The sequence below is a fragment of the Saimiri boliviensis genome, chromosome 3 (assembly GCF_048565385.1).
Source record: "Saimiri boliviensis isolate mSaiBol1 chromosome 3, mSaiBol1.pri, whole genome shotgun sequence".
NCBI classification, from domain to species: Eukaryota; Metazoa; Chordata; class Mammalia; order Primates; family Cebidae; genus Saimiri; species Saimiri boliviensis.
Window position 1 is genome coordinate 11,502,926 of NC_133451.1, and position 72,089 is coordinate 11,575,014.

At 37.4% G+C, this 72,089-nt stretch overlaps 1 long non-coding RNA gene across 2 annotated transcripts; it reads right to left on the reverse strand.

The window, feature by feature from the left end:
- Positions 1–4,091: 4,091 nt before the first annotated feature.
- On the reverse strand, positions 4,092–32,719 carry LOC141583891 (uncharacterized). Of its 2 annotated transcripts, none has more exons than XR_012516729.1 (3): positions 32,650–32,719; positions 30,415–30,531; positions 4,092–4,708 (listed from the first exon to the last, which is right to left on the reverse strand). It is a non-coding gene; the product is annotated as an uncharacterized LOC141583891 (long non-coding RNA). The 2 variants fall into 2 exon arrangements; XR_012516730.1 differs by lacking the exon at positions 4,092–4,708 and adding an exon at positions 15,827–17,550.
- Between the last annotated feature and the right edge of the window lie 39,370 nt (positions 32,720–72,089).

Consider the following 72,089-nt stretch of genomic DNA (forward strand, 5'->3'; position numbering starts at 1 on the left):
TGTTTTCTCCCAATAGCTTACATGAAAGAGGTGAGAGTAGAGGAAAGGAATAGTTATTGGGTGTTTTCATAGCATACCACTCATGGGAATGTCAGTCTTCACACATTTCTATGAAGTACATATTTCTATCCTGTTTTAGCGAATGAAAAAATGAGATCCAGAGAGAGCAAATATATTGCCTAATACTCATGAACAGCTAAATAAGCTGAAGGTCACACCATTGTAGGGGACCTCAAAGTCCATGCTGTTTCTCTTATAGCACATTTCTACTCTCTAAATGCTATCCTGGTAGTATAAAATGGGTTAGTGTTATTTGCAAAGAATAAACACACTACAAAATATAAAATGTTAATATTATTTCAAAGTCAGGAAGAGAAAAGCAAACCTGACAGTTGGGAACCGATTTGGGATTCCAAATATATCATTTCTCATCATTTTAAACGAATGTTTTGTTATCATGTTCGCTTGTGAAAGTATCCAAACAATTCCAAAAACATTTGAAGCAGGCATCAAATATTTGAAAAGTCTCCACATTTTACGAAAGGAGTTGGCAAGTTTTTTAAATGTAGACTCTGTTTTCAGCTTTTCTACCTGAAGAATGTGGATGAGTTTGTAATTGATGAAAATACTCACAATAATTATTTTCTTTACTTAAAATGTGCAGAATAATTTCTGAACTCATAAGACTGTCATAAGGATCCAAATGAACTATTCCTTCTGATCAACAAAGCAATTACTTATTTCTTAAGAATGAGAGAAATGAAATGTACCTGCATAGATTAGACAGGATGTCCTGACAAGAGACAAGCAAAAAGAAATCTTTCTTCATCATAGTTACTGTAATAAAACATTTTCTGAAAACTTTTTTTTAAATTCCAAGAACAACCAAAAAAAAATGATAATCAGTGAGCCCTTCTTACACATTTGAAGAAGCTCATATTTCATAAGTCTAAGTTTTCTTCCATTGTCTTCCTTGGGAAAATGAGAAAGTTGAATGAATCTGAGCAGTTGCTTTTAATTGTGCTACTTCAAATTAGTCTTTGACATTTTATCATTGCCATGCATTGGAGAAAAATACTCTTAATAGGGTAGTATTTAAAATAAGAAACCACAACCTTGTTATTATTACTAGCACAATGGAAAGGCGCACTGGAATCAGCCATCCAAGCTACCGAGGGGCTTGAAGTTAATTACATTACCTTAGACAATAAGTTGGTCTTTGTGGTTCCAGTTATCTCTGCACACAGTTGGCTCTATTTTTTGTTGTTGTGTAATGTCCCATTAATCACAGTTACATTTGTTCCCTGCCATGTGATTCATCATCTTTTCCCCCTGAAATGAATTCCTTTCTCCAGGACTCAAGATAAACCACTAATTTAAAGTGACAGTAGCCAACCTTGGCTATCACAATGGCATAGTTTGAATGAGGAGAGTCAATGGCAGCACACACAGACTCCAGACACTTCAGTCGATTCAAATTATCCCTTGTGATTGGGTTCAGGCACTGGGATAGATATCAGGTGTGACAATTACAGGACAAACTCTTGAAATGAAACTGAAGGTGTGTTTGCCTTTGAAACTTTTCCAAGCACACTCATTTGAAAAAGATGACAAAGTGAAATGTGTGGAGAGGGAGAAAAGTATAGTGAAAAAAAATCGTGGGCTAAGTTTGGAGAGAAACACATTCTCACTTTAGCTTTGAATAAAGATATCTGTGTGACCTTGAGCAAGTCATTTTATCAGCTGGTCTCTCTTAAAAATTGGGAACTTGGAAAAGGTGATATATTGACATAGTTTTATTTATTTTTCCTTTTCCTGAACTCTGATTTTTTTTTTTTTTTTTTTTTTTTTAATACAGAATCTTGCTCTGTCACCAGGCTGAAGTGCAGTGGTGAAATCTCGGCTCACTGCAACCTCCGCCTCCTGGTGAACTTTGATTTTTTAAATTTGAGAATTAGTATAGAGAGGCTTCCTTTTAATAAAATATCAACAAAAGTATTATGTGAAGCATTTTGAAGTGTTTCTAATGATTAAAATATTGATTATTTGGAGGATAAATTGCTTCCTGTTCTCAGCTGTATGTTACAGCTCTTTCTCCTTATCAAGACCAGACTTCAACATTCAGCAGACCATTGTTTACTATCATTTTATCTCCTGCTAATTCTAACTTTGCCAAATAGCCACAAATCCCTTCTAACTTTCTCATTAATTATTTTGTACAGGTTTGTAGCCCAAGAAAAAAACTCCCTCCAAGGTATTTACTGAGTTTGGGTGAAAGGACCTAATCAATAGCTCAAGTAGCCAATCCCAAAAACAAATTTCCAGGGACTTGGTCTATTAATAGAAAGTTTGCAATTATAAACCAATCATTATTTTATTAATATTTTCATATAAATATGATATATGAATTAATTCCTTTTATCACATCAGTTCTGAAACTTAAGATGAAGCCTTTCAGAAATATTGCTCCTCTGATTCATTAATTTATGATAACATGACACCTTGCATTGTCATTATTTCTGTTTTGTTTCAATTTGTTTATTTTTTGTTAGCGAACTTCCTAAGCTGAGTTTCGATCTCACACGTTTGAAGATAGTTTCTTGCATAGTCCCTAGACAGAGCACTCAATAAATGTTCCTGGCAAAAAATGTGTTGTCCAGTGAAACTTGATCAAGTACCACGTATTTTCCATGCCTGCAGCCCCTCCTTTACATTTTATAAAGATCTCCCAGTTGCTAGTTGTTTGATTTTAGGGAACTAATAAGAGCCACAGTCATATATTTTCTTCTTCTTCTTTTTTTTTTTTTTTTTTTTTCTTTTGAGATGGAGTCTTGCTATGTTGCCAGCCTGGAGGGCAGTGGTGTGATCTTGGTTCACTGCAACCTCTGCCTCCCAGGTTCAAGCGATTCTCCTGTCTCAACCTCTTGAGTGGCTGGGACTACAGGCATGCACCACCTCACCCAGCTAATTTTTGTATTTTTAGTAGAGAAGGGATTTCACTATATTGCCCAAGATGGTCTCAATCTCTTGACCTCGTGATCCACCTGTCTCGGCTTCCCAGAGTGCTGGGATTGCAGGCATGAGCCACCAGGCCCAGCCTAAGAGCCACAATCACATATTTTCTAATGTGTACAACTGACCATACATATCACTATTAAACTTCAGAGTCTCAATGTAAACTAGCTGCCTCCACTTGCTTTTTATATATCAGAAAACTGAGACATAGAAAGGTTAAATTATGTTTGTGAAACCGTATTCCTCCAGTAAGTGAGTTGGAAGCCACACCCAGGCTACTTGTCCCTAGTGTGTGTGTACTTCCTATTACTTAGTGCTTCCTACATCACATAATGTAGTGAGCTTATGATTACCAGAAATCATGAACTTAATCTATGTGAGACCCTGAGGAAATCACTTGGCATGTCTTCTCTTACAGATAATATGCCAGCTACCATAAGATCTTCCATTAATACTTGATTAAGATGAAAGTGAACACTGGAAATATTTAGAAGAAACAAGAATAGGCTTTTTGTGGCTTTTAAAAAACTATCCGTACCTTCATAAAGTTGTCTTCTCAACCAGGGACAATTTTGTGCTTTGCAGGATATTTGGCCATATCTGTAGACATTTTGGTTTTTGAAGTTATCACAACTGTGGTAATGGTATTGGTGTCTAGCATGCAGAGGCCAGGAATGCTTTCAAGCATCCTACACTGCATGGGAGAGTTTCTCACTACAAATAATTACGTGGCCCAAAATGTCACTTGTGTCAAAGTTGGAAAACCCTAATATAGACAGACAGTAATTAATTAAAAATATATAACTGGAAAAAATTGAATACCCATGAACAATAACAACAGAAGCTATAAAGTACATAAAGACAAATACAATTAAAATGTTCAGGCCCTTTATTAAAAACTTAATAAAATATCATTGTAGGATGTGTTTAGAAAAAAGAGAGAGTTAATATAACTCATTCTTGGATGGGAAAGTTCAATAATGTAAATATGCTAAAACTCTACAAATTCATCTCTGTAGTCACTGAGATTCCATAGTATTAGTGTAGTTCCCAGAACTCTTAGGACCTCGTAGAACATTGCAAGAACTTTGACTTTCTTCTTAGTGAGAGAGGATAACACTGGATGATTGCTGCAGATGTGATTGTCTTTAAAAAGCTCAGTCATGCGGCTGTGTGGAAAATAGTTTGTGTTTTATGTTGTGAGAGCGGCAATCAAGACTGAAGCAAAGCAACAACTAGCTTCAGATTGCAGCAGAATACACTTAAACAGTGGTGCTGTTTTTTTCTTGAGAGATGACAATGAAGATTAAGGAAATTGATCAGTGAGGAGACATTTGAGGGTAAAGCTAACAGCATTTGTTGTGTGATAAATTATCTACAAATATTGGGAGGGAAATTAAACCGAAATGATTTTAAGTTTTTGCCTTGTGTATCTAAAAGTTAGGATTTGCCATTTTCTGAGATGGAGATAACTGAGATAGGAGTAGATTTGAGTACAGGTAGAAACGCACAGTTAAATTTGGGATGTGAAGTTTGAGATGTGTAGTTGATGTTGGATAGATTTTCAGGGACCACTAGATATATGAGTGTCAGTTGATGAGGACAATCAGAAGTTAAGATATGCATTTTGGAGTCACCAGGGTTAAGGCAGCACAGAAGCACATTCAGACGATGAGATGACCTAGAGAAAAATCTGACAAAGAACAGATTATGAAGTAAGTCTTAGAATATTCTAATATTTAAAGATCTGAAAAAAGAACAAAATATAATAAAAATGGACAGTGTACAGTAACACTAGGAGAAAAATAATGATGACATAAAAGCTAAAGTGTAAATAGAATATAATTTCTAGTGTGATTGATAAAACAGTTTTGCTAGCAATGGAACTATTTCCCCAGATTAATAAAATGTTTTAAATAACATTCAAAAGATAAAAACAATTTTAAAGAATATACCATTAAAAACTTAAAATTTGGCAGAACTTATCTTAAAGTGAAAACTATATCTGCTTTTCTGCTTTTATTCTATTAGCAATAAAAAGAACAACTCATAATCTCTTCAAGAGGGAAAGATTGAACAAATAATATAATAAGCTAACTATAGAATAATATTTTTCAAGAATATTAAGTGATCTAGACACAAATCACGTAGTAAAGAGACAGTAATATAATATATAAATAATATGATGTCAATTTTATTAAACTATAAACTCACATAAAAATAAAAATAAAAATATGCATATAATGTCTGGTTGTAAGGTGACAGGAGAGAAAATGGAATAAAATAAAAAACAAATATCATACTGACAGTTAAACTGTGCATGTATTTAAACTTTCAAAATTACATTGCTGGTATTTCATAAATTTTTATAATCTGAATATAATCTTATATGTATTTTAATGTAACATGACACTGTAAAAATAAAATATATTATCATGGGTACAAAATGTATTACTTTTTGTTTTATCTTTTGTCTACAAAGCTATTTCTATTATCACAGGTAATTCAAATTTTGTTCCAGATAATATTCTGTTTGAATAATCTTCCTGTATTTTTAGTGTGACTCTGCCCACTGCCATGACAATTATGAAAATTTTATTTGTCTGCTACATTTTTTGAGGAAATATTTGCTCACATTTTGAGGAATGCCTTTCAGTGATGAACTCACCCCACGGGAATAATAAACATAAAGGCAGAGAAGATATCGGCTCTGTGTGCCGGCCACCAATACTTGACTACATTAACTACTCAAATCCTCCCACTTTCTACGGCTGTGAATCCATTTCAGTGAGAAACGGTGGCTCTTTTCCTATTCCTCCTTCCAAAAGTAGTTTTGCATTATTTATGAATTGATTTTTGATAAAGGTTTTAAGATAATTCAATGAGAGAAAGTCTTTTTAACAAATAGTGCAGGCACAACTGAATATTCATGTGCAGAGAAATGAAGGTGGGCCTCCACCTCATACTACACACAAAAACTTACTCAAAAGCAATCACAAGCCTAAATGTAGGAACCACAACTACACAATTAAGATGAATAAGTGTTTGTGACCTTGAGTTACAGAATCCAATTTGGATATGACCCCAAAGTCTTCAGCAAAAATGGGAAAAAAGAAATAGAAAGCAAATTTTTAAAAATACGTGCTTTAAAGAATGACATCAACAAAGTAAAAATACCATTCATAAAATTGAAGACTGTATTTGCAAATCATATATTTAATAAGAGTCTAGTGTTCAGAATATTTAAAGAACCTTTACAGTATGAGAATAAAAGACATTCCAATTATGTCACATTGTGGAAAAGGAAAAACCAGTAGAGATAGTACAAAGAGCAATAGTCGCCACGGGCTAGTGGGGAGGAAGGCACGAATAAGCAGAGATTGTAGAATTTTTAGGGAAGTAAAAATATTCTGAATACTGTAAGCATGAGTGTATGTCATTATACATTTGTCCAAAACCATAGAATGTACAACACCAAGAGTGAGCTGTAATGTGAACTGTGGACTTCAGCTGACAACCATGTGTTCATGTAAGTTTGTCAGTCAGAACAAATGTTACACTCCTTTTAGGTTGTTGCTAATCAGGGAGACAATCCATGTGTAGGAACAGGATATAAAGGAAATCTCTGTAACTTCCTCTCAATTTTGCTATGACCCTGAAACTTATGTTAAAAGACAAAATCTTTAAAAATGTAATAAAAAAGAATAAAAAGACAAATTGCCCAGTTTAAAAAAATGTGAATTTTTAGATAGACATTTCTTCAAAGAAAATATACTAATGGATAAGAAGCACAGGTAAGGAAGCTTAATATCACTCATCATCATGAAAATGCAAATCAAAGCTCAAATGAGATAACATTTCACACATACTAGGATGACCATAATTTAAAAAATGGACAATGACATGTGTTCTTATTGACAGGATGTAGAGAATTTGGAGCCCTGACACATTCCTTGTGGAAATGAAAAAAAATTGTGCAGCCATGTTGGAAAACAGTTTGAAAGTTCTTCAAAATATTATCCATAGAGTTACTACATGACCCAGCAATTATAGGTGTATGCACAAAAGAAGTTAAAGCATTCATCCATATAAAAACTCATACACAGATATTCAGATCAGCTTATTCATAATGGCTAAAAACAGAAACAAGCCTAAGTAATGTTTATCAAAGGATGAATGCATAAATAGAATATAAAATATCCATAAAATAGACTATCATTCAGCCTTAAAAATGGTGAAGTACTGATGAATACTGTAACCAGGAAAGCATTATTATAGATGAGAAAAGCTAGGCATGAAAGGTCACATATTGTATGATTCCATTCATATAAACTCTTCTGAATAGGTAAATCCTTTGTGACAGAAAGTAGATTCGTATTTTTCCAGAGACTGGGAGAGGAAGGAATGGAGTGACTATTAATGAGTACAGTACAGCTTTTTTTTTTTTTTTTTTTTTTTTTTTTTGAGATGGAGTCTCACTCTGTCCCCCAGGCTGGAATGTGGTGGTACAATCTCAGCTCACTGAAACCTCTGCCTCCCAGGTTCAAGTGAGTCTTGTGCCTCAGCCTCCTGAGTAGCTGGGACTACAGGAGTGTGCCAGCATGCCCAGCTAATTTTTGTATTTTTAGTCCAGAGAGAATTTCACCATGTTGGCCAAGCTGGTCTTGAACTCCTGACCTCAGATTATTCATCCGCCTTGATCTCCTAAAGTGCTGGGATTGCAGGCATGAGCCACCACACTAGGCCTGAGTATGGCATTTCTTTTCGAGACAATGAAAATATTCTGGAATTAGATTATCGTGATGATTGCAAAACTCTGTTAATGTTCTAGAGCCACTGAGTTGTCCAGTAGAGTTGTATAATATGTGAATTTAAAGAAAAAGGAAAAAGGAATCTGCTTTATGCTTAAAGTGTTCTAAAAAATTCCATGGATACCCCCATGAAGCCTGCCACATGATACTGCAGCTGGATGTCCTCTCCTCTTCTTGCTTTGCTCAGCTATGGGCTGTCAACAGACTTTCACGAAGGTGCATGCCATTTGCTTAGAGGATGCACAGTGTGGATACATATTACTGGGTACACAGCAAATTGTCTAGTAAAAAGGTATTTCAGTTGCAAACACAGAAACTTTCAGTTGTTCAAAGCATCAACATAAGCAGGTGAGATCTTTCTTGTTGGAGTCAGCTTGGCCTTACACTTTAACCGTATTGTGTTCCATAAATCTGGGTGACCATCATAAGCCATTACAGTGAATCCTGGATGCGTCCCAGCTCCTTCTTAAATAAATAATATAATAACACCCTAGCTGTTGTTTCATGCACTCAAGATATCTTCTAATCTACAATCTTAAACCTAAAATAAATATCCTTAAAATCTAACTCATAATTCTAAAATTCAGGACAGCTGATTAAAATTAAACTTAAAATCAATATATTCATAATTATTTGTGATTTTTATTAATAAATAACAGAAACAGTATATGTGAGATTTACAGATACAGGCCATAACTGGTGAAGACGTGTAAATGTGAGGTTCCAGTGAGATATCTGCATGAATTATTCAAGGCACTTGGTTTGCACTTTAATTGCACATCAATTTGAATGTTGTGTGTGTGGGGGGGGGGAGGTGTGTGTGCTTATACTCTCACAACGATGACCATAGTTAGCGTAATTATACACTTAGAATGGTCATAGCCAGTGGCAATGTTCAAGGTTTATAATTTTGATCACTGCTTTATTAAACTTTCAGTAGATTATGCTATGATAATGAACAACGACTCCTCTATCTCAGTGGCTTCCAGCAACAAAAGTTTATTTCTTTCCTGTATTACATCTTAGGAGCAGTAGATTACTGTGCTCTGCCCAGTCTCTTTCCACTCTGCAACCAAGCTTTAAAAATCAACCTTTTAGTTAGTCTCATGGTACAAGGAAAAGAAAACGATATCCACACTAGGTGAGGGCTCTGAAAGCTTCTGTTTGTATATGACAAGGTCACTTCCATTGCTCCTCCACTGAACACAAGTCACAAGGTCCACCTTGGCATTAGTGGTGTGCAGCTGTCTACATCTACTAGACAGAGCACCGTAAGTCACATGGAAACACTTGGAATTACTAATTATCTCACAGAAAGGAGAAAAACACGTAAAGGAAAACAAACAAAAAATGCCACATATGTTCTATTTTCTCCAAAAGTCCAAAAGAATCAATGTCTTACATACCTCTCTGCCTTGCAGACACTATTCCTCTTTCTAATACCCTTCTGCCTTTTGCTATCTGTCAACTTTTATAAAGTCTAACTTTCCTGATGACAGTATTTAGTACCTTCTTTGTCTTTCCATAATTGTATCCCCTGAGTCCCTGTTACAGTATTAATCATATGCCTTATGATACTGTATTTATTTTCAGGTACCTCTGCCTATAAACTACCCAAGACTGGGACTAGGGAATGTTCTCCTTGTTACCTGGGTTCTAAAACTGTAAATATTCAGTGGATATTTATAAATCAGTGACAGAGCATTATCAAGATCCATTACTGAGTGGATCATTTTATGTCTTGTTTTATGGCATTCTCTTTTTCCCTCTTCCCTCCCTTGTTTCTGACTTTAACTGACATTAGTTGAATTCCTTCTGTTTGGCCAACAATGTAGCATAAACAGATGATGGATAATGCATTCTGTGTATCATTCAGTTTTAACTCTAACATGGACATATTTGAACAAGGAGTTAGATTAACTTTAGTACACAATGTCCAGGCTGGTGATCCTAACATGGACCTAGAATCTGATAGTCTTAATATTTTACCAGCAATTCAGTTGCAGGGATTTCTGTATTCCAATTCAGAGAATTTTGAATGACATTATTTTCACTGTAGAATGTCCACGGGAATTCTATAAAATTTACCTTCCTGCCAAAATTCTTTATTTATGTTTTATGGTTAACACATTTGATTTTATTTTCAGACAGCTGTCCTTTGTAGCTTATACAAGACAATCATTTCCTTATCTCTATATGATTGTTTTCCAAACTGATACGTTAGCTTTTTAAAAAAAAAGACCCTTTAGCTTATTATTATCACAGTGTTCATCAAATCACTATTACCATCTTAACACCAACACATTTTAGTTACTACTAAGTTACTGCTTGTTAAATAATAATTTATACTATAAATGTTAACAGCATGTCACATCCCAGAAGGGCTCATTTGAATGTGATTAAAATAAGAACTAGTCATCTGAATTAATGTACTCTATGGTTGAGATTAGAAAGAGAAATAAAAATACTCTTTCTAGACAGATGAAGTTCGGTGAGAACAAAAAGTGCCTTTACAGTAACACAATTCTGGAAATAATGAAATATCTATGAGTTTGGTATTCTGTTCAAAACACAGAAATCCCCTATGGAAAAGGTAAAGAGCTAATCTTTACTGGTGTAACAAAATTTGATCTTTTCTATGAGACAGGATTTTTCCATGACATAGGTTGACTGGCCCCGTAGTCTAAAAAGAGTTAGCTAATAATCCAATAGTCTACCATATTAGATGCTTTTGAGAAAAAACAATGGACTCAGTTCTCTGGACTGATTAAATTATTATCCTTGGAGTAAACTCCACTCTTTCCAACCCCTTTTTAACTCTTTCTGGTTGTAGAGGGTTTGTTGCATAGATTCCGAATGTCACACTTCAGAAGAAATTTTAATCACTTCCTCCCAGACACAGTAAATGAAACTGAGTGAAACTGAGTGGGTTTTGAAAACATGGCATGTCAGCATCAATATATTAACTATCAATTGTTGCATAAAAATTCACTTCAAAACATGGAGAATTGATGCAAAATAAGTTTCATTATCACAAGTAGAGTCTGTGGGTCAGGCATTGGGAGTTTCTTAGCTAAGCATTTCTGTCTCAGGACCTTTCTTGAAGTCAAGATATTGGCCAGACTTGAGTCATCTGAAGGCTTCTTTTGATGAAGAGAAAGAATTAAGTTCCATGACAACTCAGCCACAGGGATGGCAGTACTGGCCAGTGGTTGGTAGGACTTCCATGTAGGCCATTCAACAGGACTGTTTTAATGCTCTTACAGCATGGATTTCTCCAAAGCAAATGAACCACTTGAAGCTGTTAGCACAGCCAATACTCAGCTAATCCTGAGAGAAAATATGGTCAGCAAAGATGACAACCACGTTTAGAGGCAGAAAAAACTAATAAGGCCATTGAAATGAAGAAAATAATTAAGGAAATAAAAACTGTCTCTTAAATCTATACAGTCTCAATTCAAACCCCAAACTGAAGCCTGGTATTATGTCTCCTATAAATATTGACTCATCTTTCCCACGGTCTGGGGCAATTACTGCTCCTGAAAATAAGCAAGTGACTGATATCCAGTCCCAGCTCTAAATAAATTGCCCTTTTCTTTCAATTTTCTTGAGTTTCCCATCTCTTATTCACTTTCACCAAAAACTCCATAAAATAACATTAGGTAAGAAAGATAAAATCGTTAAAAACAATTTTTAATAACATATATATTCATTGAATATTACTTTTTTATAGTACAAATTCACCACTCAATAAATGTTTTTACTTAAAAGTTTGTATTGCATACCTCAGGATTCAGAATACCACAGGTAGCTTATAAAACCTATATAATGTTTTAATGATGTAAAATATAGATATAAAGCCAAGAAAGTTAAGATAGATAATTTAGCAATAATAATAATTATTGTAATAATAATGAAAACTATTCAGTAGCCAAAATCTGAGGTTAATGAATTTTAAGGTAACAGTTACAAAATCTTAACTGAATGCTAAATTTAAATTTACATTTTATTTTGACCTTCCTGAAGCCTACAGCAAAATGGAAGATACGACCAACATTTATTTTATACAAATATTTCACTCTTTGTAATTACCATCAATGATTCCTTCTTCTTTCCTCCCCAGACAGTCGATAAAAGTTGAATTGAAGTGGAAAAGGTGAAATTAGTTTTCTGAGTTAAAGATTGATGACTGTAACCACCATTAATTTGGATTTGTCCACTGGTTTGCTATTTAGTTGAATTTGAATTCAAGGTAAATAACGCAAAAAAAAAAAAAAAAGAGATTTACAGTTGGAAACATGTCTACCTTTCTATGACAAAGACTGATGAAAGGGAAGTTTACAATTAAAATTTTATTAGAGTGAACCTTGAAAACAAATTAGATTCATGAGTGGTTCCCTAGGGCTAGGAGAGAGGAAGATTGGCAAATGATGTGAACAGGAATGAGGTTTCTTTTTGAAGTGATGAAAATGTTCTGTAATCAGTTATGGTGATAGTTTTAAAACTTCATCAATATTCTGAAACTCACTGGATTGTACACTTTCAAAGAGTAAATGTATGATATAAAATATATTTTAATTTTTAAAAATTAAAAATGTATCAGTAATACAAATATATGAGTGGAAAAAATTAAATGTAACAGATAAAAAAGCAATTCAATTGGACTTTTAAAAAATGAAAAAATAAGTCTTGTGTCAATGAAATATTTATAAAGACAATCAGTTTTTTTAATTAACCTACATAAAAGTGGGACTTAAGTGTTTTACAAATAGATTTATTTTCTCAATGAATTAGCTTAATATTTGGCCCTTTTGTAGATTCAACATGACATATTTTTTTCAGGTAGGAATCATGAAACATAATTCTCTTTTACAATCTCAAAGAAATGATAAGGACAGTTTGGTAAACACAAGAACTGCAAAATATAAGCTTAGTGATAGACAATCGACATAATATTAGTGAATTTTTAAATACTGATCTTGTTGCAGAATGTTGAGCCAACCTACTAGGGGATGCTATAAAGCTAGAAAGAAGTCCAAATATATTTAATAATAGATTAATGTCCAAAATTATATCAACATTTTGAAAAGATGGGTTAACTATAAAATGGATTTTAGTAGAAAACTTTAAAAAACAGACAAACAAACAAAACAGGCTTCAGGATATGAGGTTAACACCAAACTGATTAAATATCCAAGATGAAAAACAAGATTTAATTACTGAGCTTGTGAAAATGACTTGAAGAGCCACTGGCAGTCAAAAAAACCCAGAGAGGCATCTCAGCTCTCTCCTTTAGCTAAATTCTTAAATGTTCTCAATCACAGTTTCTAAGAACTGATTTAAAAGCAGTCACTCCTTCCTCAAATTGTTTCTTACCCCCATTCATTCTATACTTCCCTTTGCAACTTCTGTAAGCTACATGTCAAGGATAAAATTGTATGTCTATCACTTTAAGATTCATTCTTGGTCATTTTTCTCTGATTTATCATCTAATTTATTAATATTTTCTTCAGCTCTATCTAGTCCACTTTTAGCCCATCTAGGAAGTTTTGTACTGCTTATTTTTTGAGTGCTGTTCAACTCTAGGTATCCTAAGAAAACACAGAGTGGTCATTCAATTGTGGGGTTTGGAGTCATCCTGACTTGGGTTTTAACTACATATATGCTCTTCTCTAGCAACAGGCCAGTAGGACCTCAGCAGATTCTTCAGACTTCGTTGTTTTTTTTTTTTTTTTTTTAATCTAAATATGAGGAAAATAATACCTGCCTCACAGACTTATTCTAAGCATTTGTATTAGTTCATATTCTCCAAGATACAAATGTCAAGACTGGAATAAATGTCCAAATATTGAATAAGGGAGAAGGCTGAGAAAGAAAATAAGAAGTTGGAAAGGCTGGGAAACAAGCCTGATGATAGTGAAGATGAGAGGTAAGAAACATTTCTGGAAGCATCCCAGACCAGCAAGCAGCCTAAGGAGGGTTCAGCAAGACCAAAGCCCCACTGTGCAGAGTTCCTGGAGTCACAGTTATTCATGGACAATATACACATTTCCAGGAACGGACCCATCTTAAGTATCCCTGCCATACTCAGTCACTGGCTAAGAACATGGCCATGGGAAGAGTGACCTCCATACAAATGCTACAATAGATTTAGAGCTAACAGGTGTCTGACCTGATCAAGTAAATTCTCTATTATTGGAGGTCTTCAAATCACATTTTCATGACTGCTATAGTGTTAAATAATAATTGATATGACTTGGCTGTGTCCCCATCCAAGTCTTATTTTGAATTGTAACTCCAATAGTTCCCATGTGTCACCGGAGAAATCTGGTGGGAGGTAATTGAATCATGGGAGTGGGTCTTTCCCATGCTGTTCTCATGATGGTGAATAGGTCTCACAAGATCTGATTGTTTTACAAACAGGAGATTCCATGAACAATCTCTCTCTCTCTCTTTACCTGCTGCCATCCATGTGAGATGTGCCCTTCACCTTCCACCATAATTATGAGGCCTCCCCAGCAAAGTGGGACTGTAAGTTTAATAAACCCTCTTTTTTTTTTTTCTGGTAAATTTCCCAGTCTCAAGCATATCTTTTGCAGCAGCATGAAAACAGACTAATACAACTGTATATAGTAAGTGCTAATCACAGAACCTGACAGAGCAGCACCTTCTCCTTGGTAAATGATCAATAGACGACCAATCAACCATTCCTAGACATAGTCTTAACAGGGGTATTCTACAAATGCCAATAAACCACATCCTCAAGAGTTATAGGGTCTTGAGGTTACATGTATTTAGGAAGTCTTAATGGAAGAGGTGGTATTTGATTTAGCTTTAAAGAGTGAGAGCAGCAGAACAATTCCAGGTAGCTTTAGAGAATGTATCTCAGGCAAAGGCTTTTAGCAATATGGAGATGGGGGTGATGAGCACATTACCATGGTAAACATGCTTATGGTGACCCATTTCTACTGCATATGGGAGAATTACCTGTTGAAAGGTCTCTGCTGCATCATTTGAGAGTTCCAAATAAAAGAGACAAAAGTGAGCACCTAAAATGACTCACCAGGGCCTCAGAATATATATTCACAACTTTGAAATTCAATACCAAACACTTTTCCTCCATGTCAAAGAACAAATTCTTCATACTACCCACCAAGGGTAGTATGAAGTCTCTGGGTAAGGTAGTAAGGAGGCACTGGGTCTGGAGAAAAATCAGTCTGTTAAGGAACATGTACAACAGAGAATCTCGAGATTTCTGTTTTAGCCACTGTTGAATCTGTCAACTGGACCAAGTCTTCTAACACACTAAAACAGCTCTCATATCTTTAGAATAGATGTTGGGGCTACTTACATTCTGTGTCCATTATCATCCAGAAAAATGCTACAATTTTGCCCTGGGTAATCACTAAAATAAGTACACCCTGAAGATTTCTGACACGAAAGGTGTTTTATCCTTTTCAGCTCTCTGATTCTTATTTTCACTCCTGAGGGGAGAAAAGCAACTATTACCATCCATCAAAGGTGGAAGTCACGGAACAGCTAATTGGTTTTGAATTTAGTCTCAACAGGGGGTCAACAAAAATTTTGGATCAGACTTGACAGTTTTGAGTGTGCCCTTAATGTTTTGTCTTTGAAAGACAAGGAAAAAAGAACAGAGGTGCATTTTTCAAAAGTCAAGGAGAAAATGATCCCCCAGGCATCTAATTTGCATATTAGAAAATATGCCTTGGCTATCAAGGAATGTGTGTGTCTGTACCAAAAGTGAGAGTCAACTCTCAGATAATCCAGGAGTGAAAGGGATCATGAACATGGTTAGCACAAAATCATGATGGCAGGGCGTGCTGCTGAGATGACTAAGGGTGGACTAGGCCTGATTATTATTTTAATAGCTCTTCCCTACCTGTTCGCTGAGGGCCTAACTTGCTTGACCTCTTCTCTTTTCCATCTAAGAACTTTGCAACGACAGACTTGCTATCTGTCTTCACAAAGCTTATAGAAGGGAAAACATGGAGAGACCCCACTCAGTGAAGGCCTCTATGTCTCCCTTTGACCACATCCTGACTCCAGCTAAAATGCCAATTCCATCCCTCTGAAATGCCAATTATCTTGAAAAGCCAAACCTAAAGTCTATCAATTTCTTTATATCACACCCAGTCTGAGTTTCTTGATTTAAACAAACATATGGAGATGGATGAAGCAGGTTAGGATAAACTATATGTTGGAGGTAGGAGATAGTATTAAGTAGAGTTTTTTAATAATAAGCCCTCTTGAATGGGAAAGGTACTTCAATGTTAAGAACAGAGAATTTGAAGACCCATTAGCATGGCCCTGGATAACTGAAATTTGAGTGTTTATATGAGATGACATTGTAGTCACTACGCATAAGTTCTAAAAGCTATGCCTATTAACATACCTACCCTAGCTTTTATGACTCAGTGTGAGCTGGTATATTAGTCAGAGGTTTAAAAACAAAACAATTTGGGGGAGGGACAAAGATATGGCTGAGTAGAAACAGCTCTGGTCTGCAGCTCTCACTCAAATGAATGCAAAAGGCGAGCCATTTCTCCATTTCCAGCAGAGGCACCCAGATTATCTCACTGGGACTGACTAGGTGGTTGATGTGACCCATCAAAAGCAAGGAAAAGCAAGGTTAGGCAATCTTCACCAGGGAGCTGCACAGGACAAAGAGACCTCTCTCCCCTAGCCGAGGGAGGTGGTGAGGAAGTGTGCTAACGCACCTGGAGCTCTACGCTTTCCCACGAATGTTTGCAATCCGCAGATCAGAAGATTTCCTCATGTGCTTACACCACCAGGGCCTTGGGTCCAAGAACTAAACTGGAAGACCCATGACAGTTGCTCTGGTCGGTGGCCATTCTGGAAGGCACAGAGCAGCAGGAGGAGATTTTACAAACTCCAGCAGCTCCCGGAACTCCAGGGAGGTGGGAGAGCTATCCACTCACAAGGCCGAAGCCAGGGAACCAAGCAGCCTTGCTCAGCAGGTCCCAATTCCATGAAACCCTACAAGTTAAGACCCACTGACTTGGAATCCCTGCTGGCCAGCACAACAGCCTGGAGTCTGCCTGGGATGACTGAGCTCCTTGGGGAAGGGATCATTGACATTATGCAGCTCTAGTTGGTGGTTTTCCCTTGCCAGTGGTAGGGAGGCTAAGTGGTTTGGACTGGGCAGTATTCCCTACAGCGCAGTACAGTGGCTGGGACAGATCGTGGCCAGACCATTTTTAGATGGGACCTGGATCCATCCCTCCTCCCCAAACAGAGCCTTCCTGCAGGAATTCCAGCAACTCCAGTCAGGGATATACAGAAAAAACTCTGATCTCCCTGGGATAGAGCACCTGCAGGGAGAGGCGGCTGCAATCTCAGGTTTAGTGGACTTAAACTTTCTTGCCTGCTGGCTCTGGAGAGTCTGGGCAATCCAGATAAAAGGGATTCCCCCAGCTCAGTGCACCAGCTCTGCTAAAGGACAGCCAGACTGCTTCCTTAAGCGGGTGTCTGATCCTATGCCTCTTGACTGAGTGAGGCCACCCAAAAGGGGTAGCCAGACAAAACATACAGGAGAGTTCTGGCTGGCAGCAGGTTGGTGCTCTTCTGGGATGAAACTTTCAGAGGAAGGAGCAGGCAGAAATCTTTGCTGTTCTGCAGCCTCCACTGGTGATATCATGGCGAACAGAATCTGGACTAGACTCCCCAGCAAATTGCAGCAGACCTGGAGAAGAGAGGCCTGACTATTAGCAGAAAAACAGAAAGCAACAATAACAACATCATCAACAACAACAACAAAAGACTGACTCCACAAAAACCCCATCCAAAGGTCAACAACCTCAAAGAGCAAAGGCAGATAAATCCATGAAGATGAGGAAAAACCATCACAAAAACACTGAAAATTCCAAAAGCCAGAATGCCTCTTTTCCTCAAAATGATCACAACACTTCTCCAGCAGGGGGACAGAATGGGGCTGAAGCTGAGATGGATGAACTGACAGTAATAGGCTTCGGAAAATAGATAATAATGAATTTCTCTAAGTTAAAGCATTATATTCTAACCCAATGCAAAGAAGCTAAGAACCATGATAAAAGGTTACAGGAACTGTTAACTAGAACAACCAGTTTAGAGACGAACACAAATGGCCTGATGGAGCTAAAAAACATAGCACAAGAACTTTATGAAGCATACACTAGTATCAATAGCTGAATCAACCAAGTGGAGGAAAGAATATCAGAGCTGGAAGACTATCTTGTCAAAGTAAGGTAGGCAGAGAAGATTAGAGAAAAAAGAATAAAAAGGTAGAAACCAAACCTCTGAGAACTATGGGACTATGTAAAAAGATCAAATCTATGACTGATTGAAGTACCTGAAAGAGATGAGAAGAATAGAACCAAGTTGGAAAACATGCTTCAGGATATCATCAAGGAGAACTTTTCTAACCTAGCAAGACAGGTCATCATTCAAATTCAGGAAATCCAGAGAACCCCAGTAAGATACTCCATGAGAAGATCAACCCCAAGACACATGATTGTCAGATTCTCCAAAGATGAAATGAAGGAAAAAATGTTAAGGGAAGCCAGAGAGAAAGGCCAGGTCAACCACAAAGGGAAGCCCATCAGACTGATGGCATACCTCTCAGTGGAAATCCTATAAGCCAGACAAGACTGGGGGCCAGTATTCAACATTTTTAAAGAAAAGAATTTCCAACCCAGAATTTCATATATGACTGATATGGTTTGGCTGTGTCCCCACCCAAATCTCATCTTGAATTGTAGCTCCCATAATTTTCCTGTGTCATGGGAGGGACCCAGTGGAAGGTAACTGAATCATGGAGGCAGTTTCCCCTATACTGTTCTGGTGGTAATGAATAAGTCTCATGAGCAATGATAGTTTCATAAGGGGTTTCCCCTTTTGCTTGGTTCTCATTCTCTCATGTCTGTCACCATGTTGGACATGTCTTTTGCCTTCTACCATAATTGTGAGGCCTCGCCAGCCACATGGAACTGTGAGTCAGTTAAATCACTTTTTCTTTATAAATTACCTAGTTTCAGGTATGTCTTTATTAGCATCGTGAGAATAGATTAATACACCAGCCAAACTTGCCTTCATAAGTGAAAGTGAAATAAAATGCTTTTCACAATTCATTACCACCAGCCTTCCTTGCAAGAGCTCCTGAAGAAAGCACTAAACATGGAAAGTAAAAACCATTATCAGCCACTGCAAAAACACACTGAAATACACAGACCAATGACACTATTAAGCAACTACATTAACAAGTCCGCAAAATTAACAAACCAGCATCATGATGACAGGATCAAATTCACACATAACAATATTAACCTTAAATGTAAATGAGCTAAATGCCCCAATTAAAAGGTACAGAGTAGCAAGCTGGGTAAACAGACAAGACCTATTGGTGAGCTGTATTCAAAAGACACATGCAAAGACACACAAAGTTTCAAAATAAAGGGAAGGAGGAAAGTTTACCAAGCAAATTAAGAGCAAAAAATAAAATAAAATAAAATAAAATAAAAAAATGAAGGGCTGCAACCCTAGTTTCTAACAAAATAGACTTTAAATCAAAAAGATCAGAAAACACTAAATAGAGCATTACCTAATGGTAAAGGGTTCAATTCAACAAGAAGAGCTAACTATTCTAAATATAGGAGTACACAGATTTATAAAGTAAAATCTCTCTTACAAAGAGACTTAGACCTCCACACAATTATAGTGGGAGACTTTAATATGCTGATATCAGTACTATACAGATCATTGAGGCAGAAAATTAACAAAGAGATTCAGGAGTTGAACTCTGGATCAAGTAGACCTGATAGATATCTACAGAACTCTCTATCCCCAAACAAGAGAATATACATTTTTCTCAGCACCACATGAGACTTACTCTAAAATTGATCACATAATTGGAAGTAAAACTCCTCAACAAATACAAAAGAATTGAAATCATAACAATATATAAGACTACAGTACAATCAAATTAGAACTAAATATTAAGAAACCCACTCAAAACTATTCCACTATGTGGAAATTGAACAGCATGCTCCTGAATAACTTCTGGGTAAATAATGAAATTAAGGCAGAAATCAAGAAGTTCTTTGAAACCAGTGGGAACAAGGAGATAATGTGCCAGAATGTCTGGGACACAGCTAAAACAGGATTAAGAGGGAAATTTATAACACTAAATGCCAACGTCAAAAGTCTAGAAATATCTCAAATTGATACTCTAATATCACAGCTAAAATAAGTAGAGGAGCAAGAGCAAACACACACCAGAGCTAGCAGAAGACAGGAAATAACCAAGATCACAGTGGAACTGAGGGAACTAGAGACATGAAAAACCCTTCAAAAAATCAACGAATCCAAGAGCTGTTTTTGTGGGGAAAAAAAATCAATAAAATAGACTTGTAGCTAGACTAATAAAGAAGAAAAGAGAGAAAATTCATGTTAACACAATCAGAATAATAAGAGGGATACCACCACTGATCTTCAGAAATACAAACAACCATCACAGAATACTGTAAACACCTCTATGCAAATAAACTGGAAAATATAGAAGAAATAGTTAATTCCTGGACACATACACCCTACAAAGACTGAACCAGGAAGAAACTGAACTGCTGAATAGACCAGTAACAAGTTCTGAAATTGAGGCAATAGTAAATAGCCTACCAAACAACAATGCATAGGAACAAATGGATTTATAACTGAATTCTCCCAGAGGAATAAGGAGGAACTGGTACATTTTCTTATGAAATTATTCCAAACAGTTGAAAAGGAGGCACTCCATTCAAATTTATTTTATGAGGCTAGCATCATCCTGATACCAAAACCTTACAGAGATACAGAAAAAAAAAAAAAAGAAAGAAAGAAAGAAAGAAAACTTTAGGCCAATATCCCTGGTGAACATTGATGCAAAAATGCTTAATAAAATACTTGCAAACCAAACCCAGCAGCACATCAAAAGGCTTGTCCACGATGATTGAGATGGCTTCATCCCTGGATTCAAGGCTGGTTCAATATATTTAAATCCATAAATGTAATTCATCACATAAACAGAACTAAAGACAAAAGCCACGTGATTATCTCAATAGACACAGAAAAGGTCTTTAACAAACTTCAACATCCCTTCATATTAAAAACTCTCAATAACCTAGATATTGAAGAAACGTATCTCAAAATAAAAAGAGAAATTTATGACAAATCCAAGCCAGTATCATACCAGATGGCAAAAGCTGGAAGCATTCTCCTTGAAAACTGGCACAAGACAAAGATACCCTCTCTCACCATGCTTATTCAACACAGTATTGGAAGTTCTGGCCAGGGCAATCAGGCACGAGAAAGAACAGATAAGAAGTCAAATTGTCTTTGTTTGCAGATGACATGATCCTATATCTAGAAAACCTCATCAACTCAGCCCAAAAGCTTCTTCAGCTGATAAGCAACTTCAGCATAGTCTCAGGATGCAAAATCAATGTGCAGAAATCACAAGGATTTTTATATACCAACCACAGACAAGCAGAGAGCCAAATCATGCATGAACTCAATTTCCACAAAGAATACAATATCTAGGAATACAGATACCAAGGAAAGTGAAAGACATCTTCAAGGAGAACTAGCAACCACTACTCAAGGAAATCAGAGAGGACACAAGCAGATGAAAAAACATTTCATGCTCATGGATAGAAAGAATCAGTATTGTGAAAATGGCCAGACTGCCCAAAGCAATTGATAGATTCAATGCTATTCCCATTCGACACAATTCACATTCTTTTTAGATTCTCTCATAATTAAAAAAACTTTTTAATAATTCATATGGAACCAAGAAAAGAGGTTGTATAGCTAGGACAATCCTAAGCAAAAAGAACAAAACTGGAGGCATCATGCTATCTGACTCCAAACTATGCTATATGGTTACAGTAACCAAAATACTGAAACAAAAGCAGGCATGTCGACCAATGGAACAGAATAGAGAACTCAGAAATAAAACCATGCATCCATAACCATCTGATCTTTGACAAACCTGACAAAAACAAGCAATGGAAAACAGATTCCCTATTTAACAAATTGTGCTGGGAGAACTAGCTAACCATATGCAGAAAATTGAAACTGGACTCCTTCCTTACACCTTATAAAAAATTAACTCAAGATGGATTAAAGACTTAAATGTAAACCCCAAAACTATAAAAACCCTAGAATAAAATCTAGGCAATACCATTCAGTACATAGTCACGGGTAAAGATTTTATGATGAAATTTTCAAAAACATTTGAAACAAAAGCAAAAGTGACAAGTGGAATCTAATTAAAGAGGTTGTGCACAGCAAAAGAAACTGTCAACAAAGCAAACAGACAAGCTACAGAATAGGAGAAAATTTTTGCAATCTACCTATCTGACAAAGGTCTAATATCCAGAATCTATAAGGACCTTAAGCAAATTTCTGAGAAAAAAACAACCTCATTAAAAAGTGAGCAAAGGACATGAACAAACACCTCTCAAAAGAAGACATAAATGCAGCCAACAAACATATAAAGAAAAGCACAACATCACCGATCCTTAGTGAAATGCAAATCAAAATCACAATGAGATACCATCTCACATCCCCAGTAAGAATAGTGATTATTAAAAAGTCAAGAAACAACAGATGCTGGTGAGGTTGTAAAGGAATGGGAGCACTTTACACTGTTGGTGGGAATGGATTGTGGAAGACAGTGTGGTGTCAAATACCATTTGACCTCGCAATCCCATTACTGGATATATACCCAAAAGAATATAGATCATTCTATTATAAAGACATATGCAATCGTATGTTCATTGCAGCACTATTCACAATAGCAAAAACTCGCAATCAACCAAAATGCCCATCAATGTTAGACTGGATTAATAAAATGTGGTACTTATACACCATAGAATACTATGCAGCCATAAAGAAGAGTGAGATCATGTTCTCTTATTAGCAGGAACACAAATGGAGCTGGAAGCCATTATTTTCAGCAAAATAATACAGGAACAGAAAACTAAACACCACATGTTCTCCCTTATAAGTGGGAGCTGAACAATGAGAACACACGGACACAGGGAGGGGAACAACAGACACTGGGGCCTGTTGGGAGAATGAGGGTAGGGGGAGAGCATTAGGAAAAATAGCAAACACATGCTGTGCTTAATATCTAGGTGATAGATTGATAGATGTAGCAAACCCTGTGCCACATATTTACCTTTGTAAGATATGTGCACATCCTGCACATATTCCTCAGAACAAAATAAGATAAATAAAATAAAACAAAAAAAACTAATAGAAGATATACATGTAATAGGAGATATCTACCTATATATCTATGTTTTTAAAAGATATATTTTAAAGATATATTTTTAAAAAATATCTTCTATTTTTAAAAAATACATATACACCATGGAATACTATACAGCCATAAAAAGGATGAGTTCATGTCATTTGCAGGGACATGGATGGAGCTGGAAACCATCATTCTCAGCAAACTGACACAAGAACAGAAAACCAAACACCACATGTTCTCACTCATAAGTGGGTGTTGAACAATGAGAACACATGGACACAGGGAGGGGAACATCACACACTGGGGCCTGTTGGGGGTTGGGGAACCTAGGCAGGGATAGCAGTGGGTGAGGAGATTGGGGAGGGAAAACATTAGGAAAAATACCTAATGTAGGGGACAGGGTATACCTTTGTAACAATCCTGCACAATCTGTACATGTAACCCAGAACTAAAAGTATAATAAAAAAATATACATATGGTACTTTTTGATATGTGTATGGTATATATATTTATATATGGTATTTTTGCTATGTATATGGCATATATATAATATATTTTAAAACATGTACCATATTTACCATATATAGGATTTTGTAAAATACCACATATGCACATATATTCATGCACACACACATAGACACATAAACACACACATATATGTATATGGTATTGGTTCATGAGATTATGGAGGCTGATAAGTTCCAAACTCTGTCATCTACAAATGAGAGACACACACAGGAGACTGGCAGCACAATTCAAAGTCCTGAGAGCATGAAAGCCAATAGTTTAGGTGTCAGTCCAAAGACAGAAAAGATTGATGTAGGAGCTCAAACAGGTAGAGAGCCAATAAATTTTCTCTTCCTTCATCTTACGGTTCTATTTGGGACCTCAATGGATTAGAAGATGCCCACTAACATTGGAGAAAATAATCCACTTTATTCAGCCTTATCAATTCAAAAGCTAACATCTTCTAGAAACATCCTCACAGAGAGACTCAGAAATATTAGATCGGTTGTATTAGTTTATTTTCATGCTGCTGATAAAGACATATCTGAGACTGGGAAATTTACAAAAGAAAGACGTTTAATGGACTTACAGTTCCATGTGACTAAGGAGGCCTCACAATCATGGTGGAAGGTGAAAGGCACTTCTTACAAGGCAGTGGCAAGAGAGAGAACGTGCGCAGGGAAACTACCATTTTTTAAAACCATCAGTTTTCATGAGACTCACTCAGTCACCATCATGAAAACAGTGCAAGAAAGTCCCACTCCCATAATTCAATCACCTCCCACCAGGTTCCTCCCATGACACATGGGGATTGTGAGAGAGGTTGGATGAGGACACAGCCCATATGGAGATTTGGTTGGGGACACAGCCAAACCATATCATTGGTACACAAGTAATTGTGGCTTTTGCCATTGAAAGTAATGGCAATGTAATATTTAATTGTACCAACGTAATATTTAATTGCATATCTAGACATTCCATGGTCTAGCCAAACTGACACATAAAATCAAAATTAACTATCACAGCTGTATTCCCACAAACGTTCATAATGTCCCTTAATCTGAAAACAACCCCTCCTACCAATATCCTTAGTCCCACTTCAATTGAGTTCTACTTGACGAACATTCTTTTAGACACATTTTATGCCTCAAGCACTGAGATTGATGCTGCAGATACAATTGTGAATAAGGCAGGGTCCCACTAACTCATAAGCCAGTGGGAGAAGCAGCTGTAAGTAGATTACTTCAGTGTCTTATTATAAGCTTAATCTTTCTCCTCTATTCATATCCAATACCTGGGATATCTATCGTATCTTAAAAAAAATGCTCCTGAAAGGTGAAAATATTATTGTCTGCTCAACAATACACTAAAGAGTCATAAACCATAAAATTACAAATTTCAAACTACTTTAATTTTAAAGTTCAAGCAAGTTCACCTGTATAATAACCTCTAGAAATAGTAGTAACTTTTCTATTTCAATATCGAGTACTCATTATCTCTTAAAGCTTTTCAGCTTAAGGCAACAAACTATATTGACTTGATCCCCTTAGAATAATATGTCTCTGTTGCTAAATTCTTATGTTTTCTGGTGTTCTAAACTAGAGCATTGCTCATTCTCATCAGGACACAAGTGACAGAGTGGAGAGTCTCCTGAAGCTAGGGATGGAGGTAAGAAGAAATATTGAAAGGCAGGAAAACATAACTAGATAATGAGATGCTAAGCCAGCTAGAGAGTCAGAGGTTGAGTTAGGAGGTGATTAATAGCAAGGTTATTTGGTTGTCAACTCTGGTTTCTCTGAAAGCAGAGCCGTCTCTGCGACTGGGCCAGGGTAGTGTTCCCTTTGAAGCTCAGTCTGCTGATGGAAACTAGGTTGGTAACTGCTTCTGAGAAAGGCAGTCGGAATAGCCAGGAACTTAGCACTGACCTCCACTCTTCCAAGGGATGGCTGATACTGTATTATGCCCCACCTTCCATGATTGGATTTGGAAAGGAAATACAACCACACCCAGCTGCACCACCTTGGTCCTTGGACAAAGGTCTTAAATCTTTTTGTTCCAAAAAAATTCAAAGAAACAGAACTGTTCTGCAATGTCAGTGCTAAGTAGGGCGTCCTTGAAGCATCTGCCTTCAGAGAAGGAATGCTGGCCAGTTCCCTCTCCTAATTTGCTCTTTCATCTTCTGCCCAGAACCACAGAAAGAGGCAGCCTATTCCCATTGTATTTTTTTAATCCCTCTTGAATTGCCCCTCCACCCTCCACATAAACTGTTAGTGTCATCCAACATCACACCTAGTGTATCCTACATCACACATAGTGTATCCTATATTCAAGCCCTAGTAAGTTTTTTTTTTTTTTTAACCACAGGAGCTTATTGCTAAGAATTTAATGAGCTACAGATTGTATTTACTTCGCTTGTAAATTGTTCATTATCCTTGCAAGAAAGGCCAGTTTCTTGCCATTTCTAGTATTGGAGATACTCAGGCTAAATCACTTGATGTATATTTTTATTTTATTTGCAAATCATATATATCCATCCTTCAATTTCAATTACAAGATGAGTCAAATATTTACAATGTTCTAATACCTTTACATTTGTAAAATATTTTTTTCTGATCTTTTTTAAGCTGTAATAATTTTCTTCCAAAGACTATGACACTTTACCTTCAATTTGATTCATAAAATAACACAACACATGAGGGGCATACACCATAGTGCTGGAGAACATAGGCTCCAGAAACAGGCTGACATTCCTTTTAATGGGGCTGCTGATATTTCTAGGAGTGGGATACTTAACCTCTCTAATACCAGTAATGATGGCTAATATTTATCCTAAACTCCTTTAGTGTAAGGTACTCTGCTAAGCATGTAGCATGCATTATCGGCTTTACAGTAACCATAATGCAAAATATAAGTATCATTCTCATTTTATAGATGAGGAATATGAGGCACAGAGAGGTTAAGCAACTTACTCAAAATTACACAGCTAGTAAATAGGGGACCAAAATTTAAAGCCAGTCAAGATGCCTCTGGAGTCCACTCCTACTGTTATGTTCTTTTAAATGAAGGCGAACTGTTTTGTAAAACAGGGATAACAATATTACCATTCTCAGGGGCTCCTTAAAAGGAGAACCAGAGGGTCTAAGATACACATCACAATGTCTGCCTGCCAAGCACAGAGAGAGATCTCCTGAGAGAGGCCAAAATAAGGAACGTCCCAAGTGCACAGGCAAGTGATTAGTTAAAAGTTATAGAGAAAATTAAGAGAAAAGTCAAACAAATGATCAAGAAATTGAATGGGATATAGAAGTTGAGAGCAACTACACATGAAATTTGGCAATTACAACCACAGTTCATGGCAAGCATTTTTCCAAATTTTCTAAAAACTTTTGAACAATAAAACTTTAGCATGTGAACTAAAAAAGGATGTGAAGAACCTCTTCAAGGAGAACTACAAACCACAGGTCAAGGAAATAAGAAAGGACACAAACAGATGAAAAATTATTCCATGCTCATGGTTAGGAAGACTCAATATTGCGAAAATGGACATACTGCCCAAAGTAATTTATAGATTCAATGCTATCCCCATTAAGCTACCTATGACCCTCTTCACAGAACTGGAAAAAAACACCTTAAACTTCATATGGTATCAAAAGAGAGCCCACATAGTCAAGTCAATTCTAAGCCAAAAGAACAAAGCTGGAGGCATCACACTACCTGATTTCAAACTATACTACAAGGTTACAGTAATCAAAACAGCATGGTACTGGTACCAAAACAGAGATATAGACCAATGGAACAGAACAGAGGCCTTGGAGGCAACAGCACACATCTACAATCATCTGATCTTTGACAAACCTGACAAAAACAAGCAATGGGAAAAGGATTCCCTGTTTAACAAATGGTGTTGGGAAAACTGGCTAGCCATGTGCAGAAAGCAGAAATTTGATCCCTTCCTGACAGCTTACACTAAAATTAACTCCAGATGGATTAAAGACATAAACATAAGACCTAACACCATAAAAACCCTAGAAGAAAACCTAGGCAAAATTATTCAAGATATATGCATAGGCAGGGATTTCATGACTAAAACACCAGAAGCATTAGCAACAAAAACCAAAATAGACAAATGGGATCTAATTATACCCCACAGCTTCTGCACAGCAAAAGAAACAATCATTAGAGTGAACTGGCAACCAAAAGAATGGGAAAACATTTTTGCGATCTACCCATCTGACAAAGGGCTAATATCCAGAATCTACAAAGCAAATTTACTAAAACAAATATACAATAAAAAAACAAACCCATTCAAAACTGGGCAAAGAATATGAACAGACACTTTTCAAAAGAAGACATATATGAGGCCAACAAACATATGAAAAAAATGCTCATCATTACTGGTCTTTAGAGAAATGCAAATCAAAACTACAATGAGATACCACCTCACGCCAGTTAGAATGGTGACCATTAAAAAATCTGGAGACAACAGATGCTGGAGAGGATGTGGAGAAATAGGAACACTTTTACACTGTTGGTGGGAGTGAAAACTAGTTCAACCATTGTGGAAGACAGTGTGGTGATTCCTCAAGGACCTGGAAATAGAAATTCCATTTGACCCAGCAATCTCATTACTGGGTATGTATCCAAAGGTTTATAAATCATTCTATTATAAAGACACATATACATGTATGTTCATTGCAGCACTGTTTACAATAGCAAAGACCTAGAAACAACCCAAATGTGTATCTATGATAGACTGAACAGGGAAAATGTGGCACATATACACCATGGAATACTATGCAGCCATAAAAAATGATGAATTTGTGTCCTTTTTAGGGACATGGATCAACCTGGAAACCATCATTCTCAGAAAACTAATGCAAGAACAGAAAATCAAACACCGTATGTTCTCATTCATAGGTGGGTGTTGAACAGTGGGAACGCATTGACAAAGGGAGGGGAGCATCACTCAGGGGGGTCTGTTGTGGAGGACTAGGGGAGGGACAGCTAGGAGTAGGGAATTGGGGAGGGATACCATGGGGAGAAATGTCAGATATAGGTGATGGGAATGGAGGCAGCAAACCACATTGCCATGTATGTACCTATGCAACAATCCTGTGTGTTCTTCACTTGTACCCCAGAACCTAAAGTGCAATTATAGATAGACAGACAGATAGATAGATAGATAGATAGATAGATAGATAGATAGATAGATAAACTTTAACATGTGATCAATTGTCATTACCTTTGTGGATGCTCAAATGCATCTAGTTACTTCTTTACTATTTTGGGAAATAATACCCGGTCCCTACTTACAAAGCCCTGATAAAAGCAAAACTCTTATTAAAAATGTAAAAACATAAAACGTGTGATATTAAGTTTTCTAATCTTCTCAGGTTGTTCTTTTTTGCCTGATCTTTCTTTTGTGTCCACTTTTATCTCCCTAATAATTTTCCAGCATGATGGTAAAACTTTATGTGTTTTAAGGTGTAATTTTATTTTGTTTTATTTGCAAATCCTATGTATCTATCATCCTTCAATTTTAATTATAGGATGAATCAAATAGGTACAATGTTCTAATACCTTTAAATGTCTGATGCCTTTAAATTTATGGAATAAAGAGAAGTAACTTGTAAACTGTCATATCTGTATTAGACATTGCACCAGGACTTTAGTGTAACCCACTCGATCCCCATAAACACTGTAAGAAAGATGCTCGTATTCCATTTCACAGATGAGGAAATTTGCCTTAAGCCTGCAGAACTGGCCTTACCCTCCAACTTGCCTGACATCCAGAGATAAACTTCAAGAAGTTCGTTTTTACATGAACCCATATATAATACAGACTATATCAACAAAGAAAATCCCATGCATCAGTTCTAAAAGAGAAATCCTTGTCTGTTTCCTTTGTACTTATTAGTGTGGCAGTTACTTTTCTCTCGTGACTGTGTTTCCTTCTCCTAGGAGAAGAAAATCTTGACTACAGATTGATAAATAGTTGCATTCTCTAGTTTCTAGATTGTATGGGGCTTGCTTTTGGAATCTGGTGCCCTCAAGGGCAGAGCCAGTGGTCCTTTTTAAATCACCAAATTTAGAACTGTGTTTAGCACTTGATCTCCCAACATTCATTTACTAACTTTTGATTAACATGGTTTGGCTAAAGGCAAGACACAGGTCCAATAAACTAAGTGCCGTCGGGTTCCCTTCCCAAATCCGGCCAGGTGCTTGTGTGCAGGTCAAATAATCTCTTCTCTATTTTACCATTTCAGCCTCTGCCATAAGAGAATGTTTGTTGCTAATGTACCTTAATTCTGAACTGTGATAGTCCTGTTCTCCTTGCAGATTTTTTTTTTTAATCCTTTGACTCTTACTTTCTTCTAAGGCTGAAATTAGGTCACTATTTCTAGAATGACATGGTTTTATTTTCCTTTTTTTCCTTTTCTAGGTTGCCAGCAATAAAATAATAAAAGCTGAAGTCCTAAAATGGGAGATAGAGAAAAACTAGCGTTCCCATTTTTATATCAGAAATCTAAGCTCCCCGAAGGCTCTAACAGAGATAGTTTTCTTTCACTCTAAAATTGTCTTCTGGAATAGAATATAGGCGTAGATCATAGCATTTCTTACTGCATTTTTTATGAATCCCTGAGGAGATATTACCACAAAGGAAAATAACCAAAAAGAGAGTGTGCACGAAGCACTTAAGTATGCTTGCAGTTTGCTCTCAGTCACAAAAGTGAAGATGAAAGCAACATGAAAGGGAAGAAGGCTCACCTACGAAGCAGAATGCGTGCATCTGACTCCTTGTGGAGTGTGACTCCACGCTAGTCACATTGTCCATCTGGTCTGCTGTCCTCAGCTGCACATAATGTCAATGATGTTCTGATTTCGCTTAATAAAAAAAATTAAGAGAGAAGGAATTGATGTTGTTGCTAAAATCAGCACCCAATCTTGTCACTCTTTTTTAGGTTTCAATCCATGAGACCCGTTTCTCACATGTAAAAATTAACCTTCTACCTGGGCATTGGTTTCTAACATCTCACTGTCCTTGGGGATGTTGCTGATCAATTGCATCACTTTCTTCCAGTATCTTCAGCATCACTTTATTAACTGATTTATTCCATAAAGGATTTAAAACATTTGAATCTCAGACTGCGTGCAGTGGCTTATGCCTGCAATCCCAGCACATTGGGAGGCCAAGGTGAGAGGATTGCTTGGGATTTTGAGAAAAGCCTGGGCCACACAGTGAGACCCCCATCTCTCTAAATATATAAAAATAGCCAAGTGTGGTGGTATGTTCCTATAATCCTAGCTACTTGGGAAGCTGAAGCAGGAGAATTCTTTGAGCCCAGGGGTTTGAGGTTGCAGTGACTGTAATTATGCCTATATTCTATCCTTGGTGCCAGAGTGAGGCCCTGTCTGTAAAAATATATATGAATAAGTAATAAAAAAAAGTTGAATCTTCCATAAAGTAAGGAAAAAACAAAGCATGGTTGTCTTTTGATCCCATGTTTGTTCCAGATATTGCTCACCCACCGTTCCCTGAGAGCCAACAACCCCACGTTCCCCAGAAGCCTTCTCCACCTTACCCAGGCTCCCTCTCCCCTTCATCTTCTCTATCCTTCCTTCCCACTTTCAGTTTCACTTTTAAATAGTTTTGTTTTGTCTTGTCTTCTGGTGTCATTCTACAACGACACTAGTACTTTTTCTTAAGGCATTATTTGTTGGCTTTAGCCATGACAGGTGAGAATTTATTTTTTTTTTTCTTTTTGTCCTTTGTCTATTTCGTAATCATTTTATTTCCTCTGATGGTTGTTTTTGAATATTTTGATGGTATAATTTTCACTTCATTCCTCATCCATTGATCATATGCTATCTTTGCGAGTTCCCATTACAGTATTTGGATGAAAATACAAACATACCTTCCACTTCTCTCTACCTTACCTTCCTTCTGCTGCCTCCAGTCCCTGGCAGCTATAACTTGACTTTTGCACTTTAAAAATTTATGACATTTATTTTCTCCCCTCTAGACATTATTCTGTCTCCTGCGTTTTGTCAAGGATTGATCCCTAAAGGTTCACTTCAACAAAATACTGTTTATTTCATTTCAGTTTTTGGATTATTGAAATTAGAAACAAAATAAAACAAAAACATGTTTTGTAATTCTCTCGCTCTTATTGTCTACCTCCTAATTCTAGTAGTTGGGATCCTTTCCTCACTTCTATGTAGTATATAGTTTTAGTGTTCTAATTTAGACCAGTAGCTTTCTAAGCTTCAAAAGCGAGTGTATGTTGGATTCCTGTTCTAAATCACATTTCATTTATCTCCAGCCATATTTGGCTGCCCTCCATTCTGCAAATTCTGTTATAATTTGAGGCTTAAAACTGCTTAACATTTTTAAAAATTTCTATAATTACTCAGGATAAATATTGGGAAGGGTGGTTTTTACTAAATTCAGGTCAAAAAACACATGCTGTTTTAGAAGCACATAATCACAGAGATTTAGTATTTCATATATATGTTAAATTATATATATGAAGTGTGTGTATACACACACACACACATACACACACACTCTATATGTAATTTAGAGTTAGCTGTCTTTACATTTGCCTAAGCATAACTTTTAAAGGGTAATAATAAATAACATAATTTTTAAATCTCTTACAGTCCACACTTTCTAGAGCTACCCAGAGAACTGGAATGAATGAGCAGAAAATTTAATAAAGATTAGAAAGATACATTTGAAGATGGAATATGATATACAAGAAATGCTCCATACTCCAATTTTGCTGTCATCACTTTATTATTTATTACACCCCAAATAATCGTATTCTAATCACCACCATCATCATCTTCTTCATAACCATTATTGTGACTATCATTTTAGCATTTCAAAATAAAGAAGCAAATTAATGTACAACAATTTCTTTCTTAGTCTCCCTCCCTGATCTCCAAATCCAATAATTTTAAATTCAGTATGTATTATTTTTTCCTAAAAGCACTCACCCATTAGTTTAGTCATGTGTCAACAAGCTGTTGACATATTGTTGTTGTTGTTGTTTCCAAGTTGTTATTTCTCTTAGTTTATTTATCTACAAGTTTATAAGCTCTGGCAAAAAAAAAAAAAGTGAATGAAAAAAGAAAAAGAAAAAGGGGCAAAATAAGCAAATAAACTGAAACATCCCTTTGCAAGTAGAAAATATCCCTTATTGTTTTGATTCTTTCAAGCTTAGAATCTTTCAGAGTCCAGATGCAAGCATGAGGGTCATAAAAGATGAGGTATGGTTTATCAAAGAAACTTCACCCTGTATTTAAATCCATTTGATCTCACCAGAGTACCAGCTCGGAGGACATTGTTTTAAATGTTATTTACTCATGGCCCAGGCAAACAGACTTGCCTCCCAAAGATGTTACTTTGTTAAGACATACAAGACCTCCCTAATAAAATCCAGGTGATTTATAGCATGTATACAGAGGAACAAATTTGGGATAAAAATTGACAGTTATGCAAGTACATCAGAAATGCCAGCTGCTGCACTGAGGTTCCCTCTGGAAAGGAATTAGCCCTCTTGCTGGGAACCATCTGCATAGGACTAGGAAGACCCATTCTGAGGAAACCTCCCGCTACCTGTGTGCTAAAATAATCTAAACAGACTCTTTTAAAGTCCTCTTTTGTGTGGCTAAGAATAAGACATACACTACACTTAAATATTAATCTATAATAAAAAATAATTGAAGATATCAATAAACATTTGGTGTTTTGAAAATTAAGCTTGAGTAGCCCTTCCTGTAGGCATCCTTCTCTGATCATGTCCACACCCTTGTGAAACGGATGAAGGGCTTCTCCTGATGGTATCTATCAGAGCATGCTTTGCTTATCCTTTTATTTATAAAAACAGATACACTGCAATCCAATTATTGCTTTTATTTCTGTTTTGTTCACTTCTTTGAATGTGTATTATAAATATGTGGTTCAGTTTGTGATGTATAATAGGCTCTTAATACATCATTAAAAGAATGAATGAATTCACAAAGCACTTGCAGGCACCTTTTCCCCTTTGATGAGTACAATTATCCCGTCGAGTGAAAGCACAGAAAATTGTATTCATATGGCACTTTTATGGAAGGTAGGCAGCACAAACACTCAGGAGCATGAATTATGAAGATTACGAAGCAAGACAATGGCAGGAGTGTCTCGAGTTCTGCTCTCTCAAACTGCCTCCACTGCACAGAGGAGGACAGTGAGTAATTCAGGTCTGGGGCCCAGGTTTCCTCGGATTGTAAGTGATGCCAGGCACCTGAGCATTACTGGTCTTTTGGCTTTGAAAAAACTGTTAGACTCTTTCTCAACATTATGTGTCTAAAGTAAGTGAGTAAATACAGGTGAAGGTGTGATAGAAAATGAAATACCTAAACGAGATAACATGTCAGCCATTTATAATCCATACAGAATGGTAAGGCCAAAAACGCCATGCGTTTATTCTTTCAGGGGGAGTCTATTGGGAGTTTAATGGTCTCTTTTCCACTCCTAATATTCACCCTTCCTTATCAATTTAGTCTCCACATTGTAGCCAAATGACCTTTTCAAAAGGCAAAGCTGCTGTTACCTAACTTAAAACCTTTCAAGGGCTCCTGGTATCGCAAACCTTTAGTTTTGTCACATGACCCTATGATAGGATTCCTGTTCAGTTCTCTATCCTCATCAGGACCCAGTCTCCCTACTGTGTACACTCCTGTATCATTGATCTTTTACACTTACTCAAAACAAGTATGTAAGGAACAGTAGATAAATATATATATATATATATATGAGCATCTCCTGGGCATTGTGCATAGTGTACGAGAAAATGTTAGGTCTTTTGCAAAATAAAATAGCTTACAGGAGACAATATTATAGCCATTTAAAACAATGCTGGAAATGTATATTAGTTCAATAATTGTGGAAGGGAGTGTTACAATTCCTCAAAGACCTAGAACCAGAAACATCATTTGACTTAGCAATCCTATTACTGAGTATAAACCCAAAGGATGTAAATCATTCTGTTTTTTTTTTTTAATTTTTTTAATTGCATTTTAGGTTTTGGGGTACATGTGAAGAACATGCAAGATTGTTGCTATCTCTTCCCACCTCCCCACCCACCCGTCCCTCCCCCATTTCCCCCCAACGGACCCCAGTGTGTAGTGCTCCCCTCCCTGTGTCCATGTGTTCTCATTGTTCAACACCCGCCTATGAGTGAGAATATGCGGTGTTTGACTTTCTGCTCTTGTGTCAGTTTGCTGAGAGTGATGGTTTCCAGGTTCATCCATGTCCCTACAAAGGACATGAACTCATCATTTTTGATGGCTGCATAATATTCCATGGTGTATATGTACCACATTTTCCCTATCCAGTCTATCATCGTTAGGCATTTGGGTTGGTTCCAGGTCTTTGCTATTGTAAACAGTGCTGCAATGAACATTCGTGTGCACATGTCCTTAGGATTATAAATCTTCTGTTTTAAAGATACATGCACTTGTATGTTTACTACAGTATTATTCACAATAGCAAATACACAGAATCAACTCAAATTCCCATCAACGATTTTCTAATTAAAGAAAATGTGGTACATATACACCATGGAATGCTATGCAGCCATAAAAAGGAACAAGAGCATGTCCTTTGCAGGGACATGGGTGGAGCTGCTAGCCATTATCCTCAGCAAACTAACACAGGAACAGAAAACCAAACATTGTATGTTCTCATTTATAAATGGGAACTGAATCATGAGAGGACATGGACAAAGCAGGGAACCACATATACTCAGCCCTGTGGTAGGTGCCAGGGAGAGAGTATCAGGATAAATAGATAATGCATGTGCGGCTTAATACTTAGATGATGGGTTGAGAAGTGTAGCAAATCACCGTGGCACATGTTTACCTGTGGAACAAACTTGCACATCCTGTGCATGTATCCCAGAACTTAAAATTAAAGTAAATTAATTAAAAAAATAAAATAAGATAGTATCCACGTGTTCAATTATTTTCTTATTTAGGAAACATCTATTAAGTTCTATAATTATAAAATTTATATCTATTTCTTATTTGGGAAAGCCTACCTGACCTCTTAGAGTAATATAAAGTTCTCTGTTCCAAGGACTTCATAGTTCTTTCATAAGACTTGTCACCCTTTTCATTGTCTATCTCTAAAATAAATTGTAAGTTCTGTGAGGACAGAGAACCTGTTCCCCTCATTTATCACTGTGTTCTCAGAATTTAGTAGAATTCTTGTCACTTAGTAAGTGCCCAATAAATGTGCATTGGAGAAATACGTGATGAAGAGATGTATGAATGTAACCTGCTGGGCTTGGGCCAAATGAGGGAGATAGACAGAAATGTTGTGAAGCAAGGGATGGACAGCTATGGCTTTGTCTTTTAAGCATTCAGTGATTTTTCTCTTACTTACTTGAAGAATCAGCCTTTCCTCTCCACTCTTGGCGCACTGATTCAGGTAGCCTGAACCCAAAGCTTTGCCCTTAGGATGTGCATATGCCAAATACAATATTTAAGTTTGCTCCTGGGACTTTGATAGGAACTAATAGGCAAGTGATAGTCTCTCTCCTCTAGAGTTGTCTGGATGGTAGAACGTAAGCCTAGATCTGCCAGGAGCTATCTCTGGACCACACAGGGAGAGTCCACCTAAGAATGAAATCAGTACCTGTGAAGGAATAATTGAGCTAGCAAAACAGAGATCAAATTCCAAAGACATTGTAGGGACATTTCTGCCAGCTCATGCCTAAATTTAGTCAGCCTCTTGACTTTTTATTTTAATTAAATAGCCCACTTTAACTAAAATTAAATTTAACCTAAGTTAGTTTGGATTGAATTTTTGTAAGTTGCAGTGAAAAATGTTTGAACTCATTTATCAAGGCAAGCACAGGAGACAACAGAGAGCTCCATTACCTAAAAGAGGGAGAGAGGGCTGCTTCAGAGAAGCCCACACTAGGGAGGTTTCATTTTCTGAAACTATTAACAACTTGAGTTTGGGTTAAGCTACACATAAAGCTCAGCCCAAACTAGAATTTTTAATACTTGCAGACAGTTCACTTGAATCGAGCACTAATTATTTTGTGAACACTCATGCCTTTGATAGAAGGTATGAGCCATACAGAAATATATGGCTTTATTGCCTACAGCTAAAATATACCTGAGGCCCATGCAGATATTTACCCCACATTTTTTTCTTTTTTCATTTCCCAATAATCTTGGACTCAGAGGGAAGCATAATAAAGATATGCACCTAACAGCATAGTGGAAAAAGCACCAAATTTGGAACCTACTCTGGTTACACCACATGCAAGTAGTATTAAAATAACGTGGGGACATTTCTCAGTTTCTCTCAATTTTGCAGACTCTCCACTTCTGTATCTGTAAGACTAGAACAGCAATATTTACCTCAAATGAATGGGATAAAATACAGCAAATGTCTAGCATGGATCTCAATAATAATAAGCAATAAGTTTTAGTTTAGTTAGCTAAAATGTTCCCCTGAGAGAATACTGGATTCTGAATTATTGTTGGAAAAAAAAATACATTATTTCTCTAACTTAAGTATAATGTCTAACACATTGTGGACACTCAGCATTGGTGGAGAAAACAAAAGTTTCTCAAAAGACAAGCATAGGCTCATTGGGTTCAGTTTGTGATTGATTCTTTTCCAGTCCATTGTAGTGAATTCTGCATTCACCACTTCACATACATTATGGAAACATCTCACTGCAAAATCCAGTAGATGTGTTTTAGTTTTGATCTTTATCTATCCAGCATTAAATTCTGTGGGTCTTTCTTTCTTTCTTCCTTTCTTTCATCCATCCTGTAGAAGTCAGTGATTCACCCTGGCAAGAGGAAGCAAATGAATACACATGTATTTTAGCTGTAGGCATTGGTTTGCCTTCCCTTCTTGCAAGGCTTCAAGAGCAATTTTGTGTGGACCCGTGATTACAGGACCCACTTTCCATATCACATGTTTTGCCATTTTGACTCAGAATTGTATATATGTTGTAGTGTCCGCTGTTAGAATACACGGGATAAGGAGCCTGAAGGTAGAAACAAGAGTGGTTCTGCTTGCCATGTCTCCCAGTGGCCCATGTGGAGAAACTGCTTCCTGTCCCCATGCTACCGGTGAGAGTATCTTCTTTTACAGCCAAGTCTCTCTCACTTTCTACTGTTATCTCTGTGGCCTTACACTTATAGTTCGGCAAGGAATCCCCTTAAATCTCTGCTCATTTGAGTTGAAGTGAGAGAAAAAGTGTAATTTTGTCATCACCATGAAAAAAAAAAAGAGAACAAGCTCAAACTCAATATCTTTAAGAAAATGCTTCTACCTGGCTTGTCAAAGACAAACCCTGAGTTCTAAAGGACAGGAAGCCAATAGTGGAATACAGGATCTCTTGCCACCATTCTTTGTTCTGTTCTTGGCTTTTGGAAGCCTCAGAGAATATATAAAAAAAAAAAAAATCCTATTTTAAATCCTGTCACACAGGTTAAAAACATGTGCTAAGGATCAGACCTGTGGGCTTTGAATGCCAGGGCAAGGAACTGGAAGACATTAAAAAATTCTTCAAACTAATTTTTAGTGATGTTTGTTCCTGCCTTTCTATTTATTTCTTTGTCTCTGCTTCCAAGTTCTGCTGGAGCTCAGAAATTCTAATTGCATAGGCACTTCGAAGCCCAGCAGAAATTTGTTTTTTTATTATATGCCTCAAATAATAAATCAGCTCCTATTGATTTGAAACTTGACTGAGTTCTTCTAAAAAGACTTAAATTTCTTTCCTTGGTTTTTAGATGGACCAATTTTACTCAATTTTGAATTTCATTATGAATTGCCTTCTGCATTCAATGGAAAGCCGATTTCCCTCTCAACTCTACCAAATGCTTTTCTCTAAATTGCAGTTGAACCTTTCTTAATGGGATGTCAGCATCCTCCATGATAAATATTGATCCTGTGTTCAGCCATTCTAAGCTAAAACATTTCCCATTTTTATGTGTTTCACCATTGTAGAGGCAAGTCGTCCAAAGAAGAGACTAGTCTTCACCTTCCATCAAATAACTAGTATAATAATAAAATCAGAATAATACAAATAATTTAACTAGTATAATTTAAGTAATCTAATGAGCCAGGAGAATCTGAGAGGATTTCAAATGCCTTCTCCCAAAATCAACTGCTAGAATTTAAGTCCCAAATCGAAGGCATATTACAAATTTGTTGTCAGTAAAAAGATTACAAAGGCATATGTAATATATACATGCAGGAAGGAAAAGGAATTTGTTTTCATTGAAGGAAAATTGATTATTTAGTCTAAGACTACAAATATAAATAACTTAATGTCATAGAGGATTTAAACTGTGAGGGGATAATGAAAAAAAGTCATCTGTTTTTGATTACTATGTCAAGAGACTTTTGTCTGTTTGCTCTCTGAGTCTTTCTAAATCCATCTGTCAACCCTAGGCATATGAATCTTTCCCCAAAAACCAGAAGTCACCCTGTTAGATCTGAGCCCTCTCACTCCCAATGGGTTCCATGGTTTAAATTTTCAGAATCTTACTCTAAGGATCTGGATCCTTTGCATTCCAACTTATTCATACAGACTCATTCCCCTGACTCCCCAAGAATCCACCCTTTCCTTAAGTACCATTATCTGATTAAGACACAGAATATCATAGCTTTACCGTGTCTGCTTTTCACAGCACCCTGTACTCTCAAATCTTTTCATAATTTATACATACAACCAAACAGATCTTTAGACAAGGGTGTGTGAGCAGGGTTATTGGGAGGTGACTTCTAGAAACAGCGTTGAGGGAATAGGAAGATTGAGAAGTGGAAAGGGAAATGTGCATTATAAACTGGGTTCCTACGGCAATTGCCTGGGGCTCAGTGCTCCTGGGAACTTTCTATGGAACCTGCTAGAATGAGCTTCAGCATTATCTCTCTGAATGATGAAATGGGAGCATTCACTCCCTGACTCCCATTCCTCAGTAGTAAGGAATTCCCTTGCAGGCATTTATTCACCCACCCTCCTGAGCTATACCAGGCACAGGAGCTAAGTAGCCTTCACTGGTTTCAGGGAAGTCCCAGCAGCAACAAAGCACAGTCCTCAGCATGTGGATTTTGGATGAGATGATGCAGTCAGGTGCATGGGGATGTCCACCATAGTGGCACTGAAATCAGAAGGGGGCTGGGGGTTGATATTTGGAGTAAAACAAGGTACAGTTTTACTTCTATTAATACTCAAGAGAAAGCCCCATCTTCTATTGATACTCAAAAGAAAGCCCCAGAGAGGTTCATGTTTGCTTTCTCCCTGACCCTGAATTCACACCCAATTTCTGGCTTCTAGTTTTTATAGTTTTTCAGTGGCTCACAGGTTCTATTGATTGTCTTATGATGATTTCTCAAGTATGATGTGGTTCTGGGACCTCTTGGTTTTAGCTCCGTAGCTAGTATCTCCTCCATAAGCTTTAACTCCAACTAAATGGTCTTCCCTATGATTACCAAGCAATTCTTTTATTTTCACAAATGTTCAGAACCATTTTTCTATAAAGTTTATATTTCTACCTCCTCTGTTTAATCACCCATATCTATTTTGCTTATCAAACTATGGTTTATAATTCAAAGCCTCACTTGGCTCCTGCATCATCTATGAAATGTTCTTTGATTTTCTCAATACGTTGTGATAGCTGCTTTCTATTATTAATACATTCCTGTGATGATAAGTAAAAGCATATATTCTTTTTGTTCGCTTTTGTTGCCCAGGCTGGAGTGCAATGGTGCGATCTCGGCTCACCACAACCTCCGCCTCCTTGGTTCAAGTGATTCTCCTGCCTCGGCCTCTGAGTAGCTGGTATTACTGACATATGCCACCACACCAAGCTAATTTTGTGTTTTCAGTAGAGACAGAGTTTTCCCATGTTGTTCAGGCTGGTCTTGAACTCCTAACCCCAGGTGATCCACTTGCCTTGACCTCCCAAAGTTCCGGGATTACAGGTGTGAGTCACCACACTCAGCCCAAAGGAGTACTTTTTTTTACTCCATGGAATTCAAAGATCAACTGAAATATCCTGTGCTGTCAGATTCAAAAGCAGTGGAAAAATCACCTTCCCCAAGCATTCCAGGAATTCTAGAATGGCAGGGGGTGAATTACTGATGATCAGTTTCTGCTTCCTCTGAATTAATTTTCTTTGTGAGTCACTTTGCATTTGGTGTGTCTCTATTCAGGCTCATGTCAAAACAAATCTGATATGTTTTGAGTCCTTCTCTTGAGTCCAGCAACAACAATAACAGCAACATATCTCTCTATTAGCATTTTACTTGCCTAGAAGACTAACAAGGCTTCCAATGTATCATTAAAATACAAAAATATTATTGCCCACTTATGTCAATAGAACTCCAGATTTCCTCAGTGTTAATGAGCACCTTTAAATCTTCTATACCTGCATTGTCTTGCCTCTCTCCCTATCAATTTTAAATCTGTTTTAATTTCACATGCCAAGTTTGTTTCTTGTACATCATGTTCACAATCCTCAACTTCAACATCAATGTGACCATCAAGGGCAATTGGTTTCCTCCAGGGAATACTGCTAGAACTTGCAAAATAATATTTTGCCTTTAAAGTATAGATACCAATAGAAGACAGACATAAACCTGATATTGATAAAGTGTCTTCTAAGAGACAGCCTTCCTGGGTTGACTCTACTTTAAAGAATCAGACTTTTACCAGCACCTAGGCACAATAAGGCACTGAGGTAATGACTCACTGAATACACACTACGAAACTGGTGTGTTCTCAGAGTATCAAATTATGGTGAGAAACATAAAGATCTCGTTGGCCAGAGATATTCAGGTCTCTTGCGTATCTTTCCTTCCTTCCTCTGTAGCCAGTGAACTTGGGAAACCATATTACAACTAGGAACTGTTATTAATTAACTGTGAGAAATCATTATGACAGGGAGTAGCAACATTTAAAGTCTTTTTCACCAATGCAATATCTTCTTGACACCCCTCAGCAATACAGAAAAAACAAGGACCCCCATAAAATGTTAGAATTCCATAATCAATGATAATTGAACTATATATCTACAGTAAGTCTGTGCTAATGGCAAGTGATTGATTGGACACTGCTAATATTAATTTCTGATTCTTTTCTTCCTATGTTACCTGCTATATCCAACCTCATTGTGATTGACACATTGCTTTGTAAGTATATTAACATGTTCAGAAGTGTTACTCTTAAGTCTTGTTGTCACAGGAACCACCCTCCATTTCAGGACATTTTACTATTCTCTGCATTGTCTTTTATCTGTTGTCTTACAGCTTAATTTCCCTCTATTTCAAGTTTTGAGGGAAGCTACATATTTTGGTTTAGAAAAAGCATGGATACTCTATAATTTCTAGCTTTAATCTTAAAATTCTCTTTAGATAAATAAAATATATGTTACATTTTATTATTTTCCATTTTATTATGTATATGTAAGACTGTAACTTGTTTTACTCCATTGACATTTGTCTTACTATAGATATTTTTGTACATCCTCAAAGATTTTCTCTTAAATTGTGAACTCTTTGATGACAGGAACAAAATTTAGGAGCGGTGGAGTAGAGACCTGGAAGGAAGTTAACTACCCTATATAAGGCAAGATGTAAAGGAGTTGCTAGTGGTAGGCATTTTGTAGAGAACATGCAAAAAAGCAAAGAATTTAAATATTTATTTAAATATTGTCAACAGGAACTCATATCATTATGTTGAAATTTGAGGAATGCAGATGCAATATTTTTGAAAAGGTATAATATCGTCCTTGACCCCTGGCTATTCCAAACCAGTGAAGGGCATGAAATGAGAACAGCACTCACTGGCCCCTCAAGGAGAATTGTAAGACCCAGAGTGACAGAGGAATTCTATTTAAGAAGAGGGATATGACTTACCAGATGGAATGAAAAGTACATTTGAAGTCAAATGACTGATATGTATCATCACTGCATGACTATCTGCAATTAAAAAGAAAAAGAGACCAAGTGAAGTGACTCAAGCCTGTAATTCCAGCAGTTTGGGAAGCTGAGGAGAGATGATTGCTTGAGTCAAGTATTTTGAGAGCAACCTGTGCAGTATAGTTAGAACTCTTCCAATATGGGTGACAGAGAAAGACCCTGTCTCAGATAAACAAATAAATAATGGTGTGGCAACTTCTCAAAGATCTAGGGCCAGAAATGCCATTTGACCTAGCAACCTCATTACTGGGTATATACCCAAAGGAATATAAATCATTCTATTACAAAGATATATGCTCATGTATGTTCATTGCAGCACTATTCACAATAGCAAAGACATGGGATCAACCCAAATGCCCATCAATGATGGACTGGATGAAAAAAATGTGGTACATAGACACCATGAAATACTATGCAGCCATAAAAACAAATGAGCCATGTCCCCGTGCAGGATGAAGCTGGAATCCATTATCCTCAGGAAACTAACGCAGAAACAGAAAACCAAACACCACATGTTCTCACTTATAAGTGGGAGCTGAACAATGAGAACATGTGAACACAGGGAGGGGAACAACAATTACTGGGGCCTGTTGGAGGTGGGGGGCAGTGAGGAAATGGAGAGCATTAGGAAAAATAGCTAATGCATGCTAGGTTTAATACCTAGGTGATGGGTTGATAGGTACCACAAACCACCATGGCACAGCTTTGCCTATGTGACAAGCCTGCACATCCTGCACACTTACCCCAGAACTTAAAATAAAAATTAACATTAAAAAAAAAGAAAAAGTGGTAAATCTTTGGAGATTAAGGCTTTAGGGAATTTCCCCCCAAGTTTGAGATACAGCTCTCCCATTTGCTACTGAGATACGTTGGTAAATTTCTGTTTCCTCCTTTGTACAATGAGAGCTGTTGTGAAATTGACAGAAGCCTGCCTTTAAGAGCTGTAGTGAAAATGACGTCTGGTCGCTTTACATTTATAGAGTACTAACTGTGGTCCAGACACTGTCTAGATGCTTGTTTGCAGTATTTCATGCAAGCCTTTCAACCGTGCTGAGATAAGCATCATTGCTTATCATGAAAAAAAGGGAAGCACAGAAAGAATATTTGGGGTTATGCAGGTGACACATTTTGGAGCTTGTATTTGAACCCAAGCATCCAGATCCCAGAGGACCCCTCGCTCTTACCCAGATTACTGCACTGTCTTGTAAATGACTCACCATCTCCTTAAAGGTTTCTTTAAATGAGATAATGCACAAAAGTCTTTATATCAAAGTTTAAAACATAAAAAGTACCACATATTTTTATTTTAATATTTTCAAATTTATGATAATGAAACAGTTTTGAAAATTATCGGAATGAGTGTCATACCATGTTAATTCTTGTCTTTGCTGTGCCACCAAATGGATGTGTGGTTTTGTGCAAACCAATTCTTCTCTCTTGGATTTATTTTTCTCACCTGTAAAATGAAGCGTTTTCTGTGACATTACCTGAGTTTACTTTTTGCTCCAATAGCTTGTGATTCCTATGCAAATTTAAGGGTTATTTATTAAAAAGTTTACAGGCTACACTGAGCAGACCTTAAAGACGTTTAACTTTGTTTCTTGAGTGCTTGGTTTTACCAAGTGTTTTAGAAAGGATTCCAGATTTGAGGGGAATTAACAAGGCTAGAAATTTTATTTTCATTGTTCGCTTGATCCAAGCACTAAGAGAAAGAAAAAAAAAATCAAGTAAAAAATTTTATCTTTTTTTTCCAGAAGGAGGCTCACAGCCACAGAGGTGGAGAGACTCCATTGCCTGTCCAGAGTGATCTTAAGTGTCACTTGAAATAAATTGATCTGGGGTCCTAGCATATGCAATTTCATTTTTAGTAATGGTAGGTCTGCAGCCTTAGTTGCAGTGCCAAAAAAGGGTTGACATTTATTACAGGCTCAGACATGGAGAAAAATGAATCTTCACATGAATGCATTTGCTTAAAACAATGATAGTCTCAGAGGGAAATCATAAACAGAAAGAAAATGCTACTTGACTGCTCCCAAATCTTGGGAATCCTAGGCTGGAGAAGAAATAATTAGTGTTAAGAAGAATTTGCTTCTCTTTATTCATTACCTCACTGTATTGAATTGTTTGTGCTCTTCCAATATCCCACTGATATTATACTTACCACCCCATGTATGCCAATGCCTTCTGCCACAAGCACCTGACATTCTCTGCCCAAATTTTCTCTGCTGAACATGGGACTTGTCAGAGACATTTGGTAGTTGATGATCCTGAAAGTAGTCCTTAGGTAATGCTACATGACAAGTGATGGATAAGCATCTCAGTTTCCTGATCCCGGAGGCAGAAAACCTTCAAGGTCTGTTCTTCATGGCCTCCACATGTCCTGAGCAAGATTGAGCCCCAGTGCCCATATCAGTAATACATTCTTGAATACACTTTGAATTGACATCTCTGATGGCTTTGAGAATACACCTGCCAGATCTCTGACTGCAGATTGACTGAGAACTCCAGCTGCTTTTTAAAAAAGTAATTTTAATATTTTGATGTTTTTCAATGTTTATGCTAGATTCGAGGGGTGCAGGTTTATTGCAGGATGCTGAGGTTTTGAGTACAAATGGTTCTGCCACCAATGTAGTAAGCATATTAGCCAATAGGTAACTTTTTAGTCCATGCCTCACACTCTCCCCACTCTAGGAGTCCCTTATGTCTATTGTTCTCACCTTTGTGTCCACGTGCATTCAACGTTTAGCTCCTGATAGTAAGTAAGACTATGCACTATTTTGTTTTCTGTTCCTTTGTTAATTGGTTTAGGATAATGACCTCCAGTTGCATTCATGTAGCTGCAAAAGACATGATTTCATTTGTATTTATGGATGCACAGTATTCCATGGTGTGTATGTACCATGTTTTCCTTGTCCAATCCACCCTTGACAGGCACGCAGGTTGATTACATGTCTCTGCTATTGTAAATAGTTCTGTGATGAACAATGAGTGCATATCTTTTCTATTTTTCTTTGGGTCTGTGTCCAGTAATGGGATTACTGGGTCAAATGGCAGCTCTGTTTTAAGTTCTTTGAGAAGTCTCCAAACTGCTTTCCACAGTGGCTGAACTGATTTACATTCTCACTGACAGTGCACAAGCACTCCCTGTTCTCTATAGCCTCACCATCATAGTTTTTTTCTGACTTTTTAATATAGTCATTCTGACTGGTGTGAGATGATATCTCATTGTGGTTTTGATTTGCCTTTATCTAATAAACAGTGATGATGAGCATGTTTTCACGTTTGTTAGACAGCTTGTATACCTTCTTTAACATTTTTTGCCTTTATTTTTTGTGTGTATATAGTAGGTGTATATATTTAAGCAGTACATTAGATATTTTGATACAGGCATAAAATCCAAAACAATTACATCATGGAGAATGGGGTGTCCATTTCCTCAAGCATTCATCCTTTGTGCTACAAACAATCAAATTACATTCTTGTGGGTACTGGATATTAGCCCTTTGTTGGAAGCAACATTGAGAATATTTCCTCCCATTCTGAAGGTGTCTGTTCACGCTGTTGACAGTTTATTTTGCTGTGCAGAAGCTCTTTGGTTTAATTAGATCACACTTGTCAATTTCCTTCTTGTTACAATTGCTTTTTGGGGGACTTAGCCATAAATTATTTGCCAAAGCTGATGCTGAGAAGGGTATTTCCTAAGTCTTCTTCTAGGATTTTTATGGTTTGAGGTCTTACATTGAAATCTTTAATCTATCTTGGGATAAATTTTGTACATAGTGTAAGGTAGGGATCCAGTTTCATTCTCCTGCATATGGCTAGCAAATTATCACAGAATCTTTTGTTGAATAGAGAGGTTTTTTTCTATTGCTTATTTTTGTTGACTTTGTCAGTAATCAGATGGTTGTAGGTGTGCAGCTTTAATTCTGGATTCTCTATTCTGTTTCATTGAGCTGTGTGCCTTTTTTTGTACCAGTACCATGCTGTTTTGGTTACTGTGGCTTTATGGTATAGTTTGAAATTAGGTAATTTGAAGCCTCTGACTTTGTTCATTTGCCTAGGATTACTTTTGCTATTTGGGCTCTTTTTGGTTTCATATGAAAATATCCAATAATTTTATCTAATACTGTGAAAAACGACATCAGTATTTTGATAAGAATAGTGTTAAGTCTGTAGATTGCTTTGGGCAGTATGGCCATTATAACATTAAAATGCTTTGTTCAGAAATCCAACACTGAATTTGCACTGAGACCATACTTGTCAGGGACATCTCTGAGCCAAAGACTGAGAGAAGCAGGTATACTAAGGCAGAGGTGGCATTCATCTAGTGGCTTACCATTGCCCAAGATGGTCTGTGGGCTTTAACAAACTTTCCTGAGCAATCTAGGATGCTTCCACTCAACTCTCCCTTCTTCCCTCTCCCTTTACTAAGGATCAGACCTCTACTGCAGTCTGACTGCTCCCGTATCATCTCCTGCTCACTCTCACTTTCATTCATTCAAGTATTTCCACCTAATAAAATCCTTATACATGTAATCCTTCCTTCATGTTTGCTCCTCAGAGAACCTGAAATAACACATCTTCTTTCCCTTGTTTCATTTACTTGCTCCCTACCAGTGTTTCCTGGGATCACCCCAGACACTGCTTGCATTTAAATCTTTGCCTCCTACTCTGCAATGGGAGAACACAACTTAAATGATACTTCCTCCTTTAACCTGTAACATCATATAACTCCTACATTTATCTACCACACACATACACACACACACACACACACACACACACACACACACACACAATGTATACACATTCGTCTTGTGGTACTTCACTCTAAAATTATTTGGACAATGTTCTGCCACAGGTTCACACAGAAGGTTAGCAGAGAATATTAAGTGCTGATATATATTGGGAAGCTTCAGCAACTTGGGGAAAAGAGCTGAAATCATAGATGGTCTATACTGATTAATGTTCAGTCAGTCAATCTTTTGAATTTCCTTGTCTATCAAACAGAAACCCTCAGTGATGCCCCAAAATCATTATTTCAAGCCACTTATCACAATTCATCCCATAGTTCATAAAACTGTAAGTGGGATCTGTATAACATTGCTTTTTATCTGGATATATAAGTAGAATCCACCAAAAAGTCCAGCTTCTATACTGACTACAAATGATACAAAAGCTTCCATGACAGAAAGTGAAGATAATGGTAGCAAAGCGATCTAACCTTTCTCTTTTGATAATGTTACCACTGACCATATAGGAGTTTACTACGTTGAACTTGAAGAGGCCTCTTTCCTTCTCCAATTCAAGATGAACTGAGAAGATTAAATAAACAACAAAAGATGACAAAACCAATGTGGGATCACGGGCTTATTATAATCTGAATCTCAGATAAAGACATGCATATTTTAGGTCATTTTGAGACTTTGTCTTTCTTCAGTAATTTTGACTTTATCTAGCTAATACATTTTCTTGAGTTACTGCTTATCAGATGAAGCCACATCTCTCTAATTACTCAGTAATCTAGCACCAGTATCACTAATACAAGAGTTTTGGCAGTGGTGACATACTGTGGCTCTTACCCAGGTCCGTGACCTCATGACCTGGAGGAATCTGGACCTGCCAGGTATATGAGATAGTTCTGTCCTGCTCATATGCTCTCCATTCACACTTCTGCTCCAGCCATTGCTGAAGCAATCAGTTGCAAATAGGAATAATCTGATGGCATGTCCTCTCTGTTGCACAAACATCTCATGCTGTCACCTAAGTCACTTGTGACAATGAGTTAAGCCATTTTGACATATAGCCAAACATGGAGTTATGATGGAGTTAATACTTGTATTAGTCCATTCTCACACTGCTATAAAGACATACCTGAGACTGGGTGATTTACATTAGCCAGGTGGGCCATGTGTGGTGGCCATGCCTGTAATCCCAGCACTTTGGGAGGCTGAGGCAGGAGAATCACTCGAACCAAGGAGTTGGAGGTTGCAGTGAGCCAAGCATGCCACTGTATTCCACCCTGGTGACAGAACAAGACTCTATGAAAAAAAAAAAATTGCCAGCCATGGTGGCAAGCACCTGTAATCCCAGCTACTTGGGAGGCTGAGGCAGAAGAATCACTTGAACCTGGGAGACGGAGGTTGCAGTGAGCCGAGATAGTGCCACTGCAACCTGGGTGACAGAGAGAGACTTCGTCTCAAAAACAAAAACAAACAAACAAACAAAAAACAAAACCACATGACCCTTTTTCTTAAGGGTTATATTCTACATCAGTCACTGAGGATATACATATCTTTGGTCCAGGTTTCTGGGTCACTATTTCAAACTAGGAAAGTTGCCCGGGCCTCAGCCCAGCAGCCTGAGGATGAGGGCAATGCCCGTGGGAAACCAGACTACTAAGCAGGACCAGGGCAGAAGCCTGTTTGAGCAGATCTGGCAGCCGGGCAGTTGGGGAGGCTGTGAGGCAGTGAGGGAAGCATTCACTCCAGGAAAACCAGATAACGGACTGACAGCAAAAGTGAGGGTCACAGACTCCATGAGATGTTTGGGGAAAAAGATGCTAAGAAACAAACTGCTGTGTCCAGCACTTCCCAGGACCAAGATGATACATGCAAAGGCAGGAAAAGGTAACAGTGCCAAGAGCTGAGGGAAGCTGGCGAAGGTAGATCTGAAGGGCTCGCAACCAGACTTGCAGCTGTGCGGTCTGTGGTGTACAGTAGCATGGGCATGCTGGAAAGACATCTTTCCCATCCAGCGATGTCACTTTCAGTGGCATTCTTTAAGACCCAGGGCACTGGTTCTCATGCAGAGAATTTTGCCCCCAGGAGACATTTGGCCATGACTGAAAACATTTTTGGTTGCCACAAATAGGGGAGTTGCCACTGGCATCTATTGAATAGAGAACGCAGATGCTGACAAACACATTACAGTTCCCATAGCAAAGATTCATCAGACCCCGAAGGTCTGTAGCCCCTAGGTTATGGAATCCTGAACCACGGTGTTATTTACAGACTTCCCAGGGATTCTCAATAGAAAAGAGAAAAGAAACTTCTCTTAATGAGTTATATCAACTAAGCACCTGCCGTCCGCCAGGTCCAGCACACGACGTCTCTTAAACCTCACAACCCAGAGTAGATACTATAACTGCACTTTACAAATAGGACCTCAGAAACAGAAGCTACTATGCAATAAAAAAACTCATTTTAGCTGGAACTTGAACTCAAATCTGTTAAATACAAAGCCCAAAGCTGAGACTAGTCATTTTATTTCCATTTTAAAATGAAAATCATTTTCATTGATGGCTTACAATTTTTAACAAGGCAGGAAAATGTCATTATGCTCATGACTAGCTTTAAGCATCAATGGGTTTAGTCTAATTTTACTAGATTTTCATAAATGTAAATATTTTGCTACTGGAATACTTATATAATTATTAAGATTTTGTTAAACACAGAAATACTAGGCGAAGCTGTATTGGGAAGTTGAGATTATAGGTTATTTTCATTACGGTCCATATTTTTCAGAATTTTGCAATTTTTAAATGATTAGCATATACTAAAATTACAAAGTTACCTATTAGGTATATTTTAATGTGGTACAAATGATAATTATTTCAATATATAAATTGCACAGAGGACATAGACTCATTTATTTGGGTATTATATAGATTTGTTGGCTGTGAAATCCAAAATTAGCTTCCATTTATTATCACATGTATTTCTTTATGGGTTGCAAGGAATGGACCCAAATTTAAAAAGGAAAAAAGATACACAATTTATTTCTCTAGGGGACTTGTAAAATATATTTTCACCTAAACTGATCAAAGTATTTGGAGTGCCTTCTCCTCAAAACTGCCTGTGAAGTTTCTCTGGATATACCACAGCCAATTCTAATTTCATTTTCTCCACAATTATTCTATCAATTATTGGGTGTAATATTCTCCACCATGCCACTCTCATAGCAGCTCGCTAGAATTTCTGCATTGTTGTTAGCTTTCTCCCCCAAATTATAAGTCCTGTAAGGTTAGGTTGTATGCTTATTCAACTATGTATCTCCCTATCACCCAATGCAGCATCTTACACATAGTAGAAAGCCAATAAATTCCTGCTGAGATGAATAATTCTAGCCCTGGGGTCAAGGTGCTAACATGGACGTGATCTCGGAGAAGGAAGTGGTGGGGATTGCAAATAGTGTCTGTGCTAAACAGGCACATTTGTATTTAGGGTTATTGACCTCTATTTTTAATTTACTTACTTTTTCTGCAGTATGGACTTTTTTTTCTTAAATAATTCTTTATTTACATCCGAAGCTCAAAAGTTATTCAAGTTGAAGGCCTTCCCACAAGCATTGTTATGAGTTCTGCTCACAAAATATTCAGGAACATTAAAAACCCTCGACATGAAAAATGTGTTACATCACAAGATTTTAAGATGGACTAAGTAAATAAATATGTAGCTCTGCCCTTGTGCAGACGGTGAGACTGCTGGGGCCCAAAGCTCAAGGCTGCATCATCCGCCAGGTATGGATGCGATCTACCGAAACAGTGAGCGACGCCTGCCATCTACAGGCCACAACGTGTATTGCCGCATAGGTGCCAGCAGACCCGGAATTTAAAAATTGATTAATGCTACCCAGTGACGTAATCTCAAAGAGACTGTCCTATGTTGAATTATTATTCCATGTAAAAATATAATCAAATAATGAGAACTGTCAATAGGTAACAGGCAACATTCCATTCACACCTTCCTCTGTACAATTCTCATTTTACAAAACGGAAGATGAGCTTCGTTGTGTCTTCCACTTTCATTATTATCATGGTGCTTTGCCCTCTTTCGCTTTGTAATTATCTCTGCATATGTCTGTCTTCCCCAGGAGCTAACTAACTCATGCAGTGCAGAGGACCCATAGAATTCATCTATGTATGCGCTCTTGCCTACAGCAGGGTTTGACACATGGCAGGTCTTCCACAAAGATTTGATGCTTGAATGCTTAAGGGAATGAATATATAAATGAATAAATAAATCAATCTAAAACTAATTATTTTTGAGTCGCCTTGTTCTAAGCTACATAAAATTTATGAATAAAAATTGTAATCTCACATAGATATATATGTAAGTACACATGGTGAGCAGTGTCTGCGCTACAGCAGTGCATGATAAGCCTTATCTACAATAATTAGACTACAATGTATGCGTGTACATATATCTATGCATATGTGTTTAGTTGGTTGCTTTGAAACTTCTGCAATAAATCAAGGGATTAATACTTTTTATTAAAATCCTTACATCTGTATGTTAAGGATCTTGCGAATTTAGCTTCAGGTCCCCCTCTATGTCATTTTATCACATAAAATGTTCTGAAAGATTCATTCTATTTAGCAAGTAAACATGACACCAAGGCCATGGTTATTACTTCTCATTTATTTTGTTCTTTTGGAGATTGACCATCCAGCTTAAGTCAGACTAAATAAGAACCAAGAAAAAATGTTTAGATAAAATAATTGTACAGAGAGGATCTGAAAGAAAGTAGAAAAGTAAGATTAATATTGTTTTGACTGAGAGACCTGGTTTATCTCCCAACTTCTCCCCACTACCAACATAAACTTGAAACTTTTTGGTTGTTTAAACTTAATTATCTTTAAGAGTAAGGAAGCAATGTTTATTGGGCACTGCTGCATGGCAGGCACTGTGCTTGGCATTTCCATGAATATTCACATTTAATATGCCCAACAGCTTCAGTTCTAGAAGAAACTTATTGGCACACCCCTTTTAAGGACCATGAAACTGAGTCTCAGAGAGATTATTTCTGCAAGACCACACTGTAGAGGTACAGAGGTACATTGGAATGAGCTCGCACAGGCTTATAGGAGGCAACGGTTAATTCAATAATGTCATATTGGCAGCTTGATGTCAGCCACAGCAGAATTATTAACAGCACATAAATGAGCAATTGCTGCATAGAAGCCCCTGTGCCCTGCCTGTTGGTTAAATATACGCCAGTACACCACTGGTAAGATGCAAATATACAAGTTTAAGAATATTTGACTGTAAAAGACATCTTCTTCTCGTTTTTTTGTTGTTTTTTGTTTTGTTTTGTTTTGTTTTGTTTTGTTTTGAGACAGAATCTCACTCAGTCACCAGGCACCAGGCTGGAGTGCAGTGGCGCGACGTCAGCTCACTGCAACCTCCACCTCCCGGGTTTAAACAATTCTCCTGCCTCAGCCTCCCGAGTAGCTGGGACTACAGGCGCATGCCAGCATGAAAAGACATCTTCTTCTTTTTTTTTTTTTTTTTTTTTTTGTGGCTAAAGTACTTTATTAAATTAAGCATGTAATTTGCAAATGGCTTCATAAGAAATTTTAAAAGCAAAGTTATAAAACATTTTCAATTTAAAAAGTACAGAGTTAACAGCAAAATCACATTTTCTTTACAGTACAAATAAAACATTTTTTTCTGATATACTGCCTGAAAATTTTATAATATATTCTCTAACTGATAGCTACAATATTGTATTTTAATGTGAAGTCTCACAGTTAATTCATTTATTAAGTTCACCATTGGACCATAAAAGTCAACTGCTCAACTTTAAGGAAAATAATGAACTTTGTCATCATATAACAGAAGTTATAAAAGGCTCTTCAGAGTGTAGATGTGTTCTAGCCTTGTTTCTCTATTAAATTCTGGAAAGAAGCATTAAGCAATACTGTAAACTTGAATTACATTTTAAAAATAAGCACCATTAACATATATTCTACATAAACTTACTTTAACTTTTAGATGCCACTTGTTTTGCCACATAAACATTTAAATCTGTTTTCTTTACATGTAAATAAAAAGAAAAGACATCTTCTTCTAATCAATCACAGTACTCCAGAATTAAGGGAACGTCTATGTAAAGTTTATATAACAATTCATAGTTCAAAAAACAGTACTTTTATGCATGCCTAGTCTCCCTACAATGAACCAGCTTTGTCTTTCTCTTTTCTTTTTTTTTTTTTGTCTCTCTTCCCTCTTCCTCTCCTTCTTCATCACAGTTACTGCCACACACTGAAGGTTCACTATATCCTGCTGGGTGCTTACCATAAATTATAATATTTATAACACTGGGAAAAATAAAGAGTCAGGTAAGCACAAAGCCCAGAATTAGAACCAGAAATCTAGAACAAAGATTTTATCCCTCATATCTGTTGTGTAAGTCTTTTGTAGGGTGTGTGTGTGTGTGTGTTTGCAGACCTAACTCCTCATGTTTCTTCTTCTGAAATGTTTCCTTTTCTTTAATTCAATTTTTCAACAAATATATGAGCACAGAGTATGTGCCACTCACCGTTCCATGCACTAGAGATGCAATCAAGTCAGGAGAGGTCTCTGCCCTGGTAAACTTCCCTTCTAAGGTAGGGAGACAGGACACAAAGCAAGAGAGACAGGACAGCAAGGTAGTCTATCAAGAATGCTGGGGTTTGAGTTCTGGTGCTACCTCTTCCTAACCATGTGACTTCCTAACCATAACTTCTTTATGCCTCAATTTTCTGTCATATGCTAAAAGGGGATAGCAATAGTCCCTATGTCCTAGAGTGACTGTGATAACTAAGTTTCATTACATTAAATAATATCAGACATATATAAATAGTAAGTGCTAAAATGTATTAGTTACTACTTTTAAGGAAACAGCTTAATTACAGGCTATAAGCAGAGTTATGAAAGAAACACATCAAGTACTGAGGTTGGGTTGAGAGTGGAATATTTTAGATGAAGTCATCAATAAAGTCCTCTTTGAGGAATTGATAAAGAGGATGAAAAGGTATCCTTCCTAGCATAGCTGGAAGATTTCTAGGTTAAGGAAGTGAAACTGCAAAGCTCTTATATGTGGATATGTTTATTGCTCAAGGGAATGTTAGAAGTCAGTGTGCTTGAAGCACAGTGGAGGCAGGTGGAGTGCAACGAGATGAGGCTGACGTGACAGGAGGGGACCAAAGCATGCGAGGCCTTAGAGCTGTTGGAGTGCTGTTCTCTTTTTGTTCAGCTCACTCCCTACTTCCTTCCTTCCTTCCTTCCTTCCTGTTGTAATTTGCTTTATGTCTAAGAAAAATAAGGTAGTTCTTTTTTCTTTTTTTAACTTGGAAATTTAGTACTAATCTTCACTTTCATTGAGACCCCATTTTCCAGGGCTATTTTCAAAAAGTGACTTTTAGAGGTAATTTTCCGGGCAGCAGAGATGTTTTTAATAACTTCTGTGGAATCCAGGATAGTGAGTCTCAAACGTGCAATTGCTGAGGACAGTGTCCACACCAAGTTGCTGTTATCCTGACCTTGTAAACACCACACAGGTGCCCAACTCATTGGCTGTCTCAAACTGCCAAAGAAAGTGGCAATGACAGTCGTTTCACCCAGTCCCTTGAGTTATGAGTAATTTTGCTAGATTCTTGTCATTTTCTGGCAGACTTCATGAATTTGTGCTGAATTTGCAAACAAAGGCAAAAGGCAAACAATGGTCTAAGCGGCTTTGAGATTGCCTCATTAAACTGCAGCCTGCCAGAAGCTTTCTGCTTATAGCAATGAACATATCTGAGCTCTACAATGATGTCACCATCTAAAACTCTGTTCACATCTCTTTGAGGTGATAAAGTACCATGCACAACTGACTAAAAATAAATAAAGTGAAATAAATAATAAAGAGTGAAGGGAAGAGCAGTAAACTGCTATAGCAAAGACAAATGTCCCTGTTATCAGGAAAGCTCATTTTCAGTGCTATTGCTGCCATATCAGCCTTGTCACCAATTATCAGTTTCCCTGAGTTTTTCAAGACTCAGTTTACCTCTATGGAACCAGAATACACTGACATGCTCTTTTTTTTTTTTTTTTTTTTTTATGATTTCACTGAGTTCCTCAGGTGTATACGCAGAGATAGGAGTATATGGCACACTCTACAAAATATTTTTTTTTTAATTTCAGAAACATACATTTGTGATATTTTGTGAAAACCCTTTGAAAAATGTCTTTTTCAGTTGTGCTATACTCGGTTAAGTATGACTGTATTGACCTTAACTTGCATTACGCAGGAGACATTTTACTAAGCACACAGGGATAGATTCACCGGAGACTCGCCTGCCGTGTGGATGGTGCATCACAGGGCTCGCCTCTCTTAATTCTCAGAGCCACCACATAAGGATGGCAGCAGGCAAAGAGAGAGGTTGTGCAGGGAAACTCCCGTCTATAAAACCATCAGATCTCGTGAGACTTATCCACTATTATGGGAAAGATCCACACCCGTGATTCAATTACCTCCCACTAGGCTTCTCCCACAACACGTGGGAATTGTGAGAGTTACAATTTGTGATGAGTTTAGGGTCGGAACATAGAGCTGAACCATATCAGGGTACATGTGCAGGTTTGTCATATAGGTAAACTTTGCCCTGGGGGTTTGTTGTACAGATTATTTTATCACCCAGGGTAGTACTCATTAGTTATTTTTAGTAAATATACCTTATTTATATATTTTAATACACATTAGTTATTTTGCCACCCAGCTTAGTACCAATACGTTATTTTACCCAATCCTCCTCCTCCTACCAACCTACACTCTCCAGTAGCCCCTAGTGTGTGGTATTCCCCTCAATATGTTCATGTTTTCTTATCATTTAGCTCCCACTTAAAAGTGGGAACATGCAGTATTTGGTTTTTCTGTTCCTGCATTAGTTTGCAAAGGATACTGATCTGTAACTCCGTCTAAGTTCCTTCAAAAGATATAATCTCATTCTTTTTTATGCCTGCATAGTATTCCATGGTTGCATGCACCACATTTTCTTTATCCAGTCTACCACTGATGAGCAATTGGATTGACTCCATGTCTTTGCTATAGTGAATAGTGATGCAATGAACATATGTGTGCATATATCTTTTTGACAGAACAATTTATAGTTCTTTGGGTATATATCCAGTAACAGGATTGCTGGGTCAAACAGCAGTTCTATTTTTAAGGCCTTTTCTTAGGAGTGGCAGTTAGGTGAAGCAACAGGGATCAGTATTTTACAAGGCCATGTAGCCTAGAAGTAGTGAAGCTCAAATTCAAATGCAGGTCTGGCTGGTCCATGAGCCCATACCAGTGAAAAAGAGCAAGATCAAGTAAAAAGAGAGTCACACTGAGATTGCAGGAGAGGATTTCAAAAGACTCGCATTTCATTAAACAAAAGCTGAAGTCCTTAGTTAAATTATTTCCTCTTGCCTCTGTCATAAATGATATTCATAAATTATGATTAAATAGGCCCACAATACTACCCTCACATGCTTTTTAGAGCATTATGAGATGTTAATTTTATTTTAAATAATAGGTGTTCTTATTTAAAATGACTTGGAGTCCATGGAATGTGTCACACCAAAAGAAAAAGAGCTGTAAGTATCTAGTCCACTTGAAGAGTCTGGCCCTAACAAGTGACATCTGAATTCAAACCCCTCTAAGTTGAAGAGCCGAGGTTACACTCAAAGTACTCCTCTGTAAAGTGGGGTACAAAGACTGAACTCCCTGTGTAAACATAAGGCTTAATGAAATGATATGTCATGGAACAGTATGTTTGGCACCTCATATCTGATTTACAAATACTTGTGGTCTTCATTTTCTTTACTCTTCCATGATATGAATTCCATGTGATTGAAGACATAAAGTACTTCTATTTTTTCTGAAAGTCAGGGTCTTACTCTGACACTCAGGCTGAATTGCAGTGGTGCTATCTTAGCTCCCTGCAGCCTCGAACTTGTGGACTCAAGTGATCCTCCAGCTTCAGCCTCCCAAAGTGCTAGGATGATAGTCCTGAGCCACCGTGCCTGGCTGAATTAATGCACTTTTGACAAAGAACAGCATTCACATCCAGAAAAGTAGGCGGTCAACCTCCCAGTCCTTGAATTTCAGAGGCAATCCAACCTCCTGGGCCATCTTGAACCAAGCCTCTTGGTAGGGACCTTGCAAAGGTCGGGACCTTGTCCAGAGCAAGCTTGGCTTGTTTGACCATAACCACTTCTGAAGGAGGTCTTGCCTTCGAAGGCAGAAGGATTGTGGGGGGAAAAATGTCTCCCATGACCCGGAGATGCTCCCTGGCCAGCAGCTTTTTTTCTCTTTTCTTCCCTCCTCTGGTTTATGTGCCCTACCTGCAGGTCACCTTGGATATTTCAGTCTGCCCCTCTCTTTAAAAAAAGAGTGTAAAGTGAATTTCTCCTATAAAAACTCTTCCTTAGAAGAGTAGAAAGTTATGGACTGGGCTTTCTGAAAACTACCTGTGGAACAAAAGGTAACTTCTCCCTGCAAGGAAGCCTTTCTCCCCTAAGGAGAGCTGCCCACCACCCTACGTCTTCCTATAGAAAGAAGTGGAGTTGCTTTACTGGGACCATGTTCCTAATTGAGCAGAGGAAGCCACCAGTCCTCTCTAAGACAAGTGGATCCCTGGTTTAGAATAGACCAGCTAGCTAGATGGTATTCTCCAACAGCATCCCCAGATAATCTGAACTAGACACGCTTTCCAGTACACGACAAATGGCCTGTGAGCTTTTCAGCTTGTCCCAGACTAGCTCTTCCCACCTTCCTCTCCAGCGTGTTGTCTTTTATTGTTTCTGCGCTCCTTCTACTGATAATGCATCAGCTAGCTGGACCATAAGAAGATTGTCAAAGGAGGTACCCTGATTCTGTTCTGTGAGTCTAAGTTTATTAAAAAAAAAAAAAAAAAAAAAAGCCAAGCCATTGGTGCTGCTAGGAATGACATCTCTGTTGCTTTGATGAAACATCTCCCCACCTGCAGCCACACCACTGTCTCTGTTCTTGCCGCAGCCTCCCATCTGACATTTTCTTGGGCTTACATTACCCTTCTTTCGTGGGTGCCCACACTGATCAATGCTGAGACAAAAGTTCTCTATGTTCCATACTCATACAGTCACTGACTCCTGTCTAAGGCAGATGCCTGTTTTTACACAGCTGGAGAAAGTGTTTCAGCATTGCTGCTGCCCATGTACCACCATGACTGTTGCAGAAGGTGAGAGGATGCCCTAGATCATCCAGAAGATGCTGTAAAGCCCCTCCAAGCACTCGTGTTTCCATTATTTCCCCAGCTCCTGAGATGAGAGTTCTGCTTACTACTTCAAGAACAATCACAATATCTTAAACTCATGACTCCACCTGAGTCATTCCCAACCATGGGAGCCAGGTTTGTGGGAATCCAAGTGTTCTCACCAAATGTAGACTAATCTCCGGATTGATCTGAAACCTAATTGCTCACTGCAATGACTTGCCCCTTTCAGAGCAAGTCTGCTTTGCCAACACGGAGAAGCCCTCATGGATGACCTGCATTTTTCCCAAAGTGACTCCAAAGACTGTCTGTCCTCTACAATCAGCACAACTGTGGGATAAACAAAAAACTGCTTCAATAACTACTCCTTGAGCAATAGGTCTCTGGTGGCCGGAGATTCTGGCATGATGGTGATCAAGGGGAGCAAAATATAACTCAGGATCAGCCTAGGAAGATTGAGTCACAGCCAGAGAGTTGGAAGTGAGATGAAGTGAGAGCTCTGCCTCAGCCCATTCTGCATCCTCAAATACTCACTGCAATAAATACCTCCTGGAAATACAAGGCTTTCAGAAACATGTCATACTGTATATTTTTAGAGGGTATTTGGAGATAAATACAAACAAAATATACTGATACAATGTACCAATGTTATATTTGCCATGAAGGATGTAATTAAATATCTAGGTCTCCAAATACTGTGTTGTGATTTTATTTACAGCTGACTCCTGGGAACAGCACTTTCTCCTGGGTCTTCATCTCTGGGTCCCATTTAGCCAGTGAGAAATACAAAGGGAGAATTTCTTCCCAGCCAAACTGGTAACAGATGAGAAGGAAGAAGTCACAGCCCACAACCTTATTTCATTTTCAACAAAAATGAACTTGAAAACAAAGTTTCAGACAACAGGACGACTTTCCTCTCAGCAAACATTTTTCCAGATCACGTTTTTTTATTATGCTGCACTTTACACTCATGCCATGGAACATTGAGCCTGTGTCTATTTCATTACTGATTATTCAAAGACTGTCATGGTTGTATACGGATGGGTTGCACAAGTGGTCTTTGTTTTCTAAAAAGAACAAAATAACCATTCAGTGTGAGAGTTTTGCCCATAGGTGTATTAATCTTTTGTTTTAAAAAATACTTTTCAGGACAATAGAGGAAAACAGGTTAGACAGTGATATAATTTGGTTCTTTGTCCCCACCCCAATCTCATCTCCAACTATAATCCCTACAGATCAAGGGAGAGAAGTTACCGGATTGTGGAGGATGATTCTCCCATGCTGTTCTCATGATATTGAGTGAATTATCATAAGATCCAATGGTTTTATAAATGGTAGTTTTTTCTGTGCTTGTACACACTCTCTTCTGCTGCCTTGTGAAAAAGTGACTGCTTCCCCTTCCACCATGAGTGTAAGCTTCCTGAGGCCTTCTCAGCTATGCATAACTGTGAATCAATTAAACTTCTTTCCTTTAGAAATCACCCAGTCTCAGGTATTAGCTTTACATCAGTGTGAGAACATACTAATATAGACAGCAAGACCTAAGCTTTGAACCCTCAGTCTTGAGTCAAGAGAATAAGGCTCTAGTTCTCAAAGAAAAAGTAAAATCTTTTCCAAAGAAGTGCTAATCTTACATAGACTGTTAAAATATGATTGAGGTTGTAATACTGAATACAGTAAAATTCCCCTACTACACATGAAGATTATCCTACTACTAGAAGGACAGATGTCAAGCTTCCTGACTTATACAGAAACTGGGCGTGCATTAATATTGATAGAATAATTGAATAAATTAATAAGTAATGAAAATCAGTGATTGAGTATGGGGTATAATCAGGCTCACGTGGGCAGACAAATGAGAAGGTAGGAAATTATGTACTGTACTCAAGACAGAGAAATGCCACATATCATAAGTCAAGAGTCAAAGTCAGTAACAAAACAAAAGGAACCAACCAAAGTCATGGCAGGAAAGAACACCGACAGGTCTCCTTGAAAGACAAGATCTGAGTCACAGAAATTTCAGTTAATAACTTAGTGCCACTACTTATAAACTCCATGACCCTTGTTAGATTACATACTCTCTCTTAGATTAATCTGTATGAGAATAAGTCAATTTCTCATCTGAGAAATGGTAATAGAAGGGCTGATTGAAGAATAACCTGAGATGGCATATTTACTTCTTTTAATACAATGTATCATATATAATATGTTTGAAAGATATATTAATTTTATTTTTATTATGACTCTAATCTGTCAAATAGCAACTATGTGTCAGGCACTATCATGGGTCCTTGAAGCATAATAAATTTCTCTTTACTTCTCTGCTAGTTGTAGCTATTTTCCTCTCCCAACTTGGTGTGTAATAGGATAACTACACGTATACACCGGCTTAAGCCATAGGTGACCAGCTTGCCCCAATTTACCTAGAGCTTTCCAATTTTGACACTGCAACATCTCAGCCCCAAGCAAGTAAGAGTGATTGGTTTTTTGAATAAATTTTCTATTCTTCAATGAACATTCTTTGAGCAGCAACCCAGCCAAGCAGTCTGCTTATATATTCCACCTGGCATCCAAAGTAAATCATCCATGCAGTTCTTATTCTTATTCCTCCATGAGAAATAAGTACATAGTTATTTAGACATAAAGTAGAAAGTGGAATGTCCACATCTCCTGTGGAATCCTGAGGGTTACTGCGGGATTGTTGAATCACTTTTGATGGTAACATCCTCGAACATGTGAGAGAAGAGAGTGTAAATGTGCTCAGCCCAAAATGCCAAATGGATTTTTAGGTTGTACCATATGAAATTTATGGCATTCTACTATTTTGACCTATAAAAAAGCCATTTCAACTATTGTATAGAGACTCCCTGAAGTGGGTGTTCAGTTCACAATGATTCCGCCCTTTCTAGCAGTAGCTCTAACATGGCTGTGGCCATGGCACTGTTTTTATGACCAACTCCTTTATAGCCATAGATGCCACAGAGGCCACAGGTAATTAATCAAAAGCAAGTACCTAACACAGTCTGATCCACCCAAATATCCAGCCAATGGCAGGGAAAGACAGAGAGACTGAAAGTTATCAAATCTCCATCACACTAATGGCAGCTTTCCAGTTAGAGACACCAATCACTTTAGCTGTCCCATGTCCTGAAGTCTCCCTGGTTTATTTTCTTTCCAAGTGACTGATGTCCCTATTTTATTCTAGCAGACACTTGAATGTTCTCAACATATGTTCCTTCTCTTCTGAAGCTAACTAGGGCCATATTTTTATAAATAAAGTAACATAAACAAGTAACAGATATTTGGTATTACATAGACTTCCTACCTGCATTCTCTGACCATAAGAATCCTTTTTATCTACTCACCTTTTTATCTATCAACAGTAAAATTAAAGCTCTTGTCATAGAACAGGGGTTTCAAAACAGTGAAAGGACAGCTCAATATATAAATAAAAGAAGAAATAAAAGAAATGCAAACTAACAGTATGATTTTGCTTTTACTTTTTTGTCTTCACTTGGAAGATGAAAGATAGTTTTTGGTTGATTATTAAATGGATCACTGTCCCCTCAAATTGGGCAAGCACTTACTTAGGAAAAAAAAAAAGTGACTCATGCCTGTAACCTCAAGCACTTTGGGAGGCCAAGGCAGGTGGATGGATCATGAGGTCAGGAGTTCGAGACTAGCCTAATCAACATGGTAAAACCCTGTCTCTACTGAAAATACAAAAATTATCTGGGCATGGTGGCATGTGCCTGTAATCCCAGCTACTCAGGATGATGAGGCAGGAGAATCACTTGAACCAGGGAGGCAGAGGTTGCAGTGAGCTGAGATAGCGCCACTGCACTCCACCCTGGCAACAGAGCGAGACACCATCTCAAAATATTAATAATAATAAGATCAAGTATTTAAAATTTATTTGCTTATAACCTCTAAGACAGGAAGACAGGAGATACTCGTACATTCCTGAAGTTAGCTTTAACTTCAAAAGCTCTAGCATTCAAAGCTGGGGAAAAGTTTGAGCAAACCTATACATGACATTGAAAAATCTGGCTTTTTGTAAAACCTCTTTACACAACTATTTGCCTTCCAAATGACCAATGAAACCATCTGTCCTTTGAAATCACTTTAAAGGTCAGTCTTGACAATCACCTGTGAAAGGACTCAATAAAATGAGTGTTTTACTTTTTCAATTTAAAACCAACTGAGATAGAGTTCGAAATAAGGTCAAGGGAAACTAAAATACTTTCTCTGCTATTGTTAAAAACTGTGTAGGTGGATGTGGTCAATTGCACAGCAACAGTGAGTTTCCCAAAAGCCTGCCTAGAATTAGGCAGACCTGCCCAAATAATCATAAGTAGCTCTTGTCTAGGGTGAGTTCTTTACAATTAGACTTACTGCAGGACTTCCAGCACACCAAGCCACACATTCACTGTTAATGGCCAGATTCCTGAAAGGAGAGAAAAATGAAGAACTGAAACACAATTGCTCCCGTTTTTTTCCCATAAGTCATCAACAATGGGAACAGGATGTGCAAACTGGGGACAGGAAAGGAAAGCCACACTAATGGGTTTCCCTTCATATGGAAGCAAGAAGCATGGGAAAGGAAGTTCTTCATTAAAAGCCTGTTATTTCTGTGTTGCTATTTTTGGAAAAGTAAAGAGGTATGGTGGAAAGAGAGGGTTATAGTTCATTTTCTGTTGCTGTAACAAAATACCAGAGATTAACTAGTAAAAAAAAAAAAGATATATTTTATGTTCTGATGGCTGGAAAGTCCAAGATTGAGGAGTCAGCATCCAGTGAGGGCCTTCATGCTGTGTCAAAACATGGTGCAAGGCATTGCATAATGAGAGGGCAAAAGTGTATGTGCTAGTTCAGGGTCTCTCTTCCTCTCTTTATAAAGCCACCAGTCTTAACACAGGGTCCTAACCCTGATTACCTTATCTAGTCCTAATTACCTCCCAAATGCCCCACCGCTAATCAACCTGTAAACTTGGAATTTAAGTTTCCTAACACATAAACCTCGGAGAAACATTCAAACCATAGCAACAGGTATGAACACTCTCAAATAAAACAGATCTAGAATCAAATACTAACCTTGCCTCTTAAATACAGCTTTCGTATCTGTAGGAGCAATTCTGTCTACTGCCTTACAGGGATTTTGAGAATATAACATAAATAATAATGTGCCAAACATTTCTTGGATGGCATTTGATATGGTTTGGCAGTGTTCCCACCCAAATCTCATCTTGAATTGTAGCTCTCATAATCTCCACATGTCTTGGGAGAGACCTAGTGGGAGGTAATTAAATCATGGGGGTTGGTTTTTCCTGTGCTGTCCTCATGACAGTGAGTCAGTCTCATGAGATCTGAGGGTTTTATAAAGGGCAGTTCCCCTACACAAGCTCTCTTTCCTGCCACCACGTTAGGCCTGACTTTGCTCCTCCTCCACCTCCTGCCATAAATGTGAGGCCTTCCCAGCCATGTGGAATTGTGAGCCCATTAAATCTCTTCTTCTTTATAAATGACCCAGTCTTGGATATTTCCTTATACCAGTATGAAAATTGACTAATACAGCATTTAAATAAAATCATTGAAAATTAAAATAATAAAATTACAGTATCAAAACAGCTATAGCAGAGAAGGATAAAGAAAAAGGAAGGTCAGTGTCCTAATCCAAGTTGCCATCAATGATACTTAACATTTAATAAGAATTAATTCTGTGCTAAGCATGATGCAAAGTATTTATTTTTTATTTTATTTAATACAGATAATGACCTTAAGATGTAAGTACTGTTATGCATCACTTTATAAAAAATTGAAACACCTACATAACTTAATTAGGATCAGTCAAGCAACTGAGTAAGAATTCAAACCCAGGTGGGCTGAGTTCTCCAATTAGACCCTTAACTGCTGGGGCATATTGCCTCTTACAATAATCAAAGATAAGTTCTGTAAATAGATGGGGAGGAGAATCTTCAAGTAGAAATCAGTCATCAATTTTAGCTCAGACACAGTAACAGTTAATTAAATAAGTCAACTTTACTGAGTTTAGAGATGCCCCGAAACCTGGTAAACATTATTTTGGAGTGTGTCTTTGGAAAAGAATAGCATTTGAATCACGAGTTTGAGTGAAGGAGATCATCCTCACCAATGAGGGTGGGCATCAGCCAATCTATTGAGGGCCCAGATAGAAAGTTGAAAGAAAGTTAAATTCACTCTCCCTTCCAGAGCTAGAATGTTCATTTTCTCTCACCTTCTGACAACAGAGCTCCTGGTTCTCAGGCCTTTGCGCTGAGGCAAAATTTTACCACTGGCTTTTCTGATTCTCCAACTTACACATTATGGGACTTCTTATCCTTCGTAATTATATGAGTCATTTCCCGTAACAAATCCTTCTTATATAACTATGTGTATCCTATAGGTTCTGTTTATCTGGAGAACTGTGACTAATACAGGCACTAAAAAACCCTGGTCATCTTCACCTTCTGTCCCAAGGCTGACTGTTTCTACAAGGAAGTTTTGTTTTCTCTTTGACCCTGACAAAGCTACACACTTGCAAAATAATATGTTGAACTTTGCACATTGAAAGAGCCCAACAAGCAGTTCCAGGAATAACAGCTCAGGTGAGTAGAAAGACTGATTCATAATGAAAAAGTGGAACAGCTATGAGTGTCATACGTATTGCAAATCTTGGCCAAGTGACAAGAATAAGAAAAGACTGATAGTAATCTTTGCTATAAAGATTAAATAAAGTCTAAAAAAGAAGAATGAGGGGAATGCATAATACTAATTCTTTTTTTCTCTCTTTACTTTTCTTATGAGTTCCATTCTGGAAGCTGGGATAAATCCAGGAAAGAGACCACAGAGGGACTTGAATTTGAAAATGCCTTCAGATATGTAGGGTCAGACCCAGAGCTAAGATTTGGCAAGACTCCCAAGGAGAAAAAGAATAATCATTAAAAGTCTGGGAAAATATCCCTCAGTTTCCTCTTAAGGATTTTGTCATGTTCAAACTGGATAAAGAAGGCTAAGTCCTAAGTCAATAGCAGGCTTAGTAAATAGCACATTGTTGGCGTGGTTCAGAAAAGGAGAATGGCTAAGACATCCTTAAAGTTATTCTATTTCCACTGAGGGAGCAGCCTTAAGTGACAGAAAGTGAGATTGAGTGTAATACCTAGTTTGAGTAAAGCAGTATGAATTCATTACTGTGGGAATCAGGGAAATTTTAAGACAAATGTTTCTCATGAGTGTATCTGGGAAAAGAGGAATGAAAAACCTCTAGCAAATAGATCAACATAGACTTAAGGGTCTACCTAATATTTGACATCATATTATTTATTCAAGGATAATAATTATCTTTTTCTTGAGATTCAATTTATTCACAGTGAATTGGGAAATATATAAGAGATCTCAGTGCATAAAAGACGAAGGACCCCAAAACCTAAAATGCAATAAACAAAATAAAATAAAATTAAATTAAATTAAAAAAAAAAGACAAAGGAGTACTCTCAGCTCTGCAATAGCAGTTGTTTTGTTTTCTGAGACTGCCATTATCAAAGTGGTTGCTTGTCAGCTAGTGTGCAGTAAAATTAAAACTACACTTGAAATGAAAGGTTCTGAGGTTGCTGCCAATATTTCATGCATAGGAGATTATATTATTTGTTGGTCTCTAACTCATTCACTCATACAAGACTTCCTTGATGCCCATCCTCTAGGGAAAAAAATTCCACTACCTTAATGCCTAGTCAGCCATGTGACTCACTTGGTCAAAGGAATATGACATTCAAATGAACACAATCATTAAAAATCGTTATGTGTTTCCACAGTTTTTCTTTTCTCTTTGTTGGAAAAAAAAAAAAAAACCTCATAACTGGAAGTTCTTTCTTCAGCCTGGGCCAAAGAATGAAAAAGGAATGTTGACCATAACCACAATCAACCAATAAATACTTCGAGTAAGAAACAAATTTTGTTGTTTATAAATCTTGAGATTTTGTGACTTTAAATTTCTCAGTGTCTCTGAACTTAGTCTATAGATAGCCTCTGAGTGGGAAATATATATATGTGTGTGTATATATATTTCACAGAAGCCATATATACACACATATGTATTTCAAATACATATATTTGAATACATATATTTGATGCTGTATATATACATGCATATTTGTACATGTACATGTGTATATATGCATATATGCTTATACACAGATACATATATACCCACATGTATACATACACACATATATACATATGTATTAAAATGATAAGGCACATATATGTATAGATGTATGTATATATATATACACACACACACATATATTTGTGTTTGTGTGTACATATATGTGTATATGTGTGTGTGTATGAGTCAGGAGAATCACTTGAACCCAGAGGCAGAGGTTGCAGTGAGCCGAGATCATGCCACTGTACCCCAGCCTGGGTGACACAGCAAGACTCTGTCTCAAAAAAAAAAAAAATTATGCATACCTTCTAACTTCCAAAATATTACCCTGAATACCTTTTAATATTGTCATAATTTTCTAATATCATAATGAATATTTATTTATGAATTTACTCTAATAAGAGTATTTGGTCTATGTCTGTGTTTGAATCCAGGCTCCAGTACTTACTGGCCATATGCGTATGATCTTGAACTACCTATCTCAGTGTCTGGATTTGTGAATCTGTAAAATGGGCTAATATTTTACACTGTTGAATATTAAATTAATCGACATATCTAGTTTTTAGTTACTGAACCATAAAAAGTGTTAGCTATTATTACCACAATAATTACTATTAGGCAGTTCTTTCACAGAAGACAATTACCTCTGTACTATGCCATCTTACTGTTTTTGTTTTTATAGCCAGAGTCTCTCCTAACACTTTATCACAGTCAGTGTAACCACTTCTAGAATCTCCTCTTAAATGTCAAAACTTGAAGGCTTTTTCATGTTTGTATGCTGCCTCCTTGTTTTAGAGGAAGTGTTAGCCAAAATTACAAAAGAAGCCACTTTGTAAGAAGGGGGAATAAATAGATCCAAATAGGTGTTACTGGGTCAATGAGAGAAAACTCAGAAGTCTTAAAGGCAATTCGGAAGCATTTTGAACAAAATACCTGTTGTCACCAAAGTAGCTGATATGGTTTGGTTCTGTGTCCCCACCCATATCAGTTGTAATCCCAATGGGTCAAAGGAGGAACCTGTAATCCCTATTTGTCAAGAGAGGGAGGTGATTGGATCAAGGAGGTGCTTTCTCTAGGCTGTTCTCATGATAGTGAGTTCTCATGAGATCCGATGGTTTTATAAGTGTTTGGAAGTTCCTCCTTCTTGCTTCTCTCTCTCTCTTGCAACCTTATGAGGAAGATACCTGCTTCCCCTTCTATCATGATTCTAAGTTTTTTGAGGCTTCCCTAGCCATATGGAACTATGAGTCAATTAACCCTCTCTCCCTAATAAATTACCCAGTCTCTAAGAATTCTTTATATCAGTGTAAAAATGGAGTAATACAATAACATTAAAGAATAACTATATCACATATCCCACTGATTCCTTGGCCCTCAGCTCATGAGATTTTTTTTCTTAAACAATGTTAATGATTTTAGCAGAATTTCTTTCCCACATACATTGAGCATTTGGTGGTGGGGATTCTGGGAAGTTTATTATCTATAGTCAAGCACAATGACAACCCCCAGTTATCACTTCTAATTATTGAGATGACCACTTCTCTGCTTGTTGCTTTTTTCCTGAGATGTACAAAGTGATGAAATTCAGGTATGGTTACTCCATTCTCATTTAGAACACAGACATTTGGGCTTCTGATAATCTCTGACAGACCAAAGCAAGCAAAACTTTTTAAGGAACAGTACTAGATATAAACATAGCTTTCTGTTATTTTTTAAAACTCTCAAGTGAATTAAATGGGCCTTCTTTTTGTTATAGAATGCACACCTCAAGATGAGCTGCCATGTACATTTCCTCCCTCCATGAGGGAGGAAAGGTGCTTTTATGCTTTAGAGACAGTCTTCCTCTGTTATCCAGGCTGGAGTGTAGTGGCACTGTTCTATCTCAGAGCAGGCGTCAAGTGATCCTCCCCTCTCAGCCTCTCATGTAGCTGGTACTACAGGTGTACACCATGCACATCTATATTTTTTAATAATTTTTTTAAGAGACAGGGTCTTGCTATGCTGCCCCATATGGTCTCAAACTCCCCATCTCATGTGATTCTCACACTGAGACACCAAGGTGGGAAGGGCTCCCTGCGCACTGGGGAGAAGGAAGGGTGGGGTGGAGCCACAGAAGTTTGCACTGTTTGCAGCTGGGAAAAGCCTGGTCCCTCTTCGTCCTGTGTTGAATCTGAGATCTGAACTGCAAGGCGGGAAGCGTACCAGCAGGAACTCCGGCTTTGTGAAAGGTCTCAGTTTCCCTTTTTCTTCTCTTTTACCCAGTAAAACCTTGTCTTATTCAGCCTTCAAATTGTCTACGAGCCTAAATTTTCACAGCTGTGTGACAAGGACGCCGTCTTTATCTGAACTAAGGAAAAGCCTTTTTGTACACCACCTCTGCCTCCCAGTGTTCTGGGATGGATTACAGGCTTCAGCTACTGCACTTGGTGGGAAAATGTGTAAGAGCCCAAGAAGCAGAATTATCCAAATCTCTTCTGGCATTCACCATGACAAGGGGATGGAGAATGCAAACCACATTGCCATGTATATACCTATGCAACAATCCTGCATGATCTGCACATGTACCCCAGAACCTAAAGCGCAATTATATATATATATATATATATATGAATAATGGAAGATTACCAATTTAAACCAAGATAATTACATTAAAATGTCAATTTTATAAACAATATTAATCATGTTGTTCAGGAAAAAAAAAAGTAGTTTTTGCTCCCATAACCTCAAAATCTCAGTGGCTTAAAGTAATAAGAAATTTGTTTATTGTATACAAGCCATTGCAGGTTGGCAGGGGTGGGAGTTTACTCTGTATCTGAAATCAAAGTTCAGGCTTGGATATAGTCTCACCAATTTGGAAGATCACGTAGCTCCATATCACAAGAAAGGGAAATGGAGAATCACATACTAGCTCTTAAATTATTTTTCCCGGAGGAGACACATGCACTTCCTTGTCCTAAATAAGTATCCTGGTCATGTCTAAACTGTATCACATGGGTGAACTAAAATCTGGTCCTATGCCCAGAGGAATAAAACTGGAAATATTGGAGAACAGAACTAGAGTCCAACATACTGAAAGGGTGTTGCCTAATTGTTTCAGGACAGTGTGACAACTTTTTTCAGTGTAAAACTCATGTTGTTCATGAGAATGTTCCATTTGGATTGTAGATTGTGCCGTTGGCTCTTCGTTTGTTTACTGCTCATTTTAAAATTTATTTTTAAAGTAATTATCTCTTTGATTCAAATTCTATGGGAAGCATTAGAGATTTAAATGCAAACTTTCCATTCTCAATATGCTCAGTGTTTTAGATAAGCTCAGGGTTCTCTGTAAAAACAAAACACAAGGAACTCAGAAAAGGTCATCTGGGCAGACTTTTCTGAGTGGGGTAACAGAGTAAGCTTTAACAATGAGTAGGTGCTACAAAAGACACCTGGGTGGAGAAGGGGCGGAAGTATCTATATTCCAGACGAGAAAATAATGCGTTCCAGGTGCTTGTTGTAGGCAGACTCTTGGGAATTAAATAAATTAAAATGTAATTTAAACTCAAGTGATTAAAAAGTAATACTTTTTGTCTCAAGAAAAACAAAAGAAATAGAAAATTTGAAAAACTGTATTTGTTATTTTAGAGGTTAGAGATCTGAATTTGTTACAAATATGCACACAGAAGTGGAGAAATGGTAAACATTTGTCACTAAACAGTGCATGTGAAGGGACAGTGAATGGCGCCTTGCAAGAGATTTTGATATGCACAGAGGTTTCACCAAAGAATGTGAAGCAAATCCATCTAGAGAACTCAGAGCTTGCCCCGAGGCCTTAAAAGAACTTTCTTCTCTTTTCAATACTCCCTGCTTTCCCTGCAACCACTGTCAGAATTTTGAAAAGCCAGACTGCACTTGCAGGAAAAACGAAAATACAGATGGTGAGAGCCTTAGGAAGTCAATTTGATAAGGCTTTATTTATTTAAAGAATTACGATTTTATGTCATAATCATCTGATCACGGATCTGTCTCCTTTTTACCTGCAGGACCATGCCTGTCTTCAAATCATAGGTGAGTACTCCAGAGTGCTAATAAATGCAAAAGCATCTTTTCCCCACTGAGGACATGCACAAGGTTCAAAGTGAGTAGAGAGTAGACAAAAGAATATAGCTTTTAGAAACATTCTAATTTTGAACCCAGTCACTGTCAAAAAAGATTATTTAACCTTGCTGAAGTCTCGCTTTTCAACTCTACGACGGAATAAATAACAAAATAAGAAATTTGTGAGTATGAAATTAAATTAATCAAAGCAGATATTTTGCATTGGTAACAATCTCTCCCATAACACTTTGACATTATCCCTTTCTGAACTTCTATAAATGGAAGAGCTTGTTACACCCAATTTAACACAGCATTATATCCACTCAGCGGCAAGCTCTCTAACAAAAAAATTGCATAGTGTTTTACAGTTGATCAAATCCTACATGTATTATCTCGTTTTATGACTTTACCCCTTACCAGTCTCTATGAATAAGCTGTTATCACCAACACCTCTATTCACAGTTGCACAAACGTCCCAAGTTTAGCATGATGTTACGTGACAGACTTGGATTAATCAGAAAATCTGGAATTCAGCTCCCATTCTGACACATACTTGACTGTCGGATCATAGAAATGCCACTGGCTTCTCAGTTACAGTTTTTTCATGTGTAAAATGGACCTAATTATTATTTCACCATCCCATACAATTGGTAAGAGGATTAAATAATACAATAAAAGATATAAAGCAATTTCTCGAAGCATGATGGTCCTTCTCTGAAATTTTTCATTATGCTCCTTAGCCTACTGTAAAGTCTGTTATCCTTTTCATACCATTGTTTGTTCAATCTAAGCTGATCATCCTAGGAAAGGAATGTAAAATGCTACAATAAAATATATATAGATGTTATACATAGTTAATATAGTTCTATAAAATATATATATAAATAATAGTACTCATATTTTTTTTTTTATTGCATTTTAGGTTTTGGGGTACATGTGATGAACATGCAAGATTGTTGCATAGGTACACACATGGCAGTGTGCTTTGCTGCCTTCCGTCCCCTCACCTGTATCTGTCATTTCTCCCCATGCTATCTCTTCCCACCTCCCCACCCCCCGCCCCTCCCCCATTTCCCCCCAACAGACCCCAGTGTGTAGTGCTCCCCTCCCTGTGTCCATGTGTTCTCATT